General features: G+C 39.9%; 1 protein-coding gene across 1 annotated transcript; it reads left to right on the top strand.

The window, feature by feature from the left end:
• Positions 1-13928: 13928 nt before the first annotated feature.
• CDH5 (cadherin 5) lies at positions 13929-61591 on the top strand. Its single transcript, XM_067540106.1, has 12 exons — positions 13929-14036; positions 37035-37236; positions 43359-43647; positions 43738-43854; positions 47757-47924; positions 48397-48584; positions 51419-51672; positions 52434-52576; positions 54039-54163; positions 55472-55580; positions 55868-56113; positions 57219-61591. Exons 2-12 carry the CDS (start codon positions 37048-37050, stop codon positions 57725-57727), a joined length of 2337 nt encoding a protein of 778 aa, XP_067396207.1. The 5' UTR covers positions 13929-14036; positions 37035-37047; the 3' UTR covers positions 57728-61591.
• The last annotated feature ends 10498 nt before the right edge of the window (positions 61592-72089 follow it).

The raw sequence follows: 72089 nt of genomic DNA, 5'->3' as shown, positions 1-72089 counted from the left end.
CAGGTGAATTTTCAAGGAGGACTTGGAAATGAAGGTTCCTGTTGATCTCCTTAGCTACATTCACAAAACATCTCTAGATGAAAGTTTCCCTAATGCAGAAGTAGTACTGTGCATTTTTTTGCTTTCTTCATATAACTATGGTTGCTAATGAAAGGAGTTTCAGCAAGGAAAAATTCATCAAGACTTATCTAAGAACATTCATGGGCAGGAAAAGGTAAGTGATCTGGCAGTTATTTCTATATAAAACTTGGAAGCAATACACATAGATGGGGATCAGCTAACTAAAGAAACTGCTGAAAAGAAGGCTAGGAAGCTCCCTTTGTAAAAATACTTAAGTGGTGATTATGTCGTTTTTTTCAAGCGATGGGGAAGGAGGAGTCAGATCTGACTCTACAAACTGGGCCCAGAACACCCCCGCACTGCACTGTGTGGTAACTCACAATTCAGCCTTGTCAGGGGGAGAGTAATGAATCTCACCGTGAGTAGGAGGGTGTGATATTCGGCTATGTTATCTCTCTTACCTCAGTCAAAATTTAAACACTGCAGATAGCTAATCTGCTCTTTCCCTATTAATCATCAGACCCCCCACCCCACATGGAGGCCAACAGAGCAATCAACCACCAGGCAGAAGCAGCAGCTCATACTTAAACAGAGTATTCCAGTTCACTGATTCAGTATTACAGGCATCTGGACAGAGGCACTTTTGTTTTCTTGGGAGCCAGATTTTAAAGAATGGCTCAGACTGTAACAAATTATATTTTAATGCAAAATATCACATAGCGCTTTACACTGATTTCCTATATAGTGGCCCTAGTACATGATAATACTGCATGGAAACAATTAGGAATAGGGGGAGCTATCCATATCCCCCACATTTGATCCAAGTGTAAACCAAATCTCCCTAAAAGTCTAAAGGAAACCTTTATGAGACCCTTTCCCATTGTTGAGCTACTCTTGACCCTGCAGGCTCCAGCCAAGGCCAGGAGTGGGAACAAAAAACTTCTTCAAGAAAGGCTGTTCTTGCTGTTTTGCCAACTTGATGAAGCAGGAAATACTGGAAATGTCATAAGAAAAACACTTCCCATAAGGATTTCAGCCCAGTTTTGGAAACTACTTATTCTGTGATAGCTCAAATAAGCACTGGGCGAACATCTGAACATCTGGACATTTATCTCAATCAAATATGGACTCCATGTGTCAGATCCTGGCCCCCCACAGAGATTGCAGCTGCTTTGCTATCTGCACTGGCACATATCCGTTCAAAGCTGGCATGGGATTCTTCCAGTGTAGTGAAATCCCAGATGGTGCAAAGCCAGCATGCCTGCCTATATTTTGCTATTTTAATTTGAAAAAAGAATTTTATCCATTTTCTGTCCTAAACTGTTGTGGTGTTGCTGTAAGTTGTTAAACACGGCATATTACAGTTGTTAAACACAGCATCAGGGCTACATTTCAGCGGGAGGTAAAGTTTGTGCTACAAGAGTATATATCTAAATAATTGCTAGATAAAGTGCCAGTAGGTGGCACTCAAGAATGTGTAGCATAGTTCCAGGGTTTTGTAGGACCAGTAAAGCTTTTTGTTGTTCACTACATATGGGTCTCCTCTGTGCAGCATTTTTATGTCAACTCAACATACAGTACTTTTATACTGTTTGTAAAGCACTTTCAGATCTTATAGGGAGGAATAGAGCTATATAGATATAAGATATTAATGTATTATCAGCCATATTTGAATTGTGGTTGTATATATTTGATTATGTGCAAAAATGCCCATAGCAATAATTGGCACAATGTGCATAACTCCACATGTCCGACACTGACAAACACTTAGTGTGAATGAAGAGTTAGATTCGTAGCATTGGTAATGTCTCAAAAGAAATAGGAGTGAATGGCAGAATGGATTCGGGCAGAACGTCTTAAGCATAGCCCAAAAGTATGAGATTGAAAGTTGTTGCCTCCCTGACAAAAGCCTGGCCTAAAAACCCAAGTTTTCAGATCACTTCAAAATCAGCCTCAAATTTAACACCCACAGAAAGGTACAAGAATTAGCATGCACAAACCAGCATGTGCACCAACACTTGCATGTGTAAATAATGTAGGGTGCTTACTTACCCAATACACACACAACTGGAGACTGATTTCTGCATATGAAAATTTGTCCCAACATGAGAAAGTGAAGGAGACTGACAGAGAAAAAGTCTTCTTTGTTTGTACAGAATTTCTATTCCAACTGATATGCTTGTAAAAGATTTTTACTACTTTATTTAGGGAGAAGCAAAGGGAAGGCACTCACCAGCTTGTTGCTTTTTGTTGCCAGAAAATATTTAGTAAGAGACAATCATCATGGATTCAGACATGCAAGAACGATCTGTTTGAATTTTTCAGTGCAATATTCAATGAGTGGGACAGGAGGATATAGTGCATGTTATTTAGCTGGATTTCACAAAAGTATAAAAGATAAATTTGCACCATTTAAAGAGCCTTTTTTGAAAATAGGATTCTACAGTTAAAAAAAGCTTTAAAAGAGTGAAGTTTTTCAGATGAACAGTTTATTCACCAAAAACATACAGTCAACCAAAACTATTTGTGAATTCAGGTCAAAATTGGCAAATAGTTTCTACTGAAAAAAATGAACTTTTTTTTTAATAGTTGAAATGGTTCATTATGACATTTTTTAAATGAAATGTTTTGACTTTTTATTTTTGAAAGACATTTTGTTTCAAAATTTAGCTCCATTTGTTTAACACAAAAACAGGTAAAAAATACCTGAAAAAGAAATGAAAAAACATTGTAAAAGTCATTTTGCGTTGAATGAATGTTTCATACAACCTGAAATGTAATGTTTTAGTTTCAGCTACTGAATTGAAAACAAAGTCAATAATTCACTCAGCTCTACTCCTAAATCCATACTTGAGCACTTCAGATTTCCAGGGGTTCTAAGCACCCAGAAGAGTACCATTGCTGGTTATCTAGTACTTTTATGCTGCCCACTTATTTAGGTGGCATTAGATAAGTATGAATTGAAGAGTCTAATTTTAGGCTTCTGTTTGAAAAACTAGGAAAGGGTACTGGAGATGAATGGGGAGCAATGGATAACATTTCATTTTAGACATACAGAGTGTATCAGCAAAAGAAAGCCATCCAGGGACACACAATTCAGCAAGAATGATTATTTTCCAAAAATTGAAACCAGAAGAGTCTTGTTTGCTATCCATTATGCATTATTCATCCTTCATTATACTCTAGGTTAAAAGAGTTGCAATGATACAGTTAGGAAGCAGAAACAATAGGATGTGATATAGGAGACCAGTCACACACCATAGCACAAATAGTCAAAGTAAGCACTTCACAGCCAAACTGCATGCTAAAAATGTCTCTTTCACACTGTAAGTGGAATTTGGTGAATACTTATAAGCAGCAAATGCATTTATAGAGGTCAGGATCAGTTTGCAAATGTTTCCCAGAGAGAAAAGGGTTTGCAATTAATTTTATTCACAACAATTATATTATATTTGTTTGTATTGGGATAACAGCTAAGGGTCCCAATCAAGCACCATTATTCTAGGCACTGTTCAGACAAGCAATAGACACCACAGCCCCTGCCCTGAGGTTTTACAAACTAAGGTATGACAAAACAGCTGGATGAAACCAATGGAAGCGGAGGGAGGAGGAAACAAATTATACAACAGGCAACAAACAATTCATTCAAAGAGCTCTAGAGATGGCAGAAGGGTTGGCACTTGGGGTTATGCTGCAGTCTATGGGGGTAAAAATTAAGAGGCTGAGTTCAGCTAAACGACTTGTGCGCTCTAGAGCTCAACTCATCTTGCCAGCTTTTGATGTTTCCCCAACAATGACCAAGAACAACGTAATCCTGGAATTAAGAGTATTATAAACTGTGTCCTTCAATCGTGCTCTCTCCCCCCGCCCTCAGGGCATCTCTTTCAGTTAGTTTAAAAGGAAGATGTGGCCCCCTATGCTGCTGGATGCCAGCTAAAAAACGTTTTGGCAGATGGAAGTAGTCTTCCATCAAACATTACATAAATTGTGCTATTTTCATCAGTCCAGGGGTAAAGTGAAACCCTATTTACAGCAAATTCCCCATTCATTCCAAATTAGAGGCCAAAGGCCAAATTCAGCCTAGGTGTAAATGAGTGCAGCTTCAGTGACATCGGTGGAGTTATGCCTGCTGACGAAAGAGCTGAAACTGGCCTCAAATATGCAACCAAAAAAAACCCCCTAATTATCACCAATCAGATGGATCAGTTTCTTTGGGGAAAAATCTCTCTCTACTGACTGATTTCCAAGCCATTGAAGAGCTCTGATGCATACTCTCACTGGCTCAAAGGAGGCACAAAGCAGAATGCAGAGGAGGAACGGTACATAGGGGAAAGTCAGTTTTACACTTAAACTGTCTCCAAAGCTGGAATTTCCATTGCTAGTGAACTCACAGGGAGCCAGAAGCACTGGCTGAGCCTGGGAGTTCCTATGCTCCCAGATAAATGGCAGCGGTCCCCAAAAATCCTGAGAATCCAACCTCAAGCTGGAGAGCTGAGAGCCAAGCACAAGTTAGAACTGGAGCTCCTAGCAATTTTGCAGAGAGCTGGGAACCCTGGGGTCCCCAGTCCTGAAGCCATCTACATGATGTGGCTACCCAGGGATCCTGGAAGCCCAGGTTTCTCAGCAGCCATCTGGCAAGTTGGCAGGAAACCAGGCAGGTTTCAGACAAAACCTGTCCAGCAGACAGGGTTCAATGAACTGGCCTTTTCTGACTAAACCCTGTTCTGTCAAAAAGTCTCCAACCAGGTCTAGTCCAAGATCACCCAGCAGGTCAGGTCAGAACTGGGACTAGAACCCAGGTCCTTCAGTTGTTGTTTTCTTTTGTGTTTAGTGGGTTGGGAATAAAACAGAAATCTGACATTCATTCCTCTTGGCCTCTCTTAGAAAACAGTGAGATGCTGAAATGTCAGATTTTGGTTTACTCTACAAACTCCTAAATAAAAAAAGGAAAACAAAGTAAGCACCTTTTGAGCATTCTTTTCAATCTTTTTTTATGTGTCTTCTCATTTTGGAGTACCCTGGAGTACATTTAGCTTTGAGTGCAGTTTCTGAATGCAATCACTGGACTATAGGGAAGCAGATCACTACAAATGGCCAACTAAACACCACCTTTAGAGCTGCATGCACATCTCTGGCCTGGTCCGCACTGCTGCCGGTGGTCGACAGGAGAGACGCAAGCTACGAAATGTAGCTTGTGTATCTCCCATCGACTTACTTTTGTTGCTGCTCCGCAGTGTCTTCACTGCGCTGTGTCGACGGGAGACGGATGTCCTCTGGTCAACACAGCCTTATTCCTTTCCGGGAGCTGGATTAATGGCATCAACCAGAGAGCACTTCCGGGCTTGACTGAGCAGGTCTCAACAATCCACTCAATCGATCCCGCTGCATCACCCCCAATTTGCCAGCAGTGAGACATACCCACAAATTATAGATTTTGGCCCATTAATGTGGAGAATTGTGTGTCTTAACAAGCATTCCTTCCCTTTTCTTCTCCAATATCCATGATATGAGAGTGGCTTTTATGATTAACATTCATAATACTTGGTATTTGCATAGTGCTTTCTAACCCAAAGATCTCAAAGGACTTTGAAAAGGTGGCTGAGCATTATCCTCCTAATTTCACAGATGGGAAAACTGAGGCAGACAAGTTCTCTCACACACCAAATCAGTATCAGTTGCTGGGAAAAGAGTGCAGCTCTCCTGACTGCATATTTACACCTCTAGTCAGAGAATGATACCTAAGGGTCCATAGAACAAAAACTAAAAACATTTTTCATTTTTGTTCAAGTTTTCCACATAAATTTTTGACTTGTCATCTGGGAAAAAAAGAATTTTCAAATAACTCAATTTTCCACCAGCGAATCAAAAAATGCCAAGGAAAACAGCCACTTTCTGCCAAAAAAAAAAAAAAAAAAAAAAAAAGCAATTTTCCATTTCAAAAAAGGTTGTGATGGAAATTTTCTGACCACTCCTCCTTCATTAGAGTTCAGCTGCCTCTTGCAAATTTACATTACATATTAGGGTTTATGGGACCTGGGTTAGCTTGCATGTTTGTGAGTTACAATCATTGTTTGTATTTTCAATAACCAAACCAAAGGGGTTCATCTTGCATGCTTACTAGATTCTTATTGTCACTCAGCAGTAAGGTAGAGTTTCATTTTACAGCTCATTCTGACAATGCTACTAGGAGTCCAAGTGGAATATGAATCCACTTTTCTAAAATCTATTTGTTCCTGTCATTTATAAACAAGGAAATAGGACAGTCTGCCTGATAGGAACCTGCACTACTGAATGTTTTAGTGCCAAATTCTTCAATCCTTAGTCTCTATGCAGCCAGAACTCTCATATTTCAATAAATCAGTGGAAAGTTTGCCTGATTAATGAGTGTAGGATTTGGCCTTTAATTTGGGGTCTAGTTTAATCTAATGCAGTTGTTACAGTTGTAGTAGCCCAAACTGAAAACATTTCTGAGACAATTATTTATTTCAGCTTCCATTAGCCTGCTGAACTGAAGTTTCTTTGCATTTTCTACAAACTGTACATTCAGTGTTACATTCCTCTATTTAACAAATCTAACTATAGGAAGCTGAGATCAGATCTGCTCCAGGATATAAACCTCAATCTGTGACAGAGGGAAACAGCTAGTAAATGGAAATGACTGATAAAACTGCAGAGCCCTGATTAAAAGTCCCAGAAATAATAACAAAACTTTTTAGTAAGATTAAACCTGCCACATTGCACATTAATTGTTATTTTAAACAGTAAATTATGTTGCTGTCGGAGAGGACTCAGACAGCTGTCACATACAATTGTGCCCCATTTAAAATGTGAGGAATTTTACAATGATTATGTAAATTCTTCAAATTAGCAGTTTAGAGATTATTTTTATAACTGGTGCAAAGTTCTCTCTCCATAATTCTTAGCAGGTCTTAAAAATACTGACAAATATCACAGCTGTGATTAAATGTCAATTCTTGGCACAGCTTCACTTACACTGTACATTGTGGGTAAGTTTTATGAGAACTGTGTACTGGCCCTGATCTTTGTGTTATATTTACAAGGCATACAGTGGGAACAAACTACAGGTGTACTGCTCAAATGTAAAGCTCCAGTCCAGAAGGAGTCAAAATTACAGCAACTGTTTATAATTAATGAATCCGCAATTGCTATAATATTGGTTTCTATCATTCCAACAGCTGTCATGGTAAATAGTTTCCTTACAAAAAAATTAAATTGCATAAATTAAATAGGACACTTATAATAGGTGGGGACATCACAAACGAAGAACCAAACTCACTCCTGGCAAAAAGCAGACACTGACAACAGCAGAATTTCTCTTGCTTCTCCCAGCAGTGAATTTGGCCTTAAAACTACAGTTCTCAGGAATGTTACCAGCAAAATTCAACAGACAAGTCAGATGAGATCAAAAACAACCCAAATCAAGAATTAAAATGAAATTAAACAAAACTAGATACAATCAAAACCAATTATTTAAATACTAAGTAAGCATAAAATGATTTATTTCTTTCCTTATAACATGTCCTGAACCAACTCCCAGGGCTTTGGTGACCAAAGAGGAGAAGTCTCCAAAGTGGAGGACTTCTACCCCAAGAGCCAACCGCACAACTTTTCCAGTCAATTTTTAACTGCCATGTCAGGGCATGTCAGGACAGTCCTTCCATTAAAACACAAAAAGTCATTTACTGACATGTAAACTCCACATTTGTGCGGAGGGGACGGGAAACAATAATGAGAAGCAACTTTAAAAGTATTGACATTATGGGCCCAGTTGTGCTCAGCTATAGAATTACTCTGAATTTACGCTAATGTAACAGAGGATGTGGCTCCCTGTATGGAAACATGTGAAGTAGCGCAGTGATCAGTCTTGATGCAGACTGTAATAGCAAAGACGGAGGCAACAGTCCTATCAGGGGGTTAGAACCTGGCCCAATATATTGTCCTGTACAGTGAATTTCACACCACTGTGCTGGCTACAAAAACGAAGACTGAGTTTCTAGTAACAGACTCTTCAGGGCAGGGACTGTCTACTGTGCTGTGGCAACAGCTACATTGAGTTGGGAATCGCACCCACGATTCCAAACAGACATACTCACACTAGCTCTCATTGTGCTAGCGTGCTGAAAATAGTAAGGTTGCTGCAGTAGCATAGCCACCCCAAGTATATACCCATAAGGTCCGGGCAGGTTTGAACTTGGAGATGTTAGGCCGTGCTGCGCCTTGCTGCTGTCCATGCTACCATGACTACACTACCATTTTTAGCTTGATGAGAACAAGGTGAGAATACATCTGTGCCAGCTGGGAATCACACTCCCAGCTCCAAGCGTAAATGTAGCCTGTGTTTGTACAGTGTCTGGCACAGCCTCTCTCAAATGTGGCCACCATGGCTGCCCACTGTCACCAGCAGATTTTTTTGTGGCCACAACAGCCTCAAAAGCATGGGTGGAAAGTGGGGGGGAGTGGCGCAAACCAGCAGCCCTTCCTTGCAGTGCCCAGCTGTTGCTCCTGAATAGCTGTTACCAAGGGCAGTGAAATGTGCTGCCTTGGTGTTTGCGCTGGCACTGCCAGCAGGGATTGGCACCCTGCACCACATAACCTTCTCAAGAGCTCCGGGCAGCGCCTCTGGAGACACAGAGCCGGTGTGGGCAGTGCCTGAGATGGCTCTTGTGATGGCTGCGGCGTTCAGTCACCAGGACTCTCCCCTGGACAGTTCCCCCACTACCGCCCGGCAGGGGAGGGGAAGCCTGGGACTCTGCAGGCAGCCAGTGAGTTTCCGACCCACCTTCCCAGGAGGAGGCAGTCGCTAGCGGCCCGCGGGCGGCAGGGGCAGAGAGATGGGTTGGCACTTCCACCGCCTGGCGACACATTCGCTGTTTACAGTTGTGGTAGCTACCATAGCAACTCAGTGGCTCCAGGTGGCTTCAGGGCTTGGCCCCTCCCCAGCAGGGTGAGGAGCTTCTGCTCCGTGATACGCTCCAAGCACAAGAATAGGAGCAAAGCCTGGGTGCTGAATGGGGAGCTCTAATTCTTGCCACATGAATAAATTACAATAATTTGGACATGTTTATGTGCACATTTGTTAGTTTGTTTTTCCCAAAGCTAATTAAGTATTTTAGGAAAAATTGTCAGAGTGGTCACCAGCAAGATTTGATGCCTACCTCTGAGGCCACCAAACAACGTATTGTGATAACCCCTGGTCTAACACAGTGAGGCCTCTCTCTGAGCTGACATTTAGGAACTAGCAGAGTAAACATGATTATTAATAAACAAAGCCAGCTGCCCAGCATGCTATAAAAACAATTTAATTTAAAAAAAAAATCCTGCAAAATTTTAAAACGGACTATACTGATTCTGATTTCATGTTGGTTTTACACAGGTGTCACTCCATTGATTTTGGCTACGGCTACACTGACGGCAGCAAAGTCGCCACTGTCAGATCGTTTTCTCTGGATCGACTGAGCAGTCAGTGAAGACCCGCTCAGTCGATCCAGAAATCGACGTAATAAGACCACTTTCACAAGTGGCGTAGCACTGCGTCGATGGGAACGCGGTTCCTGTCAGCACAGTGCAGTGAAGACGGCACAGAAGAGGAGCAGAGAAGTCGACGGGAGTTACACAAGTTTTTTGCATAGCTTGCGTAACTCCCGTCGACTGCCTCCACATCTCGGAGGTAAGTGTAGACAGGGTCTTTGATGAAGTTGCACCTGATTTACACCTATGAAATGAATACCGATTGCCTGTATTTACCATATTAAATGGAAGATCAATTACAGTCCACTGTAATGTGTTACTCCCTTTAATAAAAGAAAAACCATATATACCTGTTAGGATTTATGCAAATGTCAAGTTTAAACAGTGCTGGATTAGACAGACAGCTCTCAACAATAAAACTGGAACTTTATTCAGTCCAGTAAAAACACTATTTAAAAGCTTTGAACTTTACAAGAGTAAATAGTTCAGCTCATCTGCTTGTACTTGAACATCTAACATAAGGATGATTCTGAAACCTTAGTGTGTGATGGAAAGAGGTGCTGCTCTGAACCAGATGGCACTAAACTGACTGCGCTACACAAAAACAGCATGCAAAGCAGCTGCTGAACATCCAAGGGGCAAAGACTAGAAAGGGAGCAAAGCTGTCAGGATGAAAAAGCTGGCTACGGTTAACTGAAAAATGCGCTGTGGAATAAATGCTGAAGAGATACGTCATCAACGGAAAAGGCAGAGAATGCTCCTGGAGGTAGAAGAGTATTACAGATGCAGACAGCTACCATGGGTCCTAAGTGAATAGTTCAGAATCTTTTGCTGGCATAAAGTCTGTCTTCTCTGAGTCCTTCCATATCCTAAGGAACATTAATTAATTCTCCTCAATTCTGTGTGCATCGCATTACTCACTGAGGATTCCATTCATTGTTTGCATCTGGACATTCCTACCCACTTCTACAAGTTCTTCTATTTAGACACAGAGGTCGAAAGTCTCAAATTTGTGTACTTAAAGTTAGGCAGCTAAATAAAAGCATACCTACCAAATGCAATTTTCTGTTGCATTAACTGAGGCATAGCATGCAAGTCATGGGAAGTGAAGTACTGCTCTACTTGGCACTGGTTATCCCTCAGCTGGAGTACTGTGTCCAATTTTGGTCACCACTATATAGAAAGGATGTAGAGAAACTGGAAAGCATCCAGAGGCAAGCAACAAAGATGATCAAAGGGATGGAATGCAAGCAATACAAGCAAAGGCTGAAGAACTGGGTATGTTTAGTTTGGAAAAGAGGGATTATGACGGGGGGGACATGATAGCAGTCTTAAATACTTGAAAGGCTGCCATAAAAATGATGAAGAAAAATTGTTTTCTCTTGCCACAGAGGGCAGGACAAGAGGCAATGGGTTCAAACGACAGCATAGTAGATTAGATTAAATATCAGGAAAAGCTTCCTAACTGTTAGAACAGTAAGACAATGGAACAAACTGCCTGCGGAAGTCATGGAAATTCCTTCACTGAAGGTTTTCAAAAAGAGGCTGGATAGCCATCTGTCTTGGATGGTTTAGACATGACCAATCCTGAATCTTGGCAGGGAGTTAGACTAGATGAACATTGCAGTCACTTCTAACCCTATGGTTCTGTGAGTCTACCAACATCTTCTGACAAAACACAATACCTTTTAGATTTGCATACAATTACATTAACTTGTAAACAGCCAATCAGCAGAGGACTTCCCACAGACTAGTGAATTTACCCTGAAGGCCTATAGAAGAGTTTGAAAAAACAGTGTAAGGAAAAACCATCATGCCAGCACGTCTGGGAACAGGGATCTGATTTTGAGGTTGCATTAGTGTCAGCCCGAGCTGCAGGTGTTCAGCACTTCTGAAAACTTGACCACTTTTAGGTGCCTCTTTTGAAAATCTGAACTATGTTGTCCAGAAAGCACAACAGTGAGAAAGCCTGGGTTCAAATCGGTGAAGAGAGTGTGCCTGAAAGTTCAGGAGATTTCATTTCTATTTGGATAAGTATCCAAAGATGGGTTGATTATCCTAAAATATCCAAGATCACATTACCTCATAATAATCTCTTAAATCCTCCTATAGCATTCAGTAGAGGTGAAATCTATAGAGTGAGAAAAGGATCTATGGAAATTTAGTAAGGTTCGAAGACTTAAAAACCAATAGAAAAATAGTGTTTCTTGGTTTTGTTTTTCTCCTTCAGAACTCTGAAGCAGACAATTCTCCATTAAGTTCTATAGGATCCACAGGAAAATGTAGGTCTGTTGGTCCCAGGACACACACAGGAAGAAAGGACAGAGGAAACAAGTTCTCCAATACCTAACCAAATTGTCACTATGGGACAAAGGCAATGGAAAGATTCCCATTGACTGCTATAGACTTTGGATCAAGCTCTATATGACTGATCCTTAAAGGGATGGAAATAGATGATGATTGTGTGGATTTGATGAGACCTGGACTAGAAATGGCCAATAAAGACAACATGAGCATTTTTTGAAAGCAAGGGCATGAAAGACTATCTTATCCCCCATTCTTTGTTAGACTGATAGCAACGAAGATGACTATATCAGTCAAACAAATTTAGAGTTATTTGCAAAAGTAAACAATATTTAGGATTGCCATCTGCTCTGGGTACCAGAGTCTATCGCTTAAACTGCATCCTCAGCAGATTACTGGAGTTTTCCAGTGAACCGCAGTTAACACCCTTCCCACCTCTCCCTCTCCTCTTCTCTCAGCAATGAAATAGAAACTGCTTATTTTCTTATGAGGAAACCTAATTGTAATCAGTCTCCTTAAAGACGACTTTGAAAAATGTCCCCTCATTAGCTGCTTAACCTTCCTGAATAATTAATGTATCAAAATTTTAAAAGAGCTATTCGTCTTTGCCGCCGCATGTCATAAAAATGTGAAATAATGTAACCAAAGACCAGTCTTCTAGAAAACCGGAAAAAAATCAATCCCATTACCTTTGCGAAATTGCGATGAAGAGTAGGGGTGAGAGAGTATTTCACTGCAGATGCTATTATTTAAAGTCTCCTATAAAATACGTTGCACATTTGGCTATATTTATTATAACACACCCTGTAAGACCTCAAAATTAGTCTCTTTTTTAATCTCCTGCTTCTTAGAGTTTCTCTTGAATTATTTAATAAAGAAATTCCTCTCTGGCTTGAAGGTAAAAGAGGTAGTGGGTCTATATTTTTTCTTTGTGTTTAGGGTAGGAGGAGAAATTAAAGTATATGTTGCTGTCTAGGACCTGAGCATCAATATTCCACTTGAACTCTAGGAAGGCTCTACTCATCACATTGAAATACCTTAAGTTTCATGGGTACAACACCCATTAGAGTCACTGTGGCCTAAACCTGGGACTGCAACTGAGGAGCAAATCAGGCCCACTAGCATAATTCAAACCACTCACTTGGTCCCCTTTTCTCTCTCCCCTAAGTATTCCTCTGCTTTAAAAATGTCTAAGGCAACAATTTAATTCAACAATTTTCCCTGTAAAGATTTTTTTTCTTAAATTTTGAGGCCTGACTCTTTACTGTCTAGCAACTAAATCAGAACTGTAGCGTTTTTACACCATTTTATATTTTCATTTCCACCTGTACAAAGTGCAAAGCAGAGGAGAATCAGGTCCTAATTGGAGACATGCAACCCAGTTCTGCTCTCAGAATCCAGAACTGCTATCAGAATCCAGTTACTTCAAGTCTACACCACTGTTATCAAGAGCAGAATTTGGCTCATGTTTCTTTCCCACAATTTCAATATACTTCAGATCTACTAAATTTTTTTTTCATGCTACTAGCAAAGGTTGGCTCCTCAATTTTGGGCCAAGGGAAGTAGTGGCATTTTATGGGAACTCCCTTCTGACGGACATAAGCTTCAGTCCATTATTGTTTCTGGTCTAAGAGTCCTGATGGCTGGGACTCACCAAAATGCCAAAAAATCCTGTTCCGTCTGAAAACAAAACATTTGAAAATAAACCAGACTGATCATAGTGATCAGACATTCAAATAATAATCTAAGTATTCATTCTGGATTTTTTTTTCTGTTCGTACTAAACATATTAAGCACCAGCACTTGCTTTGTATTTCTCTTACAGTCCATTTCCCTTTATTCAGACACGAATTTGTGGCTCCCTCTGAAAAGGTAAGCATAGCAATAATAAGTCTAAGTTTATCTGGTTTCCTCCACTCCTTTCTCTCACTAGCATTAGTAAGGCTTGGAACAATAACAGGATGCAGGGATGCAGGATGGGAAAAGGCTGACTCCCAGCTGGGGAACCTTGGAGACTGGAAAGCTGAACACTCCCAGTATTGCTTAATGAAATGAAAAACTGATTTTTTTCCCCCCTTACTTGTTCTTCACTCTGTGTAGTGCTATGTAGATTTCTGGTTATTGTTGATTTAGTTTGCCTAACTTGGGATAAAACTGAAGCTTCACTGACTCTTGTGATTCAGGTAAGGGACAATGGCATATTGTTGCTCTTTGTAGGTTAATTTCAACAGCTATTTCCTGATTAATTGCTTTGATTTTTGTTTAAAGTTATGAGATGGGCTATTTACTTAATATTCTGTGCATTAGACATCTTTGCAGCATCTCTGATCTGACACTGCTGTCACTTGTACATAATTCTATTGGCATCAGTGGAGTTACTCCTAATTTACTCTGGTGTGAGAAGACAATCAGGCTCTCTGAGCCTACAGCAAAATGCTCCCACACTGTAAGGAGTATTTAGACTTTAAGAAATGGATCTTTTGTGTTCTCCAGTTCACGATGGAAACTGAGACACCAGGGTATGCTGCCACTGGAGTTTTACAATGAGACTTAATAACAGGATCAATACTACAAATGTACCTGGAGACCTTTCAGCTGCAGTGCAGACAGTAATAGGGTTACTATTTTATCACTGGACAAATGTACGCTACGTTATATCTTGCTTCCTTTATACAAAAATAAATTGGATCAAGATTGCAGAAGTCCTTGGTATTTTTTTCCTGTTTAAAATTGTTAAAGGAATTTTAATGCTACTGGAGCAAAGAACCAAAGGGTTAGAGCTCTCATACTCAAAGGCAGCCACTTTGCAGATCTCACATAGGTGAAGGTTAATTTGTTTAAAGACTAGGAGTAATATTTTCAGAAGCAAGTAAGTGATTTAAAGCTCCAGTCCCATTTTCAAAGTGACTCAGGCACTAAGAACCTAAGCCCCCATTGACTTTCAATGAGACTTAGGGGCCTAAGTTCCTAAGTCACTTTTGAAAATGGTACTTAGGTGCTCTTGAAAATTTTACTCGCTCTCCCAAGTTGCTTTTAACAGTATCTAGATCTTATCACTGTCTATTGGTCTGGAAGTAGAAACCTCTGACTCTCAGCTGTCCAAACTTACTATTTTTCTGTTGAGTTACTTCATGGAGAGAGCCTTGAGACAAGAAATCTGTTAACACAGGGCTTTTATGTTGTTATAACTATAATGTTTTATGTAGCAGGTCCCTCAGCTAACAGGTTTTCCATACATCTTGCAAAGATGCAAATGTTTATGCATAAGAGATGAATCAATGCATCTTTGTTTCTGTTGGAATTATATTCTGTAGTGGTGGGACTGGCATGTGGACAGTATCTTACTGTGCTGCATGTATGCTGTAATAAAGAAAAGGAAAGAACATGAAATGCAAGAAAAAATTATGGACTGGGTTGTTTTTTGAGGCAACCTGAACAGTTCTCAGCCATTAAGAGCATTAAAACTGACTGCTACTGAAATAAACATAGGTATGGTTAACTGATGTACTTCTGACAGCAACTGTAAATAATTATATCAGCATTTGTAAAAGCATCCAGTGCCATAGCTCTTTGTTTGGCAGGGAAAATTTATTTTATATATAAGGACAGGATGCTTATACAAAAGATTTGCATCCTAAGTTAATAAATACGTTGGATCAGAACCACCAATAGAGCGCATGCACAAAAAAGCCAGAGAAATGTCTACTTCACAAATTGTTTATGGTGTCTTCAAGGATGGGTTTCTCCTCTAAAATAAAGGGCAACCTACAGGAGATGACACAAGGTGTAAGAAGTGCACAGATTTACTCAGCTCCAGAAATGGTGCTGTACTGCAAACAGATACTTGTCAGCTGATGCAATGTTGTTGTTGTTGTTTTTTTAAAAGTTTAATATTGAAATGAGGTTTTTAACATAAAATACAAATTATGCCACAAGAGACACATTTCATCGAATAGTCTGGTTTTTGTTATAGGGCTAGGTTCAGATCTCACTGCTAAAGACACTTAGGCAAAAAGAGTTTCACTTAAACAGTTAACAGTTTTGAAGGTATTTGCCAAAAGAACATGTTTGCCTCATATCCTGCTTTTGTTGAAGTAGAATAGAGTAATTGAAAACAGGATATAGGTAAAGGGACTTGTATCATTTCTACCTTAGAAGCTCATATGATTATGAGCTAGGCTATAAGAATATAAATTAATATTTAAAAGAAAAAGTCTTCCTTTTTCCAGTGAAAAATAGAAAAAAATAATCCTATTTCTTGTCTGTAATAATACTGAGTTTAAAATCAAGGAATTAGTACTTTATATCTTGGGGAAGAGGAGGGCTATTGCTGGTGGTTGGGTTTTTAAAAAGGATTAATCTATATGGTTTTTTTTTATTCATTTGTGTATCATTTTGGTTTCTGATGTAAGAGTAACTACATTCCAGATCACTTTGGAGTTTAATTTAGACAGGTTCAAAATTCTAATCGCAAGTGGGGAAAAATGTCTCTCTGACTTATTTCATGAGATGTGTGAAATCAGAATATTTTGTGATGGAGGAAAACATTTCAAAAGGTATACAAAGTATTTTCCATTCTTCATTCCGTATGTTTAAAATTAGATGAGCCCCAACAGCTCAGCACACGTGTTGGTCGGATTAGTTTCCTTTTTGCACTGTGTCAGAGTGATTAGTTGTGCAAACTGGAGGCGTGCCCAGGACACAAAGGGGGAGATTTGCAAGGCACAAAAGGCAGACAAACACTAAGCCCCACTGACTTTCATTGGGACCTGGATGCTTATCTCCTACTTGTTCCTTTGAAAACCATCCCAAGAATTTGGATTTATATCTGGATTCCGAACAGATTTGGTTATGCTCAGATCCAGAGATATGGGTTTGGCCCACTGCAAAGATAGCAACTGTTTAGTAAACAACTCTGGATTCAGATTTTGAAGACTTACAACGTTTTGGAGTGCACAGGTCTGGAGGAATTCATTTAGAGCCATGTCTACTGCAAACACCAAAACACAGGGAGCCAGCATACTGCCAACCGCAAGCAGACATGGTGATCTGAAGCCACCATGTCACTCACTGTAGGTAGCTCCAAAGTTTTGGGATCCAGTCTCAGAAATACTGCCAGGAAATTGGCACTTCAAGAATTCTAGGTATTGCAGTAGAATCATGGATAGGAATGATGCCATAGTTAGGGCTATGTAAATCTCAACATATTTCATGTATCAGGGGTTTCCATGAACATTTTATTTAGTTTCAGCCCCCCCTAAGATCATGATCCACCCATATCCCAAGTTCTGCTTTGAATTCTGGGTTTGTTCAAACCCCCCAAACTCAAACAAACTCCATCAAAACTGCCAAGTTTTCCATTAAAGACCACAAGTTTGTTTTAAAAACATAAATTGGCCCATTAGAATACTGAACTTTTGTTTACTCAAAAAGATTGTGAGCTTTAACATAGCTTTCAGTCAACTTGCTCTGAATTTCAAATTTGTAACAAAGCATGAATCCAGGCAAATTTTGACAGATGTGTGGTTTCGTTGCACACATTTTGCAAAGCTCTATGACATAGTTCTTACAAAAACAATACTACCTCCTGGAGTTCATTGCACTGCATGAAATGTCAGTATGGCAGGCAAAGATGGTATTTTGGACCTGATCCTCTGAAGTGTTGAGCATCCTTAATTCCCTATGACATCCATAGGAATTACAAGTGCCCAGGAAGTACTCAATACCTTACAGAATTGGACCCTGTGTAAGTCCAAATTCTGCCATTAATTACAATCATAAGAACTCATGGAAGTCAGTGAGCTAGACAGATATATATACACACATCATGTTTTGTCCTGTGGCAGAGAGCTGAACCTGCTGAAAGGCAGTACCTGTTATTCCATGCCCATTTCAGGCACTGCCTGAACTTGGTATGCCCTGGTATATATGCGACTTACTATAATTTATATGAAAAATAGTTTGGAGAAAAAAAGTCAACTTTCAGCAATCAGGGTCTTGAGTCATTTCAATTCACATCTGAGTTTCATAACTCTTGAAAACAGTAGCTGTACTAAGGAACAAAGGAACATAAAGATCAAGGATATAATTTCCCTGAAGTATATTTTTATCTGGCTTTCTACTTTTTCTACCTGTCGGCCTGCCATAGTGCAAAACTAGTCAGTAGGTCAGTCATCTGGCAATTAACCTTTCTAGCAAAGGTTTACTCATAGCCTAGTAAGCCCAAGCATTTGAGCAGTCTTCTTCTCAGCACAGATATATTTATGTGGCCAAGTAAGTAAATGATCTCAAAAGTTAAGACTATCAGATAAAAGTATTACTATAGATTACATTTGAAAGGATCAAAACACTCAGCTTGCAGTGAAAAGCCTGCTACTTCAGAGGGTAGGGAAAGGCATGATCACCTGAGATGCACTTCGGGCAACATCAGCTCTTTCACAGGCCAATAGAGACCAGGAGTATTGTGCTGTACTAGCCGCAGGGTCTCAAGTGGGAAGGCTGGTTGCAAAGCAGCATTCCAGTTAGAGATGGGCCAAAAGCAGAATCTGAACTCATTTGAATTTCAGGTAGGGGTTGGTATCTAAACCCTGCATTCAAACTTTCCCATACAGTTTTGGTTCCAGGCCAGCTCCAAAACCTAAATTTTTAAACCCAGAATACATTAAGAAAAGCCTACTGAAAACCAAAACAAGCTATTCTTTTACCCATTAACCTCTAGTCTCTCTCCCACAACATAACTCTTGGCCTTCCCTTAATACAGTGAGCCCAGACATGCTCCTTGAATCCTCCCCACACCTCCCTCCTGAGATCAGCCCCTTCCTCTGTGCAAATCTCCATCCCCTTTGCACCTCCAGAGTTTAGAATAACAGCTCCTGATGTCACAGGAGGCTCACCGGGCTGTAAAGACATGGTGTCTGCACAGCAACCACAGCTCATTGTCTCTGCTCCAGTAAAGCTGGGGGAGGAGGTTCCTGCTTCACGTGGTGTTTGGAGGAGGTGCTTGATTTCACCTTTCAGCTGCCATCGCTATCGCCTGCCCCTCGCAGTGCTACCCACTTTCAGCTTGTGCTCTGAAAACATTCTAGGAGTACAAGGACACTCTCTACTCTATGTATGGGTCTGTGATTACTGCTCAGATAGGTGATGGGCTTGATCCTGCTCTCAGAGAAGAGAATGAGGAGTTCTGCCACTGATTACCATTGGAGCTAGATCAGGCCCCATACAAATGGGCAGCCTGCTTATAAAGATTAATCTCCTCTGGGGCAGAGTTTCAGAATTAATCATTCCATTCTATTTGTGGAACACTCCCAGTCACCCTTAGAACTCAGCCTGAATTCAGAGGGGGACAGCTGCTATGGTACATTAGCATCTCACAGAAAGTTTTCATGGTCATCTCCCAGGATTCCCCAGATATGTTTTAAAAGCCATTCTAAAACTATGACCAACTGATGTGTTCTCAGTTTTATACTACTGTGGTATCTAGGGGCCCAAACTTGCAATGAATAGATATATGTTCCATTATTCACTAATTCGGCTGGTATTTCATCTTCCCTATGAAAGGTCAACAAATGCCACTGCCTATACAGGGATACCTCTAAACATGACAAAACAAAGTCTTGTCCAATATGGAAATGAATGGAAGGGGAGAAAATCTTACGCCATTTGGGAAGATGACTAAACCATTACAAAGTTGCATGGAACAAAGTAATCTGTTTAACAGACACAGTAGCTCTGTATTCTTGTAGCCAGAATTGTCACTAGAGTTTGCTAGTATTTTCAGATTAGTACAGTTCCATCTTCCAGTAACAGTACTGCAAAATGACTAGAATATCTAGAAGGAAATGAGCAAGTTTCCTGTCATAACACACTCTATCATTTCCCTTGTGTTGACTTGAGTTTGAGAGGCTGTGAGTTGCTCCACTTTCCCTATAAGGTCTCATCTTTGACTTTTCTAAATAAAGACAAATGTTTCAGTTACATAAGAAATTTATAATTAAAAGACTGAGCTAGGGCATGAACACTTACCATAGATTCTCGCATTAATCAAAGGGAGTAAAAATTGCCTCTGAATCATAAATACAGCTAGCAATCTTTCAGAGTCAGAGAGCACACCACAAACCTGGGATCTGGATCTAGATTTGAACAAGAACTTTCCAAATGTTGGGGTGTTTAAGGTCTCAAGCTCTGGATGTGGCACAGCAGCAGTGGCTGGTGTTCCAGCTGTGGGAAAGGAGGGAGACCTCCGTCCTGTTTCCCAGTGCTGGGCACTCCTGACAGGCCTCTTTGGGTACATCTACACAGTGAGCAGACATCTGCAGCAGCAAGTCTCAGACTCAGGCTTGTGCTTTTGCAGTACAGCACAAAAAAGAGAAGTGGAGGTGCTTGGGCTGACGCTTGGACTCTGAAATCCTTCCCATTCCCTAGGTTCCAGGGACCGAGCTCCACCCAAACCCCCATGTCTACACAGCTATTTTTAGCACCATAGCAGAAGACTGAGTTGGTAGACCTGAGCTCAGACTTGCTGTTGGGGGTTTTTGCTCACTATGTAGACATACTCTTATATTCCCACATGCTGGGAGTCACTGATTAGGCGTGGTCTGGGGAACTAGCTGACTATCTCCAGGAAGTAGAGAAGAGATGGAGATTTGAGTTGAATGTTTAAAAAGGGAAGACTACAGAGTGGTTATGTTATGCACCCAACAAAATACACTGCAGGTCCACCTTCTCCATACATTGTAGCCCCCTTCCTCAAAAAATATTTATCTTTGTGCAATCAGGAGAGTCTTTAATATTTCCTTTTCAAAATTATAACAGAGTATGTTTATTTAGCCATGAGTATCAACATGTAAACAGGGGGTTAATAGCTGTATGACAGACTCACCGTTCCAGAATGCCCCTTGGGTTGAAACCCAACATTGTAGTACTTCTGCCTCCTCTTGTCCTCAGGGCTTCTTTGGTCTGGTGTGGTGACATGACCCTCCAGACAGGTCAGACTATAGTCCTCTTCCATGGTATCAATGTCCCACATCAGTGTCCCATATGACACTAGTTATCGATATGACATCTTCTGCCCCTCAAGGTTCCTTTTCAATCCCACTCTTCTTTCAGAGTGGGAGAGAGGTCCCAGACTCTTCCCCAGGGAATCTCAAACCTGAAACAGAACCAGACACCATTTAAGCCACTTTGTCCACCCCAGGCAATTTTGTCTGCTGTAAACACAGACTTTTTGTTTTTGTTTTTAATAAATGTGATAATTATTGTACACGGGTCTTGGAGCATTGAGATTTTTTTCCTTGATCACGAACACAGAGTTAGCATTCCACACTAAACCATGCTGGAAGCCTCTACCCCACTTAGGGCTGCCTCCATCTGGAAACAAAGGAAGAGCAATAAAAGCTTTGCATACATTTTATTCTGTTGTATTCTATATAGGTTCTTATACATTATTATAGATGGGCAGAGTGGACCTTATTCTGCTTTGGTTTGTACAAGCTCTTAACATTCAGCAACAACTCTAGCTAATATTTAACACCTCTATGCACAACAGAATTAGCCAGGGGAAGGCACAAAACTTAGATCATTTTCAAAACACACATTAAATTCATTCTAGCAAGAACAGATAATGCCTTGCAATATTTTGGGCTTCTTATTCATAGCAGCCTAGCTAGGCAAAGCATAGAGATATAGATCTTTATTATTTATAACGCAAGTTTTACTAAAATTCTTCTGCCATGTGGTGGGAAAAGTCATCCTTCACAGTTAGTGATCTCAGAGTTACATTTCATGGCTGTTGTATTGACAATGGGGCCTGTGGCAGGAAGGCTGTGTAAAGGAAAAAAAGATGGTCAATGTTTAGAGATTCTACTGGCCAAAAACTCAATCCATCTCCCAGTCTTACCTGAACTAGAACCTTTGTATTGGTTTGGATAAGGCAGCATGCAACTTCCTAACTAATCAACAAGCCCCAGGGACTGCTGTGTGTTTCTGGTAGAGAAACACAAGAGTCAGTAAGATTATCAGGGCAAAATCTACATCCAGAAGAGAGAACAAAGACCCATGAGGCCTCATATAAATGTTCTCCCCAGAGCAGAAGGATTTTTAAAGGATTCCCAAGTCACTGCATTTTGAAACACGAGAGGCTTTGGTCGGAAGCAGCTAAAGATCCTGATAGAGGGGACTTGCAGGAGATCAGCTAGTAGTCCAATGCCATGATTAAGAGGTGTGTATTTAAAAGCAAGGGCTAGTGCTAGGGAAAAGGAAAGGAAGAGACTCCAGTTGTTTTAGAATTTCAAATAAGTGCCAGCCTTCAGCCAAAGCAACTCTCCAAATAGGGCGAGGCCTTCTTCACGGATCAGTGAACTTAAATTGTCAGATCATCTGGTTTGATCACACAGAAAATAACATATCCCTTGCAACTTTGTTCTCTCTCATTAGGTCACTGTCATATTTTTCTACATCTGTCCTTAACCAATAAGTTACTCGCTTTTTGACTAAAAATAACTTTTCCTTGCCTTATCACTTCTGGAGGAGACTTCGTCAGGAGAACATTGCTTACTTTCTATTTTTTGTGTGCATTGAATACAGCTCTTTTCTTGCAGAGTGATCTAATGAGACGGGTGGTGGAGGTGCAGAGTAATCTGACCATGAAAACACAGCCCGCAGTCTGATTGCATTTGGCCACTGTCATCAAAATGCTTATGGCCAAAATGTAAATCTTGTATCGTTTGCTACTATTTTCCTACAATATTTTCTGAGCCAAGAAATCACATTAGTCACAGGTCCCTTGAACGTTCTGATTTTAAAAATGGAATCCTCTGAATCAACAAAATATAAAGAACTATGTGACAGTGTGAATAATATAGAGCACCAAGGGACAGTATTCTGTATCAAAAACAAAAGTTCTGCTGATCTATTTAATTCTATGTGCATTAACAAAATATTCTGTTAGTTTCTTCAGAGTCACTTCTACCTGCAGATGTGTGCCCCTCCATTCTTGGGAGCTGTGGATGCATATCAGAAAGTAGAATTTAGCCCTAAGTAATTTGTTGGTCATGCCACTAACTCCACGCAAGAGATCAAAATCCTCTTTTTGTGACATGTTCGTTACTACAAAACAAAGGATGATGTCACAAATAGAGACTAATGAGCATTTTGGGCTGATGCAATGCTAAGTAGTGAACTTCGAAATGCTCAGCAGTTGGTTCAGTCCCAGCAAATGAAGCAGAGCCTAACCTTCTTAGGTCCCTCTTCTCCCTCCCTACACTCTGGCCTCTCCCTCAATGCTCACTTACTTCACCCTTCTCTACTCTCCTTTCAAAACTGCTGGATTTTTCTCTCCTCTTTACTTCCTCTTCCTCACCAGTACTTCCCTTCAGCAGCCTTCAATACAGGCATGCAGCATCCTTTGTGTGTGCTAATACATTTGCATGTGACGTTAAGGGCTACGTGCACAGGGAAACCCTGTACGGTTCTGAATAATAATGCCCTTCAGAGTGTTCTAATCTAATTTGTGGCTCACTGCAGAGAAAGCTTCTGGAATAAGACATTACAATACATCATTCAAGAGCTTACCGGGAACAAGAACTCTTAGTCAGTACCAAAACAAATGTACATAGAATGCTCCATGCACTATACCTGTGCAGTCTCAAATGGGTTTCCACCAGTTCCCAAGTGTCCGTAGTCTTTATGATGACAAATAACATTATCCTGGAAACTGGGCAAGGATATCATTGATTCTGCACCTGGCTTGATACATGATCTGCATACTAAGACTGTGAAATGATATGAGATTCCTCAAACTCACCTCATTATGCAGCAGTGCACTAATAGCCTTTTGTGTGCGTTTGTCTCTTGGGACAGATGGAAAGCTGGCAGTCTCATAAAATCTCGTGAATTACTTGCTAGTCATGTTGAGGGTCTCATATAAAATGAAAATAGTCATCCATTTTAATGACAACTACGTTGCATAACTGATCCGGGGAGAAGTGGCCGAGACTGGTTAATGCCTCTACTGCCCATTTTTGTGATTTAAATTTATTCCATTGCCTGCATGATATATGCGTCATTCTTACCATAGTAAACAATGCCTCACTTCTCCAGGAGAGCAGTAATCCCCTTTTAGACCATTGAAAATTATTCCCAGAAATGTCAGTTTACCTAGTCTTTAGGATTTGTGCCTCTTGCAAAGTCTAAAAAGAGCTTAGCTCAATGAATAAAACACACACAGTTCCATTTCCTTCCAATAACCTCATGTTCAATATCATGGGCATAATGTATGGGTGCTGGTGGACTTTGATATGCAACAGATCAGACTAGATGACCTTAAACGCTATAGCAACATTTTCAGAGAAGGAAGTATTGTTTAAAAATATAACCTACTTCCCTGCAGCCTGTAAATGGAATAATTGTTTAATTAGATGATGTTTGTGCATGTACAGTTCTGAATAAATTTACACAGCTTTGTTTTTAAACTTCCCTGTATAAGGCTATTTGTTATGCCCTAAATGACATCCTAACCCCATTTTGGTAACTGCCCGTGTTCATAAGTACTATACAGGCAAATATAAGCTTTTTTTTTTTTTTTTTTTTTTTTTTTTTTAAAAGGGAGTTCTGCTTCTGGCAAACCTAGTACACACAAATCCCATGATTAAACACAAATCTCCCCTGAAAAGTTCTGACAGGCTCCCAAGGGTCCATGTGTCTGTCGGTTTCTTTCCAAGAATAACTAAAATAAGCTAACTGGCAAGTGGTGATTGATTGCATTTTACTCTAACACAGGCCACACTCAGAACTGGTGCAACTGCACTGAAATTAATGGAGTTATGGCAGAGGTGAATTTGGCCCTCTATATCTAGAGAGGAGGAAATCTATGCAGTCTGCTAGTCTGAAAAGCTCACTGAACTGTCACATGCTTTGGTTTTTGCTTCCACAAAGAATTTCATGGCTGTGTCAGACTTGAACTATCATGTTCCTCCTCGGGTTCACAGTTTGTAAAACGTTTGTCCCATAGCCATAGGCATGCATGCAAGTGTGAGGTGGATAAATTAATCAAAACATAAGCCAACCAACACATATTTGTGAGCATGAAGCTAAGCTGAAGAGTGTATGCCAACAAAAACATCCTTCATATCCAAAACACCAGTTCTACAAATAGTACTCTCTAAACTCTAAACACACATGTACTACCATTATAAATTTAGAGATGATGCAGAAGCAGTTAGCGGATAGCTGCCCCCATAGACTAAACCCTACTCTGAACTCTCTCAACAACAAAGTAAATACTTCGCATTGAGGAGTTTTTGCAAGCCAAATGAAAATTGAGATGAGGTGCACTTACTTGGCTGCCACACACTGACTTACTAGACGAACTCAGATAATTTTGGTAGGTTGCAGTTCATTGCTAACCCACTTGAGGGTAGGGGAAGGGGAGGGAGGGCCATTTTAGTGGCGCTTGTTGCTGAGCATTCATACCCATTGCCAAATCTTTTCATCTGAGTCGGGGACTGTCAGTAAGTTTGGCCACCCCTGAAATATAAACAAGAATATTTATACTTGGATTTTCATAGGAAAGATATTGCTACACTGGAATATGTAGGTGCCTCAATATCCTTACCATAATTCCCCTAAAAATCTGGTCACCCAACGTTGCTGCCTTTGCAGTGTCTTTTGCATCACATTCACTCAATTCTGTGTCCCAGGAAGAAAGGACCATGTCTAATTATGGCTGAGGAGGCAATACTACCCTTTTGTTCTCGGCCCTTTTTGCAGGTGCTTGTATAATTTTTCAGAAGAAGTGTATGGGCTGAAATTTCCCAGGCCTGTTTTCATCCCTTAAATGATTCCTGGGAACTTTTAGAAAAGTTCCTATATTTCTGAATTAACTGAACGAAAACCACTTGTTGGGTACACTCAAATATTATTTAGAAATGTCTTTCTACTTAAAACTCAAACAATTGCATTTAAAACTTCAGGCTTTTCATGGACAGTCTTCAGTCAGGATTGGTACTTTTTTCACATCTCAAGAAATTTGGTTAAGAAGGAGTTGCAAGCATTTGTAGTCATGTGCAATATGGTGAATGTTTACTATGCTTATCAGAGATAGTCACAGGCTTTATGTTCACAAAGTAGGACAGCAAGAAGGATATTTGCTTTCTTATCCCAGGACAGGCAAAACACATATAGGCTTGCTGGAAAGTAGATCAAAACAAACAGAAGTAGGACATCTGGTTTTCCTACAACTATTGCCTAAAATATAGAGCTGATTGGAGAATAGGGGAGGGGAAGTGTTGGCGACTGGGTTTTTCATCAACATTTCAATTTTTGTCAGTTTTCCAGCAGGCTCTAATGAAACCACCAAGCAAATGGACAGATAACTAAAGGTAGTATTGGCTACTACTACCAAGCTACCGCAAAATCCCAGTGACCAGCACAGAATGTGAGTCCTGATTTACTGAGTCATGGACTAAAGAACTGGAGAAAATATTAAGAGGATAAAACAAAAACAAAGCAGAATGAGCCATCCACACCAATGTGGAATGAATTTAGCAAAGATTTTTCTTCCCATTTTAGGTTTATAGGAAAAACAAAATAACAGTTTATACCTACAGTGACAAGTTCTTGGATAATCAAACATTCCAGAATGCTTGGTTACCCAAAGAGATTACTTCTGTGATCTGTAAACCAGGAGGTGAAAATGATGCTCCAAAATAAAGTCATACAATGAAGGAAAGCACCATGTCACCATTTTGATCAGCTCAATAATCTGACAAACACAAGATGATAGACCACTCTCATAAAAAAGGCCAAAACAGGTCGCTGCCTATAAATACTCTAACTTCTGTATATTGCTTAGAACATTTGTTGAGAGTGATTTAATAATCATTTTAAAAAACTAATGTTTATCCCATTTGGAATCTCAGAAAATGATGATTTTGTAAAGTTATGACTGTTCTGAGACTCTCAGGTCACATATAATATTGTGGATCCTACCCAAAGAGAGTGTTATTAGAGTTTAAAAAATTACCCAGTTAGCATTTTGCACTGAACTGAATGTACTGCCTCAGCTATTGCTACATTTTAAGCCCAGGGAAACAAAGTAGCTCATTTTTACAGTTTTAGATATAGTTCTCTAACAGAAGCTACAGTGAAGGTAACAATTCTCTAATTTTATTGCAGTACTGTGCTGCCTCTCTTTTTAATTAGGTTTGTTAGATTTTCACTAGGGAATGTTGTCTAATGATTAGATCAAGGGACTAGGATACCAGATGCTGGGGTTCTATTGCTAGTTCCGATACTGATCAATTGTGGGAACGTGGCCAAGTCATTGAATCTGCCAGTGCTTTAATTCATATGTAAGATGTACATAATGCATGCTGCATCCACTGTGCCACTCAGGAGGTTCAGGAAGCTTTATTAGTTCATTTCTGCAAAGTTCTTTGGGGTCCCTGGATGAAAGGCGGTTTTGAAGTGCAAATTATTGCTAGGTTTGTTTTCATTTACTAAGGTTTTATCCCTTTATTTAAGTGTTGCAGTGAAGGTCTGTCTATTACATAAATAGGGTGTGCACTCCACCACACACCTTAGAAAGTAATTTATTCACCTTGTATCATTTAGTGGTTACCTTGTTGTATTATTTATTGCCAATTATTCTATTCATGAGCCTTTACCTTGTGAAGTTCATAGATATAATATTAGATGATAAAGTGAAAAAACTTTATAATGCTGAGTCTATGTAGAAATACGTATTATTACTGTACAAATAGATATTGGGTCAGATTCTGCTCTCAGTTACACAGGTGTAAATCCAGTGTAATTTAACCAAGGGCAGTAGTTACTCTGGATTTACACTGGTGCAACAGAGCAAAATCTGGTCCAGTGTTTTTGAGGAACATTTCAGTTTAGATGCACTGACCCCTATATATTTTGCAGGTCTGATCTAATGCCAAGTCAATGGGAGTTCTTCCATTGATATTAACGAGTGAGGGCTTGTGCACTACATCAATGAAGGGCCTGCACTATAAGTATCTGGTAGTTCCAATGCAGTTTCAGCATTCTTATTAAAATACTGGCAAATGTTTCTATTTCCTTCAATAACTTATAGTAATATTTTGTGTGATGGGAAGGTTTGATTTTCTGCAGTTCCTCAAACAAGAGCTCAAACTGATTGAAATATTCTTGGTTATATATACCTCAAATTCTGTTTCAGTTAAACTGAAATTTTTGGAAGAGAACTTCCATTTTCCTCAACATCTTTCAGTTCTTATTAAAAAACTGAAAAACCTAACATTTTTAGCTTTGTCGACCACCAAATAAATTTGGTTTCAAGTTTATCAATCATAATCCAGCAAATTCCACAAAAGCCATTGACAAAAATAAAAAAAAAGTGGTCTTCAATTTAAATTTTTATTGAAAAGAAGATACGTTTTAAAAGATGCTAGAGTTGGTCAGAAAATTTCTGTTCATGTTCTGTTCTGTTCTGATTCATGGCTGTTGTTTTTTGTCAAATTTCTTTCATGGGATATTAATCATTATTTTCCAGTTAGGTTGGAGATATTCTTTTAAAGGAATCTTCATTCGAAAAAAATCAAAATGATTCTCTACATGAGATCATTGTGAGATATTTCAGCCTTCCCACTCAGGGCAATAAAAATTTCATCAACTGTGACTGCTTCATCATTTATTTAATCAACCATACATTGGACTTGGCTTACTGGTTATACATGATGGAACTATAGGACAGTGCACTTGAGAACCTGGATATATGTATCTTCTATTTTTGATTAAACTAATTTCACTTAAGCATTAAATGAACTTTAAAGAATGACAGGAAAACAAAACAGAACTGGACAAGGACTGCAAAAGTTTTCTGGAAATTTTGAGAATTTAACGGAATTTGTTTTAATGATATTGTATTCACATTTCCTGGATAATCCTGTGAATGAGGTTACCTGAAAGAACTATCACCAAAACAGGACATTTTAAAGCCAGTATTGCAGAATTACTTGCAGAAAGCAAATTTCTGATTAGTACAGTATTTATATGCATTTGCACCAAAAACTTGATTCTAAAGAATTATACTCTTCCAATTATACCATGTGACATCAGTATCTCATAAATCTGCCTGAATATCAAAATCTCTCAGTGACCTCTCCACTTATACCTTGCAGGCTGAGAATTATTTGATGAAATTGTGTTTGATCATTTAAATAATGAATACATTTGAGAAAATCATGATCTGTTCAAAGAAGATTTGAGCATAGAGAGAAACTCAGTTAATTGAATAAACTAATTGTCAATTATTTCTCCTGCTCTCTTCAGGACCTACTTAAGGTCCTTGCTTAAAACTAATGGGGTGTAAGCTATTGGTATATGTAGTCAGACATAAAACCTAGACTGAGCCTATAATCTCAGATCTGACCAAAGGATTGCACATAGTTGTTCCCTCCAAGTCAGGTCAGGTTAGAATTGAGAACCTGATACCACTATGATCATAATCGGTACAACCTATATTGGTCAATGCCAAGTGCTGGGTGGTGGTTAATTAACACAGAACCCATAGGAAGCGACAATGGTCTCAGACGAATGAGTGCCTGAGGAGAGTAGTGGAACCCTGGATGCGGGAAATGCCATCAAAAGGCGAATGAGTAAATTCACTTGATGTATTTGCCAATGGCATCCAGATTGGACAGAATGGGCCTAACCAATTTAGGTGTGGAACCCCGAAGATAAGCAGATGGAAGGTCTCTGCACTGACAACTCCTGCAGCGTAGCTGGTTCCAAATGTATCAACTTCTGTCTTTCCCTTGGTCCAAACCAGTGAAGCCAAAACGGAGACCCTGATGCATGGGCAAAGCAACGACTCCATATTGATTGCCCAGGCTATTGCAGCCATATTATATGGAGAGGACACTCCATCCTTGCTGGCAGCATGGACATAACACAAAAGGCAGATGGAAATCTTGCACCTGCAAAAAAATAACAGGAGTCCTGTAGCACCTTTGCAAAACTTTCCAAAAAAATAAGAATTTTCTGGCTTGGAAGCTGGAATGTTAGGACTACGTGTCTGGAATTGACAGATGATGACCTACAATACACAAGCAGCGTACGGAAGTCAGCTTTGATAGACTGTTAGCTGTGCAAACTCAACGCTGACATTGCAGCACTTCAGGAAACAAAACTTGCAGATGCTGGTTCTGTCAAGAGGCTTTTGGCAGGGTAAAAGCAACGAAGAAAATCATCTGCATGGTGTTGGCTTTGCTGTGAGAAATAAGTGGTATAGCTCCTAGAAACACCTATTGGGAAGTCAGAGCTCATTATCTCACTTAAATTTCAGATGATTATCAGCTTTGTGAACATCATTAGTGCTTCTGCACCAATACTCAAATCTAGCCCCCAGGAGAAGAATACATTTTACGACTCTATCAAGTCATCAAAAGAATACCATCAAGTGAGCAACTTTTCCTCCTCGGTGACTTCAATGCAGGAGTTGGCGCAGATAACAACTCATGGCCACATTGCTTAGGACATTTTGGCATGGACAAGATGAACGAGAACCAGCAACGACTTCTTGAATTTTGCACCCAAAACCAAATATGTATTACCAATTTATATTTTGCAGGAAAAGATCACCACAAAGTGTCATAGCAACATCCAACATTAGGCCACTGGCACCAATTAGACCTTATCATCAGAAGGAAAGACCTACCCTCAGTGTAGAACACTCTCACGTTTCACACTGCTGATTGTGACACTGATCACTATCTGATCATTAGCTAAGACACTATATAGAGCAAAACTTGGAAGCAAGCCTAAAATCAACACTACTAACATTAAAAACCATAGGAAATGCCAGGATTTTGTGAAGGGTTTTGAACACAGTATGCATGAGAAGTTACTACCAGAGAAGGCAGAGGAATTCTGGGAAGATTTAAGAACAACAATCCATGAAACAGTTTTAGCTATATTTGGGGGAAAGATCAACTAAAAAGGGATTAGTTTGAAGAAAATGAAATGGAACTATTACACTTTATTAACATTAAGAACAGCACCTATCTGGAACATAATTAAGAAGTCAACAGAGAGCACCGAAGTGAGACTTCGACATGCAAAAACTGAAGTACAGTGAGCAAATAGATACTGTGCAAATCATTACTGGACCAAGCTCTGTGAAAAGATACAGACAGCTTCAGATAGGGGAAACCTCGAAGTCATGTATGATGGCCTGAAGAAAACTTTAGGCCCCCACTGTCAATAAAGTCAATACGGTTGCCCCTCTTAAACAGCAAAGTGATGAAATTATTACAGATAAAAGTAAGCAGCTGTCTCATTACATTGAACATTATTCAGAGCTATATGTACAAGAAAGGAACATCACCAGTGAATCACTGGATCAAATACCAACTCTACAGGTCATGCCAGAGCTAGATGTGGAGCCCACTGTAGAAGAGCTAAGCAAGGCCATTGATTTATCATCAAGTGGCAAGGCTCTTGGAAAACATAGCATTCCAGAGGAAGTTTTGAAGTGCATGAAAGAAAGCCTACTACCATCTCTCTTATCAGTTGCTACTTGAATGCTGGAAAGAGGGTGAGGTGCCACAAGAGATGCGTGACACAAATATCATCACTCTGTATAAAAACAAAGGTGAAAAGGGTAACTGTAACAACAACAGGGGTATCTCACTACTAAGTGTAGCAGGAAAAGCTTTTGCATAAGTCATCTTAGTGCACCCACAACACCTGGCGAATCATGTCTACCCTGAATCATAGGGAGGAGTCAGGGCTGGAAGATCAAACAGACATGATGTTTTCTCTGTGTCAACTTCAAGAAAAATACAGAGAGCAAAACCAACCATAGTACATTGCCTAACCAAAGCATTTGACACACTCAGCAGAACAGGTCTATTTGCAATACTAGAAAGGAAAGGATGTCCATCAACCTTAAGTTTTATACGTTCATTTCATGACAACATGAGAGCAAATGTCCAGTTTGTGATGAAAAATGGAATGAATCAAGGATGCGTTCTTGCCCCTACATTCTTTGGAATCTTCTTCTCAGTACTCCTGAACTGTGTGTTTAAGGACGTGAAAGATGAAGTATATCTCCACACAAGATCAGATGGGAAACTCTTCAATCTCTCATGACTTAAGGCAAAGACTAAAGTAAAAAAGGTGCTAATCAGGGAACTTTTATTCGCTGATGCTGCCGCCCTTATACCCCATGATGAAGATCTACTGCAAGGAACTCATGGACCACCTTTCAAGTGCTTGTCAGGCATTTGCTCTCACCATCAGTATTAAGAAAATAGTTGTATTATGACAGAGGGTTTTACAAGATCCTTTAATCACCTTAAATACAAACCCGCTAGAAGTAGTCCAAAAGTTCAGCTATATAGGTTCTACAGTGACTACCAACCTCTCACTGGTTGAAAAGCTAAAGGCTCGCATTGGAAAGGCTGCCACCACCTTTAGTAGGCTAACTTAAAGAGCATGGAACAACTCAAAGCGTGCCATCAAGACCGAAATGCTAGTGCACCTAGGTTATGTCCTCAGCACTTTCATGTAGAGGGGCAAAAACATGGACAACCTATGCTCATCAGGAGAAAAAGATGGACTCATACCTAAGGATATACGAGCTATCAGAGGGAACCAGGACAACAGGACATCCCCAGTTTTGCCATAAAGACACATGCAAGTGAGATATGAAGGAATCTGAAATTGATCCTGACCGATGGGAAACCTTGGCAAGTGATCGTAACAAGTGGCACCATTGTCTCCATCAAAGTCCATGACAGGAGCTGGCTCCTACAGCTTGAAGAGAAAAGCGCTTATAGGAAGCTGGCAACTCCCAACCAAGACACACATATTTGCAATAACTGCCAAAGATTATGCAAATCTCAGATTAGACTATTTAGTTACATGAGACTTTGCAAACCATCTATATTATAAGCTGCCATTTCCATAGTTTCTCACAGATGAAAGGCTGCCAATTAAAGTATAGCTCTGCCCCAGGAACAGCCTGGGAAGGACTGTGTCTCAGTCACAATTCATCTTTTTATTATCCTCGTGTTCTGAAAGGGTGATAGGAGGAGGGAGTAAATTCCTGCAGCACTTAAAAGAGTGCAATTTACTCCTCCTTCACTCCCCCCCACTCCACCAGGCCCCAAGACAACTACTCCTGGCAGCAAATGAGGATGGATAGGATAGGATAGACTACTCTGCCCTATGCACTCCCACCCTCTTGCTGACACAGCAAGTATTAGAGGACAGCAGAGTGCGCTCCATCCCAAACCACACCCAAGATACAGGTAGGCTGAGCAAGGGGGCATTTGGGGAGGTTTCTACCCATGTAAGCAGAGGAGTAATCTAGCCCTGCATTTTTGGCTGCTTGCTTCACTCCTGGCCACTCCAACGCGCTGCACCATGTTGCACAAGGCATACTCCCTTGCTCACTTTCAACATGACCTCTCTCCTGCTACTGTCTCTGGGATTTGTTGACTGAAATAGTGCACTACATAGCCTTTCTTCAGGAGTCTAACATCTGCAGAACTTGATCCTCATGCCCTTACACAGTTACTTCTGAAGAGCCACTAAAGCTAGGACAGGAGACATGTTTTATACTTGAACATGAGTGGTCACATCCCCAAGTTCAAGAAGAGGAGCTCCATGATTGAGCTCACCAGCAGAGGAGGATTTTTTGCTGAAGGAGATAATTACAGAGTTGCCAGGAATGAGTATCTCCTTGCAGACTTTGGCTGTCCTATGGAGCCAAGCATCACGCATAAAGATACGAAGGAATTGCAGCGTATACAGTGATACTCCTGATTGAAATGATGAAAGCTGCCAAGAAGAAAGGAGGAAGTGTTTTTGCAAGAAGTCCCGGGGTTTTATTTTCACTACATGTTTGACTTGAAAGACACATGGAAGGGTGGGTACTAGCTTAACTGAAAAAATTGTTTACAAAGGAAGGAGCCAGAGCTGCAGTTCTGAACTAAGTCAAGAGACAGCAAACCTATTTTATTTGGAGACAGAGTCTGTTAACAAGCAGCCAGCATAAGCAAAAACATTTCAAACTTGGGAGAACATGGAAAGGGGTCTTCTGAGTGTATTGTAACTAAACTGTACATCTGTTTAAGAGGTTCAGTCTGATATACAGGTGACAAAGGCCCCTAAATAAAGTAAAGTGCTTTGGGATATTCACCACTTATTAAAAACATTACTGTGCTCTGCAGTAATATTTGCATTATTACTGTGTAAACTACAGCAATATTCCCCTCCCACCTGCCTCCAGGGACATTCCCGGCTTATTCTTCTTGTATGCGTTCTTTGTTAATGATGGACATATGGTAAGAGGCCCAAATGGTGAAGGCCATATGTGCCCCGTATTCCCTCATAGGGAGCTCTGTGACAGCTTGATGAATTTTTGAAGGATCAGGACAGTGCAGCAGACCCAGAGTTCATACAACAGATAAACCCATCCACTCCGACTTCTCTGGAGCCAGGCCTTCAACTTCCCTGCCCACAGATCACCATTGAGATAGATGAGATACTGATTATTCTCTCTCTAGAAATTGCTCTTCATAGAGTAGGATGTTTAGAAAAGAGACCACCATTCTAGACAGAATATTTCTACGGCTGATTGAAATGAAAGGTATGCTTAGCAAGGTATTCTCTGGTATATACAGACCAGAGCCTCAAAGCTTAGATCCATATCTGAACTTTCCCAGCGGCTGGCATTGGATAGGTTGTTTTGGTTCAGAGGCTTATCTCTTGCCTGTGGATATGCTCCTGTAAAAAGCAAAACAAACTAACAAGAGTAAATTCTTCTCCCTTAGATAAGATAGGAATAATGTGAAAGACAAGTTTCTATCCCCTCCACATGCTCTAATGAAGATGCTCACCACTTAAGTTGATAACATTTTCTGAGAGAATCTTTGTAAATGTCTGTTCTAGTAAAGTTAATAGCAATTTAAGTATGTAGTGTAGTGCTTCAGTCTTCTCAACTAGCCACTATAATACAGCAATGCACAACAAGATAATTACCATACTAGGGCTGGAACAGAATGATTAATTCACCATTCCCTGCAGCCCATGGGAGGAAACAGACTGGTGCAAGGACAGATTTCAAGACTGTCCTTCTCTTTTCTGAGGATGGGGATGGAGGGGTCTTTTTCACAAATATTTCCCAAAGCTACAGTCAATCCTAATGGACATTAACCAGCTGTTTTCAGATTGATCAGCCGTACTTCAGATTAAGGGTTGACAGATACAGTTAAGTGTTCATAATGACTGAGCATTAAAATCCCCAAAGATCCCTTACATTTTGCAGTGTAAGGTGTCTCAGTTGCAAACAAAATCAATTGCTTCCTAGAGGTGCATCTTAAACATAGTTTAACAGCCTTGTTGTTAAAGAAGCTACAATCTGCCCAGCAGTTTCCTATACATTCACATAGAATGAGAAATACTGTGAATGTAGCTCGTGTACAACTATGCAGAATAAAGGGACAGGAAAACAAACACACATCACCATGAGACTGAGGTCCTAAAACCCCGCTTTCCGATCATGCTACAGCACTACAAAACTGCTTGGTCAGTAACTGCCTGATACGGAAGAGTAACTTTGAAATACGTCTGACTACCTTACCTCCCAAAATGTTGGCTTAATAGAACATTCAGCTAATCATGTGGTGTCTACTTTTCTATCACTAATAATTGCTTCTCTTTTGATGTACCTACTGACAGGTAATGAGAAGCAATTTACGTGTAATTTCAAGTTCTCCAACTATTTGAATGTTAACTTATGTTAACTTATTTGAATGTTATTTGAATGTTAACTTTCACTGACATTCCTTTGTACTGTAGAAGGGGAGATTCAGAAGGAAAATTTGGCAGCTTTGCTACATTATATAAACTTATCAATCTGGTAAGAAAGTCAGGTCTAAAGTTAGCTAGTAATAACGTATGATTTTAAAATTGTTCCAGAGAACAGCCTCAGAAACATCATCTCTATATCTTGTACAATTTAAGAATAAAAAGGCAGAGGGAATTGTGTGTTTGGTTTAAACTTTTCCAAATACAGCAATACCAAAAGATTTCTCTGAACTGGCTCACTTATTCCTATGTTGTAGTCAGAGCTGGTTGAAACATTTCAAGTGAAACATTTTTTCATTCAAAAAATGGGGTTTTGTCTAAGTCAATAATTTTCCATGTAAAAATATTGATTGCAGCAGAATTTACTGTGGGGAAAAAAATCAAAATATTTCATTTCATCGAGCCAGAATATTTTGTTTCAGGTTGGGTTGACATTAATCTTTGCCTCTGCCTGAACTGTCATATTGCCTCCTGTCCCCATTCTGGACTGTGCGTCCTGGCCAGACTACATCTCCTGTAATGCAGGAGCTTCTCCTTGTGGCTAAGCAGTTGATCTCATGATGAACTGAGGCAGTTCAGGCAGATGCTCAACAAAACAAAATGTTAAGTTTTGATTCATGTTGAAATGTTCTTATGAACAATAACCAAAACAATATTCTAACTGAAATTATTTTCTTTCATGAAAAGTTTTGATACAGTATTTCAGTTTTTTCCCCTGATTTGGATGAAAATGAATGTCAAATTATCAGAATTTCCTGTGGGATGGAAATCCATTTTGTTGATCAACTCTAGTTATACTGTAATTAATTGGCCTGATACTCTTCTCAACTTTGTTAGGGTAAATCCAGTAACTTCAGTGGGAGTTAATCATGGCCTATATTGGTATGAGGCTACGGCTATACTGACGGCGGCAAAGTCACCGCCGTCAGATCGATTTCTCTGGATCGACTGAGTGGTCAGTGAAGACCCGCTCAGTCGATCCAGAAATCGACGTACTAAGACCACCTTCACAAGTGGCGCAGTGCAGTGAAGACAGCGCACTGAAGAGGAGCAGAGAAGTCAACGGGAGTTACACAAGTTTTTTGTGTAGCTTGCGTAACTCCCGTCAACTGCCGCCAAATCTCGGAGGTAAGTGTAGACATGGTCTGAGGGGGAAAAAATGTAGGCTCTGTAGGTTTATTGGCTTGGATGCTGAGCTTAGCCAGAGCCAACTCTGAGCCTTCATGAATCTGGCCATCTCTAACATTGTTTTACCATTGTTAAGAAATCTTTATCCTATATTCCCTACTGTGTTCATATTTTACAATGTTTTCTAGGTTGCAAAGGAAGATGAAAAATCTTATTATCCTTTTCTCCCTGATCTTGGCTCCAGCCTCTGCTTACAAAGATGATTTCAAGACAAAATTAAATCTTTCACCAAACAATAAGAGTCATAAACGACTTAAGAGAGCATGGATCTGGAATCAAATGCATATCATGGAAGAGATTAACTCACCATTACCACATCATGTTGGGAAGGTAAATAATTTATTAGCAATCAGTTAGTAGTTACTGACTCAGGTGAATTAATACCATGCCAGGGCATGATGAACAGTGCTACTTTTTGACATTCTAGGTGTGATAGAAGAAAGAAGAATTGTAATGTGGTTTTAATACCAAAAGTACAAGAGAAGGGTAATGTTAACAATTTGAAGACTTGTAGTAAACCAAGAATAATGTTACAGAAAGAAAATCTACTTTATTTGTAAAATACAAATACGCTTCATAGATTGGTCAGTATGGGGAATCTGTAAAGCCGGACAGTGTTTTGGTGACATGCAGTTGTAATGGAAAGGATGAATGGCAAATTAGTTGCATTAATATTACACTACCATTTCCCACACCTCAACTTATCTTCTTCCTGAAGCACAGGCCAGAATTCTGTCTTTTAAGGGCCAAATCTTCTGCTGCTATAAATTGTCCCAGCTCTGTTAACTTCAGTGCAGCTACACCAGTTTACTCCAGCTAAGATTCTGGCTCATGCTCTTAGTTTGAATTAAATGTATTGAGAAGTGAACTTGTGTCTGAGTTACAATATTCATAAATTCTGGCTACTGTTCTCCTTTTAGAGAGAAAGATAGCAGATATTCAAAGTGGTTGTGGTTGGTTCAATACCAGAGACAAAACTTGATTACCAGACAAACTCTTAATTCTATAGACAGTAGAGAAATGATTCGGAAGTTTAGCATGTCAGTCTCTCTCCCTAGAAACACATATGTTACTTCTCATCCCCCAATGACTACATTAGTTTATTTAAGGAGTATTAGGAACCAAACTTACAGCCTGTGTTTGTTTGCTTTGGGTATTTTAGAGTTAGTTGTAGATGCCTGCAGTAAGTTACAAGTTGATTTCATAGGTCTCTCCCTTTCTCTCAATCTCTCTCGCTCTCTCTCACATAGACATACACACGCAAATTTAAAAATTCCCTCATTCTATTTAAGTAGTAGACTATGCTAATCTTATTTACTCTCTGCTCTGACTCACCAAAGTCAATTCTGCTAAGAGCACCTATAATCTGCAACTCTGATAGATTTATGTGGCAGTCACAAAACAAATTATCCTACAGAGCATTTCGAAGCAACAACTGATCCACCAACGAGCAACACTGTATACTTTGAGAATCCAGTTTTTCTGAAAATAGATTTAATCTGTTCATAGTGCAACAGAAGTGCATATTCTAATTATTTCATAGCTGCCCCCTAAAAAACCACATATAAAATTACTTAACTTTTGCTTCATTTTTAAAATGAGAAAGCTCTGATATGCTTCATATGTATAATTGTAGCTTCATGCATCTGCATTTCATTATTAATTGTAGATACAAATCTGTGCAGATTAAAAAAATGAAGAGTAATTTGAATGAGATGCTTTATTTGTGCTCATCTTTTTTTTAAATTATGCCAAAAGTCAAGATGTGCAGAGCATATTTGATGCAAAAACAGAACTCTTGTGTTGTATGCTCATTTAATTTGATGATTTGTTATCTGTGCACACATGAATTATAAAGAGGCAATGGAGCTACATAGCTAAGGAATGGATATAATCAGTGTAAATAAATCAGAATTCAGAAGTTAATGAGTTTATTAATAGACTTTAGCCTCACTAAACGCCTGATTCAAAGCTCAGTGAAATCAATAGGAATTGTTCCATTGATTTCAATGGGAGTTGTATTGAGCCCAAAAACATAATTCTATAAAATCTGAAGAGTTCTTTCTGGTTATTACTTTATGGATTTCATTAATAGGTCCTAATTTCAAAGTCATAGATCAGATCTACAACTTTACTGCAAATCCAAGGGAAATCTACCTTTCTAAAAATATATTACTATAACTTCAACTTTTTATAGTCTCAGAAGAATTTAAATCCTGACCAGTTATATCTGTAAACTGCCTAAGTTATACTGTATTTAGACTAGCATCATTATCAGCACTCAATCAATTTATTTCTGTGTGTGCCAAATTTGCATATTCTAATTAAACTGTGTTGACTGAAAGTTTCTGTAATAAGAAAATTCAGTCACTATGACATATAAATATGTGTCATGAACTCTAGATGAATTAAATATACTAAAGGGATACAATTCTAACTTCTCAGCCATTCTTCAGGCATGCTGTGTTCATGGTTAATCTCAAATAGGTTGCCAATTTTTGTGTTTTGTTTTATTCTTTTACTCATCAAGCCATCAAACTAGAACCATGAAAATTTGGCAGCTAAACCTGGCATGCTTGCTGCACAGTGCAAGAGTGAACAACATTTTAAAGGTTCCCTTTCGGTATACACAAGGGGTGGAATTTTAGGCCATCACCAAGCACTCTTGAAATCTACTTGTTAGAATTAATGTAAAGTTTTACCATTGACTCAATGAGTTGATAATACCTCCTTAGGTACAGTTATGGTAATGATTTGTCTGGCTCTGTTTCTTTAAAACAAAACCTACAGGTCTCAGATTAGACCAAAACAGGCAAGGCTGTATTTGGAAATGTAGCCCTTGAGTTTTTTCCACAATTTAGTTAAAAAAAAATTTTTTTTTTAAATGAGCATTGACCTGCTTGCAAACTCATTTTCTATAGGGCACTGCTCATAAAATCCTATGATTAACTGCACATCACCCTGGCAAAGTTCTTCAAATGTAGTCTTTCAATCTGAACAAGTTTGACATTTTTCTGATAAATGCAGCTGTACGTTTCTTCCAGTGTACGACAATCGGCATCTCTCAGTCTGCCTTGGTAAAGTGAAACAGACTTTTCTGGATCAGCGCTGTTTACTGGCAGAGAGCAAGAGACAGAAAGAGGCCAGAGGGTACACTCAAACTCACACAGGGCATTTCTGTTTCATTTGAGACCAATTCAATAGGAGATTGAGGAGAACACCTCTATTCCTGCTGCTGTCCTAAATAAGAGAATAATTCACTTTGTATGGTGCGCTGTGGTCTTCCAGCAGTGGAATGCTTTTGATTACTTTTGCAATGTCTGCATTCAATGCATTGCATTTGCAGGATTGAACACTTGATAAGCCTTTTAAAAAAGGCCACAGCAGCAGGCCTGTAGAATTGAGTGACAGCAGCAGGAATATGCTTACACGCTTTGATTTTATTTTTTATGACCTGGAATGCTTTTCCTCATCCCCACAATATTAGCAAAGGCAATTTTGGAAATCCTATGCTTTATATTGAATCAATAAATAGAGAGTGAGAGAGAAGGCACAGCATATGTTCCTACCTTTGAATATGTGGTGGGAGCTCTTCCCACGTGCTAATAGGACAAGAGTGGAGTGGGAAACAGGCAAATTATTTACTTCGCCAAGTGTAATAAGAAAAGAATTCATACAGTACAGCAGAGCAATCTTCTAGTCTTTACAGTTCAGTTATAGTAAGAATGCACACGCTAGCCAAAATCCTGTGAGACTGTCTTATCATTGGTCACCGGCAAATGTATCAAGAGAGGGCACTTCCTTGGAGCATTACAAGGGAAAAGGATTGATCCAAAGCAAAAACTTCAGTGGAGGAGTACTTATCCCATGAAGAAATAACTTTCAGGCATCTGCTTGGGAACTAGAAAACACCCACAACAACATGAAGGAAGCCTAATTTTTCTGACATATTTAAAGTAAGACTGCCATGGGGAACAATCCAGCACTAGTCCCTGTGTGGATGGACTACTCAACCTAACAAGCTTTTTCCACTGATCAGACCATGAACTCTGGGCAATGGGCAGATTCTACCAGTGAGAAAAGTAACAGCTAATGAAAAGTTGAAGTGTTAGACCTCCTCCCCCCATAATTTACACTCTCTCCCTCTCTAGGAAGGCTGTAATATCAAATTAATCATCACACGTAGGCCTAAGTACTCTTTACTAGGTTATGAAGCATTTCAATGAAGAGAGCTATCTTCCCACAAACTCAATCACAAATTTAACTTCTAAGGAGTGTTGAAATATACATATACTTGCATAAAATCTTTTTACTTAAGGGCTTTTTAATCAGAATAGTTTTGAAGCTATCATTAGAATATGCTCTTCGGTAAGGAAATCTGTGGATGGTGCAGAGCCGGTGTAAGGGCTCTGGGCACCCCAGCAAGGTCCCTGATTCAGGAGATGTGGCTGGGGCATCCCTATAACCTGAGAAACCTCGGCTGACAGAATGACCTCTATGGGTCACTGTCAGCGAGCACAATTCAAGCTGCCCTAAGTTGAATTTCAGGATTTCCAAGTCAGTGATTCTCAACAGGGGTACACAGAGGTCTTCCAGGGAGTACATCAACTCACCTAGATATCTGCCTAGTTTTGCAACAGGCCACATCAAAAGCACTAGTGAAGTCAGTACAAACTAAAATTTCATACAAGCAGTGACTTTTGTATACTGCTTTCTATACTATATACTGAAATGCAAGTACAATATTTATATTCCAATTGATTTATTTATTTTATATGGTAAAAATGAAAAGCAAGCAATTTTTCAATAATAGTGTGCTATGACAGTTTTGTATTTTTATGTCTGATTTTGTAAGCAAGTATTTTTTAAGTAAGGTGAAACTTGGATACAAAAATCAGATTTCTCAAAGAGGTACAGTATCTGCAATGATTGGAAGCCACTCCTCAGCAGCCCCAGGATCAGGGAGTCATAAAATGTGAGTTAAAATGTGGAATAATGGAAGAAGAATTCCATGGCATACTACAAAAAGGGAAAAACTGTTTAATAGCAATAGCAACTGCAACCTCTGATAACATAGAAATGGAGGACTGAAAATTCTTGGTTAATTATAGTGACTACAGATGAATATCCAACTGTAATAAATAGAATAGGAGTGCTAATATAGTGAGTGCATATGTCATTGTACAATAAGTGTTTTTTTAAGTGGTTTTAATCACCTGTCAGGAATCAGGAGATAAGATGTGGAAAGAGAGAATCATAAAGTTACCTCCAGATTAATAATAATGTACAGGACCAGTACAGAAACTGGATTCAATTATTTTTAAAAGTTGATGTATATTTTATCCATCCTCCCCCCCCCACCCCCCTTACATTATTCATCGTCTTAAATTGCAAGTTACTGAATCTTATTACATGCTTTGAAAGTGCCTAGCACATTGAGGTTACTGCTATAACCCAAATAGTAGTAGTAGTAATAATATATTATTAATACCAGAGTGTGACAGATGATCCTTCACCCCAAGAGGCCTCAGATTCCACATGTGAAATCTTGATCCCATTGACTTCAATGGGTGTTTTGCCAGGATTTGTCAGGATTTCCCCATGTGATTCAAAATCTGTGATAAATGGAACACTTGCCTGATGATCATAGCAATCCTAAAATGAGTGTTTGCATGAGGTTTCCACTACAGAATCACTATAAAAATCCTCAACTGTATCATCAAGTTCATTTATTTATTCAGTTGAAATTCACACATTTGCTCTGGTTCAACATTTGGGTGAGGCTTACAAAAATGGCATTAAAATCAAGAAACTTTAAACATTAAGGCCCAGATCTTCAATATTAACTAGTGATTTCAGATGACAACTTAGGAAACATTATTAAAGAGGGCCCGACTTTCAGAGGGTGGATGCTTGGCACTTTCTGGAAATCAGAAAGTCATTAGTCACTTTTGAAAGTCTTGGGATAAAACAACATTATTGGAAAACAAAATTGGAGAATGTCCCACTCCAGGTGGCCTGCGTTTTCAGATCTAAATGTTGAGACTGAAAACAATGTATATTGCTAGTAGTTGGATCTAATTTATGAACAGAGTAGCTAGGAGCAGATGATAGTGAAAAAGTGATATAGGAATCAACTGGCCTCAAAAACCCACCTATAAAGTTTGCTGGTGCACCTCTGTGTGTATAAAATCTCACCTTTCTGAATGCAAATTGGAGAACTGCCCATGATTCAAAGGGGAAATGAGGCAGAAATGACCTGATTTATATTTAATTTGTGCAAACCAGCAGCTGCAAATTATTTACAGATGAGCCAAAGTAATGGCTTTAACTAGTTGCTGAATTTGTTGTATAGTTATATGTGTATGACTATTATGTACATTTCCATGCAGAAAGTGGTCTGCTTTCAGATTTTAAAGCTCACTTTTAACTCTCTGAATTATGCTTTTTAGATCACATCAGACACAAGGAATAAGAATGCTGTGTATGTTCTTCAAGGGGAATATGCCAACAGCATCTTTAGAGTCAAAGACAACACCGGAGATATATATGCATTTGAAAGGCTGGACCGAGAAAAGAAATCAGAGTATGAGCTGACAGCTCTTTTTATTGACAAAACAACTAACCAAACACTGGAGCCACCATCCACATTTATTATCAAAGTCTTTGATGTTAATGACAATGTTCCTGTGTTTGTACAAAAAATGTTCAATGGTTCTGTCCCAGAAATGTCACCAGTAGGTAAGTTCTTTGACTACTCATTTCTTCTTATGTTTCTGTTTAACAGAGGGGATTTTTAGTAAATATGTCATTTGATAATTCCTTCTCTAGGAACTTCAGTCACCAAAGTGACAGCAGTGGATGCCGATGACCCAACAGTTGCAGGTCATGCCACAGTCATATACCAAGTCATTCAAGGGGAGCAGTATTTCACAGTTGATGAATCTGGTAGGCATGATACACACTTTTCAACTTTTACCTTATGCTTTACAAAATATCACAAGTTTAAGTCTTTATCATTCTCACCAAGCTGGAGAATGAGTTGGAAGTTTAGCTATCAGCAAGAATGTATGTATTCACAGAGATGTTTTGTTCTGGTGACAGAGACAAAGGGTCACTGTCTGTATTATTTAGGAATGTGAAAGTGAACTGAAAAACCAAAAGGGGTTTGGGTGCTAAATGCTGCAGGGGAAGATAAAAGGCTGCATTTCCTCCAGGGAAGGCACAGTAGTTCAAGGCTGAAATTAGCAAATAAGTTTGAGCTGAATTTAGCCAACAACTACTTTTTCAGGTGTGATATCATTCATGTCATTGACCAGGAATAAGAAAGAGGTAGCACAGAAACATTGTACATCATTGACATTCTTAAACCTGTTCTGGGGCAAGGTGGGTCTTTCAAAGGGTGGGTGCTGAGCACTGTTAGACCCTTCACTCAATCTCTCCATTGGCACCACTACTAAGTTACAGGCCTATGCCTGTATTTCTCTCAGAGTGGAATCCCACAAATAACACCACTTTTAGATGGGATCCGCAGGTCACAGTGTTCCTGTTCACCAGCTGTGAATCCTCAGCTGGTCCAGCTGGGTTTGGCCCCCGCTATAGATTTCTCTTTGGCAGTTATGACCAACAGGTAAATGCAGCGCCACAGAACAGCCTCTTCCAAACAAAGTATTAATATTTATCCATAGGAACATAACAGAGCAGAAAAGGGTTAAAACAATATACACATAGGCTTTTGTTATCTCACCTAAACCTTGACTTGCCTAAACTTGCAAGGACTTCTTGTCCCAGTGCGAGATAATCTGCACCTCTCCAGCCTCTGCCCCCATCTCAGTCTGACTTTCAGTCAGTGTCTCCCCCAGCAGAGCTCACAGGGGGGGTAATCATTTCATCCATGTCAAAGTGTCTGTGCCCTGGGACCCCTGAACCTGATTAATTCAGTTTATGTATTAAACTGGGGGGATAAGAAATAGGCTTCCAGCAGCCGATTTGTCCATTGAGCAATGGCAATTGAGGTAGTCGTTGTCTGCTTTCCCGGAGGCACATAAAACCACCAAGGATTGGAGTTAACTCTGTGCTCCATAAAGCAGACAGCATGATGGTAATCATAAAACAGACTGAGGTAAAGCAGAATGTCTAAAAAAAGTTATCTTCATACCTATAGTGAGGCACAGATTCACTAATCTTTCCAATATGTTTTCTTTTCTCTTTTGTCACCTTTTGTCTCAATTGTCACCTTTTTGATGATATAGTACAGCAGGAAGGGTCTGATAAACATTCAAACTACACAAGTACATCATTCCAATCATGTAAACAAACCTTACCATTTCCCAGTACATTTATGCACATAAATAACAGCTTCAAGCTGAGGTTTTGTTGGTACAATATCTATAGATTAACCGAAAGGAAGTCGGAATGCTTTTTGGGACACCTTTTGTGTTAGGATACAGTGGGCATTTCTTCACCACCCACAATCAACTGATCTTCACTAAAGAATAAGGATGCATCATTTGTTTACTGCCACGACTTCCATTGTTGCATCAGATGAGTTCACATACAAAGCCATGGCAACATAGTTTGGCTGGATGTACACACATGCAACATAGCACTAAACTTGATTTCCCCAATAAGTCCATGGAGTCCTTACTCTACATGCCTCTGGGACCTTTGAAAGGATATTGTCTGCATGTTAATGTGCTTGATCTGTTTATGTTCCCTGTGTCCAGCCCCATCTCAGATTATTCCCATGATAAATAGATATAGGGGGAAGTGCATGCATCTGATCTTATCCAGAATAAAGATGTTTATGTGTTATATGTGTAATGGAAGTTATGGATACGGTTGCTATATCTGTATTTCAAATTGTGCTGTGTCTGGGTCACACCCCAGACAGGATGGCTGCAGAACAAAAGCCTGCTTGATGGCCCATTAAGAAATTTACAGGTTCAAGGGGCCCAGGGGGAGAAGCCAGGGATATACCAGATGAGTCACCAGGACTTACTCATGTGACTTTGGACTCCATCTTGGTTCCTGTAAAATTCCACAAGCAGCATGGAAAAAAAGCCAGAGGACATAAAAGGGAGAGGCCCGGGATCCATTCTGGTTTCATCCTGTTCAGCCTGTATTGATCTGGTGCTGTGGCTGACCCTTTGAGGTCAGAGGGAACCTTTTTAGTAAAGAGCATAGAGTTTAAATAACTGGTCTCTTTACTGGACCTAGTGGCTGACTGGGAGCTGGAGACTGAAATGCAGTAAAGGAGGCTGTGTGTATTTGTATACTGGCTTCTTGATAACCAGTGTGGGGAATCAGAAGCAGTTTGTGGCTAGTTGGGAAGTCTGACTTCAGTGTCACCCATCAGTGTGGGGAAAATGTGCTCTCCTTTTGCAGCCTGCCCTGACCTTGGCATTTTCAGGTGGCTACCCTAGGCACGGACGGGTCACAGAGGCATAGTCGGCAGGATCCACAGAACCAGAACATTTGGGTTTTGGATCAGAACCTCACGCTATTCCAAATTTTAAGATTTGATATTGAGAGTGTTAAAGACTAAAGTTAGTCAGGATGAGTGATTGACAATCAGATAAAGCAATCAAGCTGCAAGCCTTGAGAGATAGCCAACATCTTCAGCATGAGAGAGAAATGGCAGAACTTTGCTTGTGGGAAAAGCAAAAGACAGCTGAGATGGAACATGAAGCTAAAGAGAAAGCTGAGCAAGCTGAGGAGAGGGCTCATCAAAGGCAGATGAAAAAAGCCAGAATCCAACTCCAGATCCTGGAAAAGAAAAAAGGTCTGACCTCACCTGGAAGTCCAGCTTCTCTTAACAGCTATTGGGAGAGAATCTTTACAGCTTATAGCAATTTTGAGATGTTTGATACTGACATGGTAAATATATGTAACCAGGTTAATGTCACCCAGTCCTGAAAGAGTATAAATGTAAATCTTCTGGATTACCTGTAATGAACAGGAAATTTTGTGAAGCGGGGGGAGTGCATGACTATAAGCAGTTGTCTGTGTCTAGCCAGGTATGCTGTGACAAGGAAGAAAGTGTCTCTAGCCTTGGGATTGTGGAAAATAGTGGCTTTTCTGTTCAGAAAAGAAGTTTATCTGCTGAGGGAGAAACTGTCTCCAAGTGCTTATCTGTTGGGGGTAATGACTTGCCCATGGAGGGAGATACCCCAATCTCCAAATGTTTGTCTGGGAACAGCCATGTGGGCTGGGACAAAGGGGAGGAAATTTCAAACTGTTTGAATGTTAAGAATAGCAGTTTATCTGCTGAGGGAGGGCTTGTCTCCAAACTTCTGCCTAAAGAGCAGACAGAGTGTTCCTCTCAGCTTATACTGATTGAAGATGTGTCAGTTGTCTCAAAGTTGGTTTTGGACTTAACTGAAACCCGAAATCAGAAGCACAGTTTATGGCTGGTTGGGAATTCTGACTTCAGTGTCACCCATTAGTGTTGGGAGAATCTGCTCTCCTTTTGCAGCCTGCCCTGACCTTGGCATTCAGGTAGCTACCCTAGGCACGGACGGGTCACAAACTACACTATCCAAGGATCCATTACTTTTTCCAGCTGAAATACCTCTACAAATAATAGGATAGTACTACTTAATCAGCATTTGTGGATTTGTGATAATCAAAGTATTCAAAAGTGCAAAATATTGCACAGAGATTTACAAAACATCCAAAATATTCCATCATCTAGAGATCAGATTTTGTAACCACAGCATTGGAAACAATAGCCAAAATGATAGTTAAAGCCAATAGATGTCCTGCTAACAGAAGATTGCAGTGAAGTAAAATATGCTAGACTAGTTTATCCTTTTTAATGTGGTTGTTTTTTGGTTTTTTTTGTAAAGGTGTGATTTCTACAGCCACAGCTAATTTAGACAGAGAGACTCAGTCTACATATGAAATTGTTGTTAAAGCAAAAGATTCTCCAGGGCTTCACGGTGGGGATTCAAGCACTGCTACAGTCATCATTACTTTGTCTGACATCAATGACAACTTCCCAAGATTTAAACAGCGTAAGTTGTGAAAGTCATTTTTTTGTTTGAAAAGCACAAGTGGGCATGATTAAAACAAAATGGTTTAATCAGAGTTTATCCAATCAAGATGTATTGCTTTATAACACTTGCTAAAGTATCTTTTGAGCTGAACAGAACTTCCTTCATTCCTCCCACCCCACTGCCTCTTGCCCCCACCTCCCAGCACTGTATGCAGAAGTCGGATTAAAGTCCCTGACTTTTATAATGAAGCTCTACATCTATGGTAGAATAAATCCATTCAATAGTAACTCATTCATGCAATTTTGATCATCAATGCCTTTAAAAAAAAAAAAAAAAAAAAAAAGACTATATGCTTGGATAAGAAATCTCAGTATTCTCTGTGAAATAATGTTCTCGTTAATAAACAAATTGAGATGAACAATTCATTAACAGAATTCTTACTTGTGTATGTGGTGGGGGTGGTTTGTGTGTGTTTGTTTTTTTTAAACAGAATCGTTCCACTTTAAAGTCCCTGAAAACGTTCGAGTAGGAAGTGAAGTTGGCAGATTGAAAGTAGAAGACATTGATGAACCACAAAACAGAAACACAAAATATGATTTTGTCAGAGGAACCTATAGAGATACCTTTGAAATTATAGCAAATGCATTCACCAACGAAGGAGTAATTAAGCCAAAGAAGGTACAATTCCTAGTGACAAAGAAAAATGTTGTTGTTTATCATGTTGACAGTTGATATCTAGGCTATTATTAGAATCTATACTTTAAGAACAGTACGGAAGAGAAAAATCCAGTTTTTTTAGTTTCAAGGTAACAAATATATATTATTAAGTGAGTGGATTTGTTATTATTACTGGGATAAAAACTTGATTCCCACACAGTGTATAACTGAGACTTGCCTGATCAGACTCCAGGTTGCACACTTCAGACTGTCCTCAGGCTGGTGTCTTAGTTTCCCTTGTCCTCACATATCTGGATATTTTGTTAGGCCAGTGATTTTAATGCTTTGACTTTCCAGACCGCCTTTAGGGGTCAAAGTCCAAATGAAGTGAAAAATTCAAAATCTTTCAGTTAATCTCTCTACTTCTCCCTTCTGTAAGGTTTAACAGCACTTTGTCTTCCTTGTGCCTCCACTGCCTTTTCCATTCTTTCCCGCACAAACAAGAGGGTTTCCACACTACTTCCAAGTACTGCTGTAGGGGGATCAAGGAGCCAGAGCCTTCCCCAAGCCCCTGTTCCAGGGATAGCTACCTAACTTCAAGCTCCCAGACCTGCTTCACTGCTACCAAGGACATTTCCTCATTAGCTGCAGCCCTTGAAACCCCAAGAATTCAAAAAATCATGATAAAAGCCCCGCCCCCCCGGACAAAAAAAAAAAATCATACAACTTAAAATGATAAATATGGTTTGGTTTTTATTTGCCTCCCAGTTCCTGAGCTGTTTGATTATACTTGCTTCACGTTTTCAAGCTTTTCTTTGTAGTCAACAGGACTAGAAACTTTTATTTTTAAATGAAAACTGAGATTTTCATAATCTCTGGATTCTAGCAGCAGGAGCTTAACCACAGACAAAGGCTCTGTAAAAACCGTAAGAGCTGGTAACATTGGCCTTATCACGAGGCCTCCTCCAGGGACTCTTCCTGTGGTGTTCAGTGATCACACAATGCTTGACGTGGCAAGTGCTTGCAAGATTTATTGCGCTTTCTTCTGAGTTTGATTCTCATTGGCTGAGCATAACAAGAGCTTCACAGCCGCTAATACCACAATTCCCAGCACATCTCCAGCAAACTGCTGCTCTTCCCCAGGTCTCTCAGCATCTCCCACTCCCTGCAGACCTCTTCCATAGTGGACAGAGCAGACATGGCTCTGTGTCACATGATCTGGAAGAAGGTGGTGGTGGGGGAAAACCCATACCCAGGTCTGAGTTGGGACTTACACCACTTAAAGTCTCAGCTCATCGTGTGATGCACGTAATGGATAAAAATCATTCCTGGTGCAATACACTGGAAGCAGAGGAGTTTCCAGAAGAATGAATTTTGACCCCATGTTTATGTCTCAGGGATAAGTTTGAAATGCATTGTCATCTGAGGCAAAACATCAATGCTTATGTAACAGCTACAAGATCATTGTCACTGCCACCATGTTCAGTCATTATCTTAAAACCTATATCAATATTTAATTAGCATTTTTCAGATTTGTGTATTATATGAGGAATAACTCATAGTTCAAGCACTGCTGTCTACCCCTACACTAGCTGCAAGGTGGAGATGTACTCAACCAGCAAAATTAGGGATAGCTGGTATTTTTCTTAAAGCCTCACATCTTGGAGTCATGTGATTGCAGGGAAAGCTGAGATTTCATTAAAAATAGGTGTCTAGTATTTATAGTTGAAGAGAAAAGAAAAAAAATGTGAACCCAAAAAATAGAAGGCAAAGAAAAAGACCCAAATTTATTTATTATCAAAATCTCTTAATCCTGATGAATTGTTACATGGTTTCTGAATGCTTGAGATGGAATACCAACTCAGAGATTATGAGCATCTCAACATTCATGGCCACTTGGACATGGTGGGGGGAGTGGGGAGGGCGTTTCTTGACTCCTGGGCAGGCTGTGACATCTCTCTCCTCCAATGTTCAGGTCAGGTCAAGCTTTTCATTCAGGCCCATGCCTAGCTGCTCAAACTATCAGTGTGTTTATCAACTGTCCCTCCAAAGTGAACCAGTTTTCCAGTAGGAATCATGAATATACACATTTTATAGGCTTAGTGTGTTCAAATTACAGCAAGGCATAAGATGAAATTTCCAGCATTCCTACTGCCCTAAATATGCATCATTTAAAAAAACAAACCATTAAAAAAAAACAACACTTGAAGATGCTAAGAGTATACAGAAAAACAATTCTGAACCCACACCCTACACTGCCCTCCCCCTTCCCGTTCCTTCCCCCCCCCCCCAAAAAAAAAAGAAAAAAAAAAAGCTACCAGCCGATTCTCATTTAATTGTAAATTAAATTACCATCTGTTGGACATGCTGACTTCCAGACTTTTCTAGTTACCTTAAACCACGGATAATATTGCACCACTCCAAGCTTGTGGCAAAAAGTCCAAATATCTCCTCGAGTTCAATGGCTCTCACACATATAGTACTAATGCTCATACAGTGAGCAAGTTTGGCTGAGAGGCCTATCGCGGCCAGCCTCTCTTTGGTAGGCAGAGCACCATCAGACCTTGGGCATACTACTATTGGCTGGGTTGCTGGCTGTAGTCATAAAATTACTCTACAGACTAAACATTTATGTGCTGAATTTTGAATAAAGACTAGATCTGTGAAAAAAGAATCAAACTGCTCAAATAATATATGCACAGAAAATGGGAGACATTCACTGAATAAAGGATTCTCTGATAATTAGTTCTGGTACAACATACTAGCATTTCCAAATCACAAATTCCAGTAGAGTACTTTAGTTTGCATATATAGCATTTTTATTACTTACTGAGAATGTTTATATTTTCATTTAGCCACTGGACTATGAAAAAACAAAAGAGTACAAGTTTGACATTGAAGCAACTGATCCAACGGTTAATATGCGCCATTTCAAGCCTGATAGGCTAAACAGAACTGCGGCAGTTACCATTGAAGTTCTTGATGTTGATGAGCCTCCAATCTTCTCTCAGTCAGCATATGTTTATAAAATAGATGAAAACTACCTCCCAAAAAACCCAATTGGCACAGTTTTGGCAGTAGATCCTGATGCAGCAAAACGGAAAATTAGGTAATGATGCTCGATACTACACCAGTTCTAGCAAACTACATTGTTAAATTTTCAACCATTTTAAGGACATAAGGAAGTTGGTTAGACTGTCAGAACTGCATATGCAAAAATGCATAATCTGCATGGGCAGTCACTACCCCTGTGCAATAACTGCACAGAAGTTAAGTATCTGGTCATTTACACATGCAGATACCATCTACAGTCACTGTGATAGCACATGCACATTATGCCTAGACAGATTAGCAGACAAGTGAAAATGCACAATTCTATATGTCTTACACTCTGTGTATGTTCAATTATTGTTGCAATCTTTTATATTGCAACTACTGCCTTTGCATGTATATGCTTCAAAATTAAAACAAAGTGAACTAATCTAAAATCAGCAAAGGAGTTAACTGAAATAAAATTATATAACAGCAAATTTGGAAAATGTTCTAGTTGACATAAGATATATTAGACGACTTACTTTATTTCCCCCTAGTTTTGGGGGGAAATTCTATATGATGGGGAGGGCTAGAATAGAAGAAAATATTTCTCTGACATGTGTTTGAAGCTGTTTAAAATGTTAGTCGTGCAGAAGAGAGGATGGGCAGACTGCAGGTGAGGTCATCAAAGTGCATGGTAAATGCAAATGATCAGATCTGCAGTTTATCATACAACTTTAAACAACTTTCAGACCTTCTGCTCTAAGTAACTGAAATATTATACACTCTGTTACATTCTTATTTCATTGAGGATTATCCTTTTTAAACAAAACACAGATACATTCTCCGAAGATCCAGCCCTAGTGGGGACTATGTCAAAGTATCCAATAGTGGAGATATCTTCATCTCAAAACATCTGGACAGAGAAACCAGTGCCTGGCATAACCTAACTGTAGCAGCCCAAGAAATCATGGCAGACAGTAAGTGTTAACGAAGAAAACTGTTTCATTTGAGAAAAAAAATCAGTATGTTTCTTCTGAATGACTGTAGTTTAGAAGAAAAAGCCATAAAACCCTGCCAACGCAAGCTAATGCACCCCTTTAATCAAAAGTTCCTACGTTTGCCTTAGAATGATTTTGCATTGCAAACTTTCAAATCCAACAATGTCTACTCCAGCAAGTGAGCGGAGTGTGTTTTTTCCCGAATTTGGCTTATTATTATTATGCAAATTCACTCAGCTCGTAAACCAGAATATACCTTGTTTCTCTTTCTCCCTTTTACCTTTAAGCCAGTGTGTGGCTGACACCCAGCAAGTAGTCTGGAATAGCAGCCACTCCCCCAGTGTATTAAGGCAAATGGATTTGCCCAGAGGCAGCCCCAGAGCCTGCCACATCACTGTCATTCACACCTCCTTAAGAAGGAATGGCACAGAGCTCCCCCTCCAAAGCATGCAAGGTTGCAGAACGAATCCCACTACATAGATGTTGGGCCAGCAGCAGCCCTGCATAACTTCACTCGTAAGTGGCCTGGTTACAGTCCACCATTAGAGGCAATCTCACCTTTAATAATTTCCTCTTAGTTCAAAGTAGTAGTAAAACTAAAGCTAAATTACCATTGGGGGAGCAGGGGAGGAAGAATCCACATTGCCTACATTCTACTGGATTTGCTGAATGTAACTTTCAATATGGCACTTTAATGATGCTCAAGAACACTGGCTGCTCAGCATTAAAAGGTAAAGTATAGATTATGTAAAATACGTGCATGTTTTCATTTCAAGGCTGCTCAATAAGTCTTCTCCAGCTAGAATCCAGAAACCAGAATTAACACTGTAGCCTTCAGTACAAATGCAAAGAATCCCTTGAAATCACTAGTCTTTATGCCTTAATCTCCAACATAAATCTTAGAAAAAGCATCTGGCCTGATTCTACTCCCACAGTACAAAGGGAGCAAAAGCCCTCTCACATCCATATGTGGAGCCATTATAACGACTTCCTAGGCCAGACCCTTCAGCAGCTCTCAATCCTGCCATAAGAGCCAAGGAGCAAGTGGGAAGGAGGTATGGCCAACTCAACTCAATCTTCAACTGGCATACATTCCTTTGAGGTTATAGACAGCTGGCATACCTTAGAGCAGCCCCTAGGTTGCTATAACCTACCCAGAGTCCAGCACAGTGAATCAAGGAGCCATAACCAGCTTCCCCCATCCCACGCGATCCCAACTAGCAGATCTCTGGGCAGGAACAAATCTGGGCCTAAATTCACATCTAATAACTAAAAGCAGAAAGAATGTAAATGCATCAAAGTGTGATATGCAGTACTGTCCACGCTTATTATGCAAAAGTTCCATGAATGGATGCAAAGCACAGGACAAAGGTTCTATATGGGACTCAGTTGCTAGACAATTGAACAATAATCCTCCATTATTTTATGTTTATCATTTCAGATCGACTGTCTGACATAGAATCACATGCACAAGTTTATATCCAGGTTCTTGATAAAAATGACAATGCTCCAGAATTTGCTCATCCTTACGAGCCCAAAGTGTGTGAAAATGCTGCACCGGGAAAGGTAGGTCACACATGAGAGGGACGTTTCCGTTTATACTTAACTATATACCTTCAACCACAAATTAAAAACTTCTTTTGGTAAGAGTTATCCTGTTTGCTCATCCTAAACACTGATTTGCATATGCTTCCAGTGGCTCCATACTCAATTACTGCACTGACTTCTGAGCTACTCAGGACATGTCTGCTTAGAGACTTTTTGCTGCTACAGTACAGACCTCTATCGCTTAACACACACACATTGCATTGCTGGCCTTCAGTCCTTCTTCCTCCCACCTAGCAGAAGGTCGGCAGTATGCATGCACATTAGCCATTACATTACAGTTCAGTTAACCCTATCAGGTGGCAATTAGCACCAGCAATTCATTTTCATCTACCTAATATGCATACATGCAAAACCTGAGCTATGTTAAATAGGTAGGAGAAAATATGAGAAAATATGTTTATCACTGCATTAAAATTGCAAATTTCATCAGCACCCAATGTGTGTGCACAAATAGAGTTGGTATTTTTAGGTGTCATGGGTTCCTCAGAGATGCAGCTGCAGCCTTTACATGTAATTTTTTATTTATTTATTTTTATTAGTTTACAGTCTTAGAGCCAGATCATGCCATTTGATAGGAGCGGTGTGTGTACACCAGGGGCAGTATTTGACCTTTAACTTGATTTGAAATACTTTTGCTATATCATTTATAGTTCATGTCATATATATTATTCATCTGCCATACATGCAGTAGCTGTCTTCTGCGTGTTGAATATTTAGGGGGAGATTTTCAAAGCAAGCAAGGAATTTAGGAGCAGAAGTCTCAGACGGTCACTGTTATTAGTGCTCCTAAATCCATTAGGCACTTTAGAAAAATACCACAAGATTTAAATGTATATTAATTTATTCTCTTTATGGTTAATCACAAACTGGCCATAACACAGCCATTCAAGGGAGTAGGAGAGAAAATCCCTTTCCTCTCTGTGTGGCAGGATTCAAGCTATCTGGCTCTTAGCACCTGCTACTGCAGGGAGAAGAGAGGCTGTGCCATCAGATGTTCTCCACAGAGAGTAAGTAGGCAGGGAATAGATACACCAGCAGCTCTTTGAAGCAGGCTTTAAGCAAATTACTCCTATTGCACTGTGAAGGACAGGAGGCACTGCTCCTCTCTGAGGGCTTCCTCTAGAGCCATGCCTCTTCACACTACTTCTTACTGCAAATGGTCCATGAAAGGGCCAGCCTGCTCTAAGCTATTGCATTACACAACAAGCGTTTTTACCACTGTGTGCAGTGCATACCTGAAAATTATGAACTTTTGAATCTTTATAGGTAATAATCAGGATTTCAGCTACTGACAAGGATGAAATGTTGCCTGGAGTTAACTTCAAATATTCCCTGACCACCGAAGATAGCAACTTCACATTGGTTGACAATCACGGTAGTGTATCCCCTCAGTGGATTTCAGCAAATAGCAAAAGAGAGGCACTAGGAAACATGAGATGAAAGCTACAGAGATAACCTGTGATGGGTCCAAGTGGGCTATTGTTATTTATAAACAAGTTAAGGCTTTTTCAGTAGATAAAGTATTGCTTATGCCCACCCAAGTATTTTCTGGGTTCCTTAAAAGCTCAATTACCCTCAGGGGATTGTGCCAAATATTTGATATCTATAAAGAATGTCAAAGATTGAGATTATCTCTTAATTAGATGTCATTATCTTTTCCAGATAACACAGCTAATGTCACCGTCAAATATGGACAGTTTAATCGTGAGCTGGCGAAAATCCACTACCTGCCTGTCATCATCTCTGACAATGGCAAGCCTATGCTAAGCAGCACCAACACACTTTCCATCAGTGTCTGCAAGTGTGATGATAAAGGAGAATTCACTTTTTGCGAAGAAGCAGCTAAGCAAGTTGGAGTTAGCATTCAGGCACTGGTGGCAATTTTTATTTGCATTCTCACAATCCTTGGTAAATATTTGAGATTTCAAACATACTCTACTTTTGACATGTTCTTTCTAATTGGGGCATCTGAAGCTTTGTGCTTATCCAGAATCAAGAAGACAGGAACATTTTAAAGAGTCAGTCACATTCAGTAAACTCTTGCATTTACTTTGTATTTGGCCTATTAGAATAGTTATCGTATTGTAACTAAGGAGCAGTGGGCATTTCACCATGTATTAATAGTTTTTATTTTAGCACCTTAGGTATAATGGAGCTGTACATGAGACAATCTGGGCCAGAAAAATAACAGGGTCCCTGTCTCAAAAGACTGAATTGGTATGGGCACAACACATAACAGTGCAATAAGACACCAGTATAAGTGATATTGCATAATACAGTAATGGAGCAACAATGGGCTGCTGTACTTGATGTATGCGTTTTGAAGCTTTTGTGGATGGAAAGCTAGTATCCAGGATTGTAACTTGGGTGGCATAAGAATGCATAATGTTAAAAAAAAATATCACAGTTAAGGTGAACTGGCTGACACATGGGGAATGGTTGGGTAATGGAGCTGTTCACCTCAGGTCATCAGTCTGAGTTTAACATGAACTGGTAAGTGTGAAAGTGGGTATTGTTTGATAGCCTATGTTAAATGATTGGATGGCCCAAGTTCAGTTCCTATTGGACAGGTGTCCACATCACAAAGCCACACCCATAAATCAGCCTCAGCAAAAGAGGGGATTATGAAGGATGAACTATGGTCTCTCTGCTAGAGATATACCCTCCAGGTCAGGGCTCAGGCCTATCAGCAGGACAGCATCGGGAAACCTTGCACTGTTGTTGCCTGATCTCTGTCACTGAATACAGGACTTCAGGCTCGAGGACTAACAGTTTGGTGCTGTAAAAATAAAGTTCTAGTGAAGAAATCAATAATAAAGCTGATTGATGGAATGCAAAATAGGCCCCTTTTTGAACATATCAACCCTATATTAGGAATGTTTTAAATTCTCTTTTGAATGTTATTAGCTAACATTTTGCCTGCAAAAGAACTTTAGATGTTTAAAATTTAACAATGTTGAGTTTCCCTATATTTGCCTTTCTTTACAACTGCTGGGATATGTTTTCTCTGCAGTAATCACATTGCTGATCATTCTGAGAAAGAGGCATAAGAAAGATCTGAATGTTCTCAGGAAGAATGTGGCAGAGATCCATGAGCAACTCGTCACTTACGATGAAGAAGGTGGTGGTGAAATGGACACCACCAGCTACGATGTGTCTGTGCTCAACTCCGTCCGCAAGAATGGCAGGAAACCATGTAGACTGAACCTGGAGACTGGGCCCTGTCTGTATGCACAGGTCCAGAAGCCAACAGGAATTGGACAGTCTGGCACTGGGGAAATGGCAATTATGATTGAGGAGAAGAAGGATGAAGCTGACAATGATGGGGATTTGCTGCCATACGACACCCTTCATATTTATGGCTATGAAGGTGCTGAGTCCATTGCAGAATCTCTTAGCTCTTTGGAGTCGGGGTCCTCAGATTCAGATATCAATTATGACTTTCTAAATGACTGGGGTCCCAGATTTAAAATGTTAGCTGAGCTTTACGGATTGGAGCCAAATGAAGACTTTGTGTATTAAGTTCAAATCAACTGTGTTATTTCCTTAGAGACAGACAGTAAAGCCAGGACGCAACCAATTATGCAAAAGGCGGATCAACAGCTCTTCACACAAACAGCACAGGATGTAACTGTGATCCTAGAAACCAAAAACATTCTTGTCCCATTCCCCCAGCAAGGGTAGCCCAGCTAGCACATTGGTTCTCCCACTGACACTAGTGCTCTATGACCCACAGATGGGCTCCACAGAGCATGTCTTATGGATCATTACTGCCCAGCACTAGTGAAAGTTTTCCATGTATATGCTTATGCCTACAGCAGCATGGCTTTGATTACTTCCCCAGTCCATGCAGTCAGACCCCCTTTTATCAATGGAAATTAAAAATGAAGGAGTCTAGAGTCTCTGGGAAGGAACATATTATGGAGGCACCTGTAACCACCTCCACCCCAAGTCTGCCATGCCTCCTGTAACCATCTTACATGGATAATCCATGCCTTTGCTTACACAGCAGAGGGCAAGAACATCATTTAATATTAAATATGATTCCATTATAGTCAAAGAGAGTCATGATTTCTCCCCTCTTCCTAATTCTCTAATTACCCTTCCACTCCAAAAATAGGCTACTGGAGGAAGACAGAACTTTCTGCAATTTTCAGAAGACCAATAGAGTGATTTTAATTGGTCATTTTTAAAAAGCCTGACTGTGGATTTCTGGCACAGTCCTGGAGTATTAAAAATCTCTCTTTATCCTCAGGAAAGAAAAAAGTATTTTTTCTAACTAGGATCTCAGTGCTATTCAATGGAATACACCCTGCAGGGCAGGAAACCTGCAGATCCGGGGGAAGGTTAAGGCTCCAGAACTATAGGTCTCACTGGATTGCAACAACCAAATCACATTTATTACAGGCTAAGCAGGCATTGGTATTTTAGGAGTTTTCTTTTTAACATAGTTGAAGGAATTCAGCTATTTCAGGGAAAAAAATAAAGGGTCTCACTACTGTGAATTTTGTTTTTAAACAGGTACTGTAAAACGGGTATTTTCCACCTAAGAAAATATTAGGGACTTCCAGACCAGACTATTGTATATGTGTACTCTACTGTCTGTTCATAAGACCAAGGCATGAGCATAAGCAAAGTTATGGGTATCATAGCCACTGTGTCCCTGATCCTGAAAAGACATGTGCACATACTTAACTTCATGCCCAGTAGGGAGTTATCCCATTCAACTGAATGCAAGCACACACAGTTCAGCACATGTGTATGTTTTTCAGGATCTAGGCAAGTGATGACAATGGGCTGGCTCCAACTCTCACGAATGTAAGACTCCCATCGAGATCAATGGGAGCAGGGTCCCGCCAATGACGTACCCAGTTTTGCAGGTTCTGTAGGAATTAGTTTAGCTGATCTGTTGATTTAAGATTGGATTTTATATTACAATAGCTAATCCAAATACTAAAGTCGTCTTTTTTAAATCAGTGTAGTAGAACATCACCGATTTGCATTTCACAAAGCCACATACCCCATAACTGATGCACAAAAGCCAGCAGGCTTTTTTCAGCAAAGATTTAATAGCAAGGCATTGTAGGGTGGTCTCATTACTAGTACTTCACTACTTTTTCAAAATATACTACACAACATTTAGTAGGACACTATCATTGATTATTCAATTATACTACACTTTCCAAATATCAGCCTGATCCAAAGCCCAATGGGAGTTTTCCCACTGACTGTTGGATCAGGCCCTATATGGATAACGTACCTTTTGGATGATTTAGCCTTGCTTTTTTTATTATTGTATTTGTTCACTAAATCATAATTTGCAAATCCAGTCCTCAATGCAAGTTAGTGAGGTTCTACTGATGATTGTATTAAAGTGTTTTTACTAATAATACTTATATTTTAAGATTTTCATGTGTAATTATGGTGTTGCTATCCCATAGGAAAAGTTTGCTATAATATTATTCCAGTGCCACAGCCAAAGATTCTGTTGTAAACAACACCCAGATAACATTTCCTATTATCACAGGATTTTGCAGTCTGCGTTATAAACATTGTTCTAAGGAACCGTGTACTGATCTCTACTATACATCAAAGGTGTTTGCACTGGACATTTTCTTTTTATATTGCTGTACTTTTGTTTTGTTTTTACTTACATAAAAGCCAAATTCGAGTGTGGTTTTTTTTCTCTGCTTATTAATAAGATGCATGCAGAAGACATAAATAAGTTTTTGGGTGAACTTACTGCAATGAACTCAGTCAACGGAATACTAGAATGTGTTAGTGAAGGTGATAGGAAGTCATCATCCCAGAGAATGGTAGACATGGGTTCATGGAGGAACTCCGTGTAAAGATGATTTTTTTCACCCACTTGGGAAGCTATATTCTAAAACCTTCCCACAGAATCTTTCATTCTCAGACCCTCTTATTTCACTGAGACCCCTTGTCAGGCAAATCAGAATGGTGCAATGTACCAGTCAGTGTACATGAGTATGACTGCCTCCTGTTTCAAGGAATGCCACATCTTCTCAAGTGTAGAGCAGTTTTCTTGTCATGTGGGATCAGATTTTCAAGACAGCTCAGTTCTTTTGCCTAGTTCTTTTGAAAATCTGGCCCAGTAGTGGATGCTAAGATCTCTTGAAAATTTGGCTACAGAATCTATAAGGTTCCAGAAGGAGATACACAGACAGGCAATACTGTTACGATAGCAGCTAAATCATACACATGCAGGGTGGAGCCCAGAAACCAGGACCTTCACATCCAAAGCCACAATCTTCTATTGTTTGAAGTAAAGGGGAGTCTCCATTAGCTACCTCTAGGACAGTTCCATCCTCAGTTATCAAATGTAACAGTGGACACTGAACAGATTTAGATGACCAGAGTTTTCTGCTAATGGAAGACATGTTCAGTGTAATTAACAGATAGCTGGGGATATGAACTTGATTGAGATTACAGGGAATTTTGCATAACTGTTTCAGATCTCGCCAGCCATTAGAGGAGAATTTCTTATTTCAGTTGATAGGGACTTTGGTTTTGGAGATGAAAGTCCCAACTCCTATCCCTGCGTGTATGACTTAGCTGCCAACCAGAATGAACATACCCCTCTGCAGGCCATCAACACTGTTACTCTCCAGTAACATCTTCATTCCTTCAAGCTATGCAAAGCACTCTTTGCCATCACCCCTCAGCAGTGACATGGCCCAATGTCTCCCCAGTCTTTCTAGTCCTGCCACTTCAGAAGCAAAGGACTGAGCAAGGGTGCATAGCACTGTACTAAACAACACAGACCAGTCATTTTCCCCACATTGCCCATAACCCTTGATTTAGGCAACACACAACAGATGAATAGACAGCCATGGCAGAAAGGGCAGGACAGACTCAGGAAAGGAAGTTGTGTTTGCAGATGTTACTACTAGATGTTGTAAGTCACGATATTGCAACCAACCATCTGCAAATACTTAAATCTCACACTCTAAGACCCTTAAATTCAGGGTTTCAGACAACAGTCTTTATTATCTTTTTTTCTCTGTTCACTCTCAAAAGAAAGATCATCCCAATTTTTTTTGTTAAAGAGAATTTCTCTGACTGTTGGCATTTACACAGATATAAATAAAGTGAAAAACTGTCAGTTCTTTCAGCGCTAATTGTCAGGAGCAGAATGATATAAATTTCAGATTACACAAATTTAGCACATATTGTATAAAAAGCATAATACGGATGTCAATTAAGTTACTATGATATGCATTTTTCCAAAGAAAGACTGATTAAATATCTGTCTGCAATAATTCTGCTTTTGCCAAGAATTTTCATGTTATTATTCATTTAATTAAAATATACATTTTATTTTTATTCTCAGTCTATCATGTAATAAAATGTCGTGCAATGGAACTAATGCATTTAATAAAGATTTTTATATCCCCCTCATTAGGGATTTTTTATGAAATAGTAATTTATACTTTAAATATTTGCTAAACAAATTAGCAAGGAATACCTGTTAAAATAGTAACATTTACTGAACCATTCAGGTGCTCCAAAATAATCCAATGAATTGACACATCTACTCCAAATAGTTCAGAGGAGTTTTCAATATTTGAGGGAAAGAATAACTAAAAAATGAACCCTGTAGTTGCATCAAGTATTACGTTATTAGCATTCAGCACAGCTACTGTAACCTGCGGGAGAAATTTAAAAACACATAAAAGCCAGGAAAGAGGACATAAAACGAGAAGAAAAAAAGCATTTAACTGTTCTTGGGATTTTTTTCTTGTTAATGGATTCCCTTCTTACCTCCCCTGCAGCAATACAAATTAATTCCAGAAGGGGTCCAGTCAACATTGTTATTAGAGCTGAAATGTCATTTCATCAAAACCAAAAATGTTCATGGAAATGTATCACTTTCAATGAAAAATTCATCTGGAAGGTTTTGTGGATTCATGATGGAATTTCTAGAGAGAGGGAGAGCACTCTCACAGTGCAACAAAACCAAATTTCAAATACTTGACATTTTATATCAAATGGATTGTTGTTTTCTGGTCGGCCCTAGCTGTGATGTCTTAGTCATACAGAGCAACAGGCGCTTCTTTGGAATTTAGTGCCTGGATCCAAGAATCCTCCCTAAACCCATCTCATGTTTCCCCTCCTGAAGCCTACATCTGGCACATGCTATGTAATGCTGTCTGTAGATGGATGGCTAGCAATACGCACAGAAATGTATCATGGCTCACAAATTTATCCTCTACACATGCATGTAATACTCAACATCAATGGTATTTGGATGATTTACAAGATTAGATTTCCAAAAGATTTTAGACCCAAATCTGCCTCGCTTCTTGCACGATTATTTACACCTATGCAAAGTGAGTATGAAAAGCTGCCATTCTGATTTGTAGCATTTTACACCCAGCATGCAGAAGTAGATGATGGTGCAAGGCACTGCGAGGTCTGGTCCCTTATGTTTCTTTTCATCTCATCTCTATTGAATAGAATTGTTCTCTTCATGAGAGTGAGTTGTTCTCTTCGTGAGAGTGAGTTTTACAATTTGTTCTGAATGCACCAAGGCTCATTCTAATCTCAGTTAAAAGTTTTGCAGTGGTGGACCAGCTGACTAGTAAACTTTTCTCCCATGCTCACACAGCTGGGTGTTGCTGTTCCAGTGGATCGTAACTGTTGTAGGAGGTCAAGATAGCCTCTTGGCTCAGGCCAATCCCACATAAGTTGTTGAATGTACAAGTGGAAGCTTTGATCTTTGTCATCAGTGGGGAGCCGGTGCAGCAAGCAAAGGACTGGGCAGATGGACACTTGCAGCTCGGGGAGCAGGCAAGTCATCGCATCCGGAAGTGATCGGATCTCTTTCAGGGTCAGGCACTTAATTTTAATACTGGTGAAATTGTAACAATCAAATTTACATCTGTGCTGAACCTTTGCCCTTCCTCAAATCCCACATCTCCCCCTGCCACCAGGCACCTCTTCCTGGATGTTGCACCACTTCAGACTAGACATATCAAAAAAGGAACTTTTTATCATTCCTCCTGACCCATCTATCCTGCCCACTAAATCCATTAGACCATGTGCCATTCTATTTATTCCATATAAATAAGACTTGTTTAAGAGCAGTTTCCTCCCACCCGTTTTCTGTTACCTATCCTCCATTTCATGTCTGTTATATTTTGTGCTGTTCAGGACTGTCCCAGTAGAACAGCATGACCAACCTGTGTCATCCTATTTAAATTTAGCTGTAAAAATAACCCAAACAGTAACCTAAATCCAGTGTATGCGATGACATCTGAAGTCTGAGTGAGAAGGGCTAACTGGATTCCTTCTGACTTTTTGATGCCTTAGTTAAACCTTTTTTACCCTTCAGAGGGACCAAAAACTGTCCCACCTAATGTCTGCTATGCACAAAGCAAACAAAAAAAATATCAGAGACCACTTTGTCAGGACCAGGCTTTGAGATGCTAACAAAGCCTTGTGACGTAGTCTCTTCCTGTGGGTTCATGATGCATAAAGTTACAGCTTCATGTCATAGACCACATATAGCTCATTGTATCACTTGATCTTGCATTGAATCATTCATTGTCAAATTCCAGAGATCTAAAGCTTGTGCCACAATCCTGCCCTGCCAAGAAGAAAAGCCGAATAAAACCTTCCTTCCCAAGAAAAGCATGTGACAATGATAACCAACCCTCAATTTATACAGTTTCTTTTATCCTGAAGTATCTCAAGATGCTTTACAGATTAAATTTCCATAAATTCTGGGGTGCCCCACTTGCCATAGTTTGTTCTCACAGTTTCCCTTACTAGCATCTTATTAATATTTTCGTCAACCTATTTCCAGAGTAACCTGCGATCAGAACAGAACTTTCCATGATGTTACAATCAGGTGTCTTGGGATCTATTTTTATGAAACATCACCTGTTGGCACATCTCTTACAGTAATCTTGTGATCTTGTTGGATAGGGTCAGTCTTCGGTTACCCACTCAGATCAAGTCTTCTTAAGCCTGTGGCCTAGTGTGGCTAAGCAAAAATCTTACAGGTTCCATCTGTAAGTCTTGCATTACAGCTTTACCTTTCTTATATCCTTAATACACACTTGTCACTCTTAAATACTTGCCAGTCTTCTACTCCTATAACCCCATCCTATTTATCTATTAATCACATGTTGATTACACGTGAAATAACATGGGAGTTAACTACAACACAATTAAATGATAAAATTAACTAATTGGCTACACCCCTCTGGCAGCCAAGAATAGCCAAAATGGTCTGGCCATGACCTACAATGTCCCCATGTCCCCTGCATCACTAATGCCCTCTACATTAGAGGTTTTAAGTGAGGGCAGCATGTAACCATTACAGCTGCTCTTCTGACACCCTCCTTACACTGAGGGTATCCCTGGACCCAAATCTGGCCAATTTGTGTTCCCTTTGAACTACTGAAATGGCACAAAGGAGCCAGAGTGGGACCCTGCCATGAGCCTGACCCTATCACTTTAAATCTACTATTCTGTTTTTCCCTTGAAAAAACTTCTCAGTAAGAGAGTCTCCCCTACAGTGAGATATGGTGTGCAAAATTTCAGGGCTGATTTCTTCGTAAAGCGGGTGGGCTGTGGGATTGAAAACAGAGTTATAATGGTAAGCTATCTTCATTTTAACTATGGTGTGACTACCACTCCTCCACAAAACTAGCAATATGTTCCATGCTACAGCGGTGAAGCAAGATGAGGCAGTGAGCCAAATTCACCTTGATCTAACGCCAGTGAAGCCGGTGATGTTACAGCACAGGCCACTGTGTCCTTTAATAAATTAAGAAAGAAAGATCCTAAATGTAATCAGCATTTTTTGTGTCATATTCAGCAGTGAACACCTGGTGGCACTCACTTCCAGCATTACCAAGGGAGAGAAACATAATTACATTGCATGGTTCCACACAGCGTATTTTGCAATCAGAACTCTGCTCTTTCTTCTAGCTTTTGGACCACGTTAAACCAGCGTAGGGCACCTGCTCTTTGCTGTTTTGTTATTACAGCTCACATGACGTTTTATTAAGATATTGGTTAACACTACAGTCTGTTTCATTACCTTGACAGTGAACTTGGAAGAATACAGACTCTTTCAAGCCGGCAAGTGTCTTGCTGTGGTAGCCTGCGATGCTCACTTTTTATGTCATGCTCAAATGTATTACCTAAGGCTTGTGGTGCCAGCTCAAATGATGAAACGAAGTGTTACATTCAGAAAGGCATTCCTGAATCATGATCTCAAACCAAACAAGAAAGGGGAGAGGTGGGGGGAGGAAGAAATATCTGTGGTGGAGAAGGAAAGGAGTGGAGGAGGGGAACGCCAAACAAGGTTAGTGGGAGGAGAAAAGAGGAATATGAATCAAATATTACCCAGCACTAAGGATCAAAGCTTGATCCCACTGATATCAGTAAATTAAATTTCTGTTCTTTTTAAACAGAACCAGAATTTGGTCCCCATGGGGTTTTTTCTTAGAGATAGCTTCCCAAATACTGGGGCAGTGGGAAAACTCCTGGGATCATGATATTTTGTTTTTCATATTCCTTATCAGTATTAATTGAAAACTGTCTGAGGGAAAGCTTGTGAGTGCCACCAGGGCCCTTTTATAATTTAAACCTTAAACAAACAAACAAAAAAACACAACCCAAAGGCACAAAGATCAGTGCCACCAGCAGGCTTACATGCTTATTTTTCTTCCCCTGATCAATCAATCATCATCATCCTTCCCTGTCATTCGGGATCACAACTTTATGTTCATCTTTCACTCCCCAGCGCAGTATAGTACCAAATCTTGCCAGTTTGGCTCTACAAAAATCTTGAAAACCTACCCTTTCCTTTTTTTGTCCACATGGACAAAAAGTAATTGTCCATGTCCCACTTATCTCCTTCCAAGACTCCTGCACAATTCTTATCTCTGGCCTCCCTGCTACCCACAATTCTCCCCACAACACATCCAGAATATACCATCTATTATTTTTCTCAACTAACAATCGATCAGTTTTTGTTCCCAAGCATTTTGTGGAATGGCTGTTCTTTGTACATCAATAAGCATATTTGTGCGTGAATAGGAGCATGTGTGCACAATTCATTAACCATCATTTGTTAGTCATTTTAGTGGCATCAGTCATCCAAGCAGAGAGCAGATACAACCCCATGTGACATACATAATCAAACACCATATAAAACGAAGGGCAGCTACTCAAAGTGAACCCTTCACTAACAACCCACAGGCTGAATTAGTTTGCCTAAAATATTTTTACCTAATTACAAACAGCAAATTACTTAATGAAAACAATCAAAGTCTCTGTGCATAATCCACAAACAGAGCAGAAGGTTAAATTGCCCAATTGCAAAAATAATTTCACCAGCTCCAATTATGGCACTACTTCCAACAGGCTGCCCTGCAGTTAGAACATTCAAATAACAGAGACTCCATCATTTACATTAATTTAAATCTACAAGTGACCCTTACCCCATGCTGCAGAGGAAAGTAAAAACCCCCAGGGTCTCTGCCAGTGTGACCCAGGGGAAAATTCCTCCCTTACCCCAAATATGGCAGTCAGTTGCACCCTTAGTATTTCGGTAAGACTCAACAGCCAGACACCAGGAAAGACTTCTCTGTAGTAACTCAGAGCCCTCCACATCTAGTGTCCCATCACCAGCCATTGGGGATATTTGCTACTAGCAGTTACAGATTGCCTACAATGGCATGTAGGCAGTCTCGTCATACCATACCATACCATCATACCATCCCTTTCATAAACTTATCAAGCTCAGTCATGAAGCCAGTTAGGATTTTGCCCCCACTGTTCCCCTTGTAAGGCTGTTCCAGAACTTCACTCCTCTGATGGTTAGAAACCTTCATCTAATTTTAAGCTTAATCTTGTTGATGCCTAATTTATATTCATTTGTTCTTGTGTCAACATTGGCACTTTACTTAAATAACTCCTCACCCTCCCTGGTATTCACCCTTCTGATGTATTTAGAGAGAGCAATCATATCTCCTCTCAGCCTTCCTTTGGTTAGGCTAAAAAGCCAAGCCCTGAGTCTTCTCTCAAGGTAAATTTTCCATTCCTCGGATCATCCTAGTAGCCCTTCTCTGCACCTGTTTTAGTTTGAATTCATCTATCTTAGAGGAGACCATAACTGCACACAGTATTCCAAATGAGGTCTCGCCAGCGCCTTGTATAATGGTAATAACACTTCCCTAACTCTACTGGAAATACCTCACCTGATGCATCCTATGACTGCATTAGCCTTTTTCACATAGGCAGCTAAAAGTCTGCCTGTGATCAACCAGTACACCCAGATCTTTCTCCTCCTTTGTGGCTTCCAACTGATATGTCCCCATCTTATAGCAAAAATTCCTTTTGTTAGTCTCTAAGTGCATGACTTTGAACTTTGCACTATTAAATTTCATCCGATTTCTATTACTCCAGTTTTCAAATTTATCCTGATCTTCTTGTATGATATTCCAGTCCTCCTCCATATTGGTAATACCTCCCAATTTTGTATCATCTGCAAATTTTATTAGCACACGCCCACTTTTTGTACCACAGTCATAAATGAAAAAGTTAATGAAAACTGGTCCCAAGACTGATCCCTGAGGGACTCCCTTAGAAACTTCCCTCCAGTCTGACAGTTAACCCGATGTCATCTCCCCTTTAACCAGTTCCTCTTCAACCTTTCAATTCTCATACTAATCCCAATCTTCTCCAATTTAACTAATAATTTCCCATGTGGAACTGTACCAAATGTGTTACTGAAATCCAGATAGATGAAAACTACTGCATTTCCTTTGTCTAGAAAATCAGTACCTTCTCAAAGAAGGAGATCAGCTTAGTCTGGCATGATCTACATTTTGTAAAACCATGTTGTATTTTATCCCAATTATCATGTACCTCTATGTCCTTCAATTTGTTCTAAGACCTTACACACAATTGAGGCTAAACTGACAGGCCTGTAGTTTCCCTGATCACTTTTCCCCCCACTTCTTAAAAATAGGTACTATATTCATAATTCTCCAGTCATAGGTTATGACCCCCAAGTTTACAGAGTCATTAAAAATCCTTGCTATTGGTTTTGTAATTTCACGTGCCAGTTCCTTTAATGTTATTAGATGGAGATTATTCGGCCCCCCAATTTAGTGCCATTAAACTGTTTGATTTTGACTTCCACCTCAGATATGGTAATTTCTACTTCCATATCCTCATTTCCATTAGCCACCCTGCCACTACCCCTAAGTGTCTCATTACCCTTATTAAAAACTGAGGCAAAGTATTTGTTTAGGTGTTGGGCCATGCCTAGATTATCTTTACTCTCCACCCCATCCTCAATGCTCAGCGGTCCAACTTCTTCTTTCCTTGTTTTCTCTCTACTTACAGGTCTATAGAACCTTTTGCTGTTGGTTTTACTTTCTCTTGCGAGGTCCAACTCTGCTTGGCTTTTGGCAGTTCTCAGTTTTTCCCTACACTTTCTGAGGTAGCTTTCCTCGCTGATCCCTCCCATTTTCCATTTCTTGTAGGCTGTCTGCTTTCTCTTAATCATCTATCTGAGGTGCTTGCTCATCCATCTTGGTCTGCAACCCTGCCCTACGAATTTTTTCCCCTTGCTTGGGATGCAGGTTACAGATAGTTTCTGCAACTTTGACTTAAAGTAATTCCAAACCTCCTCCACATTCAGATCCTTGAGCTCTTCAGCCTAGTCCCCTTCCCTTTGAAATCAAGGGCCCTCATTGCAAACCTATTTTTGTTTATCCTTCCATTTAGTTTAAACTGAAGTAGCTCCTGATCACTTGAATCAAGTTTAGCTCCTACAACCAGTTCTTCTGTGAGGTCCTCATTACTCACCAATACCAAATTTAAAATGGCATCACCTCTTGTAAATTTGGCAACTATTTGGTGAAGAAATCTGTCAGATGTCACATCCAGGAAAATCTGGGCGTTATTATTAGTAGCATTTGTCCTCCAGTCTATATCTGGGAAGTTAAAGTCTCCCATATCACACAGTTCCCCGTAGCTTTTATTTCATTACCAATATGAAAGAGGTCTTTATCCTAGCAAAGCTATCTCCACATTAATCTATTAATTAATATGGAGAAATAACAGAATATCCAAAGCCTAATATCAGAGGTCTAAAGCACTGGATAAGTTCTGGAGGAAGATTATGATGAATATAAGCATTAGTAGATGAGCATTTCACTGTCACAAATGTGTGTGATCCATGTAAAAGGAAGTACAGTTCACAATCAACAGCCAGATGTCCCCAATACACCCATTTTTACATGCACTGCTGCTGATCCAGCCAGAAAACTTATTACATCTGCTTATTTATTACTTATTGTGGATTCTGAGGGGAATCAATTAAAAAGAAAATCCATGGCAAAGAGCATATGGAAAGGCTCTCCAGCTGCGGTGGTAACAGACCTATCCTGTGCCGATTGTGAATTATGGCTCTCTTTTTGTGCCCACCCACCAGTGGGTTACATTACAACACAATCACATAATGCTTTTTATTTATCATGCCACTGATGCCCAGTAAATTCATCACTACAAACAGAGCTTGAGCTCTTAGTCTACACTGAAGTAATTGGGAGTTTTCTGTATGTCATAATTGCGAGAGTTGGTGATGGAATTACTAGGATATGTCCTTAATACACAGAATCACAATACACTATACAGAGAGTCAATCATAAGCTGAAGAGAAAAGAAGGGCTTTAAAGCAGGATTTAGAGAGATGTGATCTGATGCCTCAGAGACAGGAAAAGAGGGAGGTCCACATACTAACACTCTTATAAAGCCAGCTTCCAGTCTCTATAACTGCTGTACTCTTCAGTTTAAGTCTCTGAGCTGCTGCCCGGTAAGGATCCTGATTGAATATTTTATATTTTTCTAAAATATATGAATTAACTCAGACAAGAGAAGAGAGGAAAGGAGAATGTCTAACTCCAGACAGACTAACAAAGCGTTCCTGAAGGGAAATTCACACTCTGAGCTGTACATCTCATTGCCTCTCAGAAATAACACTGAATATTAAATACCTTCACAGCCCAGGAAGGCATCCTAGCATGTATATACTGTGTAAAAGAGTTTTACCTGCAGCTAATGTGGTACCTTAGAGAGATGGAGATATGGTGGGGGCACTCATTGTCCTGAGGCCTCCTCACACCCAAAGAGAAAACATTATGTTCATTAAGAGCTGAATTGAGCCTTTGATCAGTACCCTGCATATGAAGGAATTGGGGAGAAATCATAGTTATAGCGTCTACTTCTTCCTTTGCTCCTATGAGTGAGAAATTTGCTACAGCGTCTTTGCCAGCTGGTGCACTGGGTGGGTGCAGAACCAAAACTCTGCCCACTCCCTGGCCCCCTCAGCCCTACCTGCCCACTGCCACTCCCCTCCTGTGCAGGTGAGAGTGAGTTACTGATATCTCCACTGAGAGCAAGTAGATGGGGAGGAGACAGAGGGAGGATGGGAAAGGGAGCAGTGAATAGTTAAAGGGTATTATAAATCCCTGAAAACACATTTATGATGGAAATGTTGATGCAAGTTTAATTATAGGGATACTACTATATGCTGCACTCTGCTAGGCAAGACATTTAAGACCAGTCTATAATAGTTCATGATGCAACAGTCTCAGCTAAACATCTACCAGGCAAGGCCTGCTACCTGAAAAGCACTATAGCAGCTGGTCTCATTGTCTCCACTGTGCTCATTCTCATGCCTTTTTTCTACTGTTCCAACCATCAGCTACACAGTTAGCACAATCCCTTGATAGTACAATTGACCTTTCCTTCCGTTTCACAGATATTTGATGTCCAGGCTAGAAACAAAAGATTTCCATTCCATCTAAATTAGTATGTCTTTGCTTAGGTGTTTCATATTACAAGTGTGAACCAAAGGAGAGTTTCTTCCTGAATCCAGATCCTCTGAGGTTTCTCTGTGCAATTTCATTGCACCTGTACAACCCTTCTGCCAGGTGGTTAACAGCAGCAAAATGGTTCAATATATCTAGTTACTTATCACAAGGGACCCTAAAATGGCTTGAACCCCACCCAGGAACCTGGGAAAACTAAACATCCCCTCCCTGCATGTCCTTAATTGGCAGAATTTCCCCACTCAAAAACACTCCAAAACTGTGCACAAACAAGGAGTCATTATTAGAGGAAAGGGGACAGTCGAACTTGGGAGACAAGGCAACAGAACATGTACAAATAAAAAGTAAAATACCTCCTCCTCCTTCCCTCCTGCCAGCGAGAATGTCCTACAGATAATAGTCCCTTGACAGAACCACCTTACCCATACACCAAACCCCACTCACAGCATGGATCAGCAAGGAGCAGTAGTTCAAAGATCTCTTTGGAAGTCTATCTCCAGTCTCAAAGGAGGCACCACTACCCCCTCATTCCATTTAGTGATTCAACTTTATTAAAATGCTAAGTAAGGAGGGACCTCACCAAAGTCCACTCTGCTTTACCGCTGTTCTCTACATCATTTCTTCCAGAAGGCCCCATAGGAAGGGAATCCTGAGTATTTAGTGTCACTGATAAGAAGCAAGCCTGCTTAGAAACAAGCTCTTTGCTGCAAAGTAACAACTATTTGCTCTTCTCCAAGCCTTTCTAGGAGCCTCTATACCCAAAACCCAACTTCATGGCAAGTTATGGTGACCACTAGATGTCAATATGGAGTTGTGGGTAGCTTTATGCAAATGAAGCTCTCTATGGCAGGACTTTTCTCTGTTGACCAATAGGGAAAGTAGGGAGCTCTTTCCCCCTGGAACGTCTAGCCATGGGACTTATATCTGTATTAATTTGAATACACAGGCTATTGATTTCTATTAAGGGCTATCTCTGCACAGGGCTAATTATGACG

The sequence above is a fragment of the Emydura macquarii genome, unplaced genomic scaffold, assembly GCF_026122565.2.
Source record: "Emydura macquarii macquarii isolate MOO-44397 ecotype Brisbane River unplaced genomic scaffold, CSIRO-AGI_Emac_v2 contig_561, whole genome shotgun sequence".
NCBI lineage: Eukaryota > Metazoa > Chordata > Testudines > Chelidae > Emydura > Emydura macquarii.
The sequence above is the reverse complement of the archived record's forward strand: the minus strand, read 5'-3'. Positions and strand labels throughout refer to the sequence as shown.

Coding starts and splice junctions, on each gene's coding strand:
- CDH5 (XM_067540106.1), top strand. CDS start 37,048: ATGAAAAATCTTATTATCCTTTTCTCCCTGATCTTGGCTCCAGCCTCT. Junction 51,673..52,433: donor GCAGCAAAACGGAAAATTAG/GTAATGATGCTC, acceptor AACAAAACACAG/ATACATTCTCCGAAGATCCA. Junction 52,577..54,038: donor CCAAGAAATCATGGCAGACA/GTAAGTGTTAAC, acceptor TTATCATTTCAG/ATCGACTGTCTGACATAGAA.